The sequence below is a fragment of the Rhinoraja longicauda genome, chromosome 6 (genome assembly GCF_053455715.1).
Source record: "Rhinoraja longicauda isolate Sanriku21f chromosome 6, sRhiLon1.1, whole genome shotgun sequence".
NCBI lineage: Eukaryota > Metazoa > Chordata > Chondrichthyes > Rajiformes > Arhynchobatidae > Rhinoraja > Rhinoraja longicauda.
This window is the reverse complement of record NC_135958.1, coordinates 27,813,827-27,885,915: the sequence shown is the minus strand read 5'-3', so window position 1 is coordinate 27,885,915 and position 72,089 is coordinate 27,813,827. Positions and strand designations below refer to the sequence as shown.

The 72,089-nt window shown below is 42.4% G+C and overlaps 1 protein-coding gene across 1 annotated transcript; it reads right to left on the bottom strand.

Annotated features, from left to right (window-relative positions):
• Positions 1-43,450: 43,450 nt before the first annotated feature.
• dynlrb2 (dynein light chain roadblock-type 2) lies at positions 43,451-70,972 on the bottom strand. Its single transcript, XM_078400730.1, has 4 exons — positions 70,883-70,972; positions 64,581-64,656; positions 50,853-51,020; positions 43,451-43,655 (listed from the first exon to the last, which is right to left on the bottom strand). Exons 1-4 carry the CDS (start codon positions 70,883-70,885, stop codon positions 43,612-43,614), a joined length of 291 nt encoding a protein of 96 aa, XP_078256856.1. The 5' UTR covers positions 70,886-70,972; the 3' UTR covers positions 43,451-43,611.
• Positions 70,973-72,089: the final 1,117 nt, after the last annotated feature.

Genomic DNA, 72,089 nt, shown 5'->3' with positions numbered 1-72,089 from the left:
ACTAGCACCATCCTACACACCAAGGACAATTTACAATTTTACCAAAGCCAATTAACCTACAAACTGGTACATCTTTGGAGGAAACCAGAGCACTCGGAGAAAACTCACATGGTCACGGGAATAACGTACAGATTCCGTGCAGTCAGCACCCGTAGTCAGGATCAAACCCAGGCCTGGTGCTGTAAGGCGGTGACACAGGTTCGACCTTCACATCGAGAACAGTCTGTATGAAGTTTGCACTTTCTCCCTGTGACTCCATGTTTCCTCTGGGTGCTCCTGTTTCTTCCCACATCCCAAAGACATGGGGGTTTGTAGGTGGCCTTTGAAAATTGCCCCGAGTGTGTAGGGAGTGGATGAGAATCATAAACCTGCTGCAATGCCAAATAATTAAAAAATGACTTCATTAGCTGTGAAATGCTTTGGGATGCTATTTAATGTGCTACGAAAGCGGATGCATTTATGTTCTTTCCAATGTCATCGAATGTAGGACTGAAGAGAAAACATGAAAAGAGGGAGGAATGCATTGAAATGAAGGATCCCAGCAGGGAAAACCGCAGAGTTGACCGAGGTGGGTGAAGCCTCTGGCATTTGCGGCTACTTGAGACAACGTTGCGATCCACAGTAGATTCAAGTCAGATAAATTAAGATTGTGCATGAAAAAACACACGGGGCGGGAGATGGCCTCAGGCATTGGGAAGGATAAAACCACACAACTACGTCATAAGAACAAGTGCTTTGAACTTGCAGCACGAGAGGACAGAAAGCCAGCTAAAAAGGGATATGAAAGGGATGATAATCAAACCATTTTTGGTACAAGCCGCGGCTATGACGCAACATCTTTTTGTTGGAGTTCGGGGTGGTCAGTGAAGGGAATGTGAAAGAATATAGGTTCATTTTAATTTAGATTAGTTTAGTTTAGAGATACAGCGTGGAAACAGGCCCTTCGGCCCACCGAGTCCATACTGACCAGCTATCCCCGAACGCTAGCACTATCCTACACACGGAGGACAGTTTACAATTCACAATTTTTACTGAAGCCAATTAACTTACAAACCTCTCTGAGTATCGTTTCTATGTCATGTGACACAACACTGCCATCTGGCAATCCCTCACTCACAAAGCTGCCCTCTGGCCTCTGAATCAGAAGTTATGCAATTGGGTTGGCACAGTGGCGCAGTGGTAGAGTTGCAGCCTAACAGTGCCAGAGACCCGGACTCAATCCTGACTATGGACGCTGTCTGTACGGAGTTTGGACGTTCTCCCAGTGACTGTGTAGGTTGTCCCTCGGGTGCTCCAGTTTCCCTCCAAAGACATACAGGTTTGTAGGTTAATTGGCTTCAGTAAAATTGTAAATTTTGCTTAGTGTTTTTCGATGGTGCTGGTGTATGGGTCGATCGCTGGTCAGCGTGGGCCAAAGGGCCTGTTTCTGCGCTGTGTCTCTAAAGTCTAAAGTTCAGTTCCAACACCCTCACCAGTGATACAGGCTGCCAACCCTGTGCACTATCAGAGAGTCGCAGTCTTCCGTGCGCAACATCAAACACAGCTCCCCACAACCTTCCCAAGTGAATGTTAAAGATGCCGGGGATCTTACTGAAAAACATGGGCAGGTGATGGTTTGGTTCAAGATCTTTCTTCAGAATGAGTAGATAAAGCTAGAGAACATGGCCACTATGCCGCCACACTGCGCAACTCTCCCATCACACAGGCTGAATAAAAGTTATTTTCCCAACTATAAAAGCAGTGAAGGTTGGAGTGGGACAGAGATGTCTGGTTCACTGCTTTTGTGCTTGTGCCTCTTGGCAAAGTTAGCCCTGAGATGAAACAGATGGGACAGCAGTTGTTCCCCTTGGTGAGATGTCCCAGATAGCAAGTCAGCTGTAAATTAAGCCTGTCACATGTATTGGTCAGGAGATTCATGTGGTGGCAGGAGCCACATGCACAGTGTTAGGGCTCATTATGAGTTTGCTCTGTGTCAGGGAAGTGCAAAGGAATGCATTTCTGAAACAACAACGAGGAGAATCAACTCTAAAGTCGGATCATGAACCATGCAAAAAAAGACACAAAGTGATGGAGTAACTCAACGGTCTCTGAAGAACATGGGCAGGTGATAGTTCGGATCAAGATCTTTCTTCAGAATGAGTAGATAAAGCTAGAGAATATGGATTTAGGGTATCAGATGACTGAAGAGGTTTCCGACCTAAAACATCAACTGTCCATGCTGTCCTGAGATGCTGCCTGACCTGTTGAGTTACTTCAGCATTCTGTGTCCTTTTTTGTAAAGCAGCATCTGCAGTTCCTTGTGTCTGCCAGAACCAGGCAAGATGTCTCTTCATGCATTATCCAGTGCATTAAGTCAGCAGTCAGTTTAACAGAGGCTGAATCAATTATTCCACCTGCGCCAGTCTGAGTACGAAGAATGTGTAGACACCCAACACGACCAAAAGAAAGACCTCTTTGACAATTAAAGTAATTTCTCCATTTCTGATTGATAATGGCCTGAAATGTTAACTGTTTCTCTCTCCATCGATGCTTCCTGACCTGCTAATTATTTCCACAACTTACAGTTTTAACTTGTTGAATGGTAGAAGATCTGTTTGAGCCTCTAACCATCCACACTAGGAGACATTGGCATTTTTTATGTCACTCAGTCCAAAAAATCACCCTTGCAGCAAAGTACGTCCATTAACCATAATACACTAAAGTATAAGATGAACAAAGGAGTTACAGCAATAAATGTGCCTCAGCCTTGAGACTGACTTGCAGGAACATGGGAGAATATGCAGCATTAATGCTCTGGGATGACTGTTCAAATTTGGTTCTCAAGTCTACTTTCCCTGAAGCAATTTGGCTCTGAAAATGGAAGAAATAATATCATGCTGAATCCTTACAAATCACTAATTGGGCTTCAGTGGAAGAATTGTGACTGGGTCTGCACAGTGGTGCAATGGTATATTAGTTTCCAGAGACCCGGATTTGATTCTTTCTCCCATGTTCTTAACCCATTGGAGAATTTATCACTGTATCATTGCGCAGCGGTAGAGTTTCTTCCTTACAGCGGCAGAGGCCCGGGTTTGATCCTGACTACGAGAGCTGTCTGTACGGAATTTGTACGTTCTCCCTGCGACAGCGTGGGTTTACACCGGGTGCTCTAGTTTCCTCCCACATTCCAAAGATGTGCAAATTTGTAGGTTCATTGACTTCTATAAATTGTCCCTAGTGTGTAGTGAACTAGTGTGCGGGTGATTGCTGGTCGGCGCGGACTCGGTGGATCGAAGGGCCTGTTTCCACTCTGTATCTTTAAACTAAACTAAACTAAATTAATTATGGGCACTAGACGTCAGAGAGCTTGTCTAGGCTTTAGGGATGGTGCAGAAGATGTCATCTATTCCATTTCCCTCCACAGATGATGCCTGACCCACTGAGTTCCTCCAGTAGTTTACTTTTTTGCTCCAGATTCTAACATCTGCAGTTTCTTGTGTTTAGAACATTAATTTAGTTCAGTTTAATATAGTTTAGTTTATTGCCACGTATACCGAGGTACAATGAAAAGCTTTTTGTTATGTGCGAGCCAGTCAGTGAAAAGACCACAGTGTTAGTACATGTGTTGGACAATTAAACAATATTGACTCTTAACTATCAGTTTCATTGAACCTTCTTAGTATTTAATCGTGTTGAGTCTCTGATCACTGATCATGCCAAAATGTTGATGGTGGGAAACCCAACAATAGTATGGTCAAGAATAAGTGGTTGGACTCTCCTTTGGCTCCTTTGGCGGTGGTCATTTTATGGTGCAAATGCTACTTGCCAATTCCTGACAGATTTCTAGGTCTAGTATGGTTTAGTGTAAGATAAAGGCCAATAAAATCCGATTAAAGATAGTCGAGGGTCTCCAACGAGGTCGATAGCAGCTCAGGACTGCTCTCTAGTTGTTGGTAAAACTTTCTAGCAGGTTTACTGCCTCCAATAAAAGACAATCTTCTTGCCCTAAATGACCCCTGCAGTTGCCATTCAGCCCAGTGACCATTTTCTATGGTTGTACTTCCATAGAGGCGCTTAATATCTAATTGACAATACAAGATTCAGTGCACGTGTAGGAAGGAACTGCAGATGCTGGTTTGCGCTGAAAAGAGATTAAAAAAGCTGGAGTAACTCAGCGGGTCAGGCAGCATCTCTGGAGAAAAGGAATAGGTGGCATTTTGGTTCGAGACCCTTCTTCAGTGCATCCTTTACTCTTTCTACCCAAAGTCACCACACTTTTCCAGTGGAGGACTTTTTTTTTCTCTATCAGGACTTAGAAGCAATCACATTGATAACAATTACCCTTCTTTAGTTCAAAGATGTTGAACACCTTTCATTCTCAAATGGAATAATTTTAGTTAGAATTTCTGTGCCTTTTATGAGCAGAATAGTTACTAAATTTCAGCATATCATAAAGATCAGATAACATCATAAACCATAATCACAGAGTGTGAGCTATTTATAACTGTTTACAATATCTCAAAGTTTATTACTACTTGGAAAGAAAGTTTTCACCTATTGAAATTAAATTATTTTTTTGCAATAAAATGAAGTAGTTGTATTACAAATCACAGCAGATTCCTAAGAATGTATTAACTAGCGCCTGAGATGCCGCTCAGCGCCAGATACCCGGGTTTGATCCTGCCCTCAGGTGCCGTCTATGTGGAGTTTGCATGTTCTCTCTGTGACCGTGTACTCTGGTTTCATCCCATATCCCAATGTCGAACAGGTTTGCAGGTTTATTGACATCTGTAAAATTGCCCCGACTTTGCAGGGAGCACATGCGAAAATGGGATACTGAAGAACTAGTGTGAATGGGTGATTGATGATCGGTAGGCCATTGGGCCTGCTTCCATGCTGCATCTCTGTACTAAACAGTGCCGTCTGCTGCAAGGAAACTGCCATAATATGCCTAAAACAAAAGACTGAGGGACTTATCACAACGTGGCCAATCCTTAGTGCGTTTGCTAAAGCCTCAAAGCTGAAGCTGTCAAAAGAGCAATGGGAAAGGGGCTGGAGTGGTTAGCTGATTCACCACATCTCAACAGGAAATAGCAGCAAAAAATAGTGCAAAGGAAAATCTGAGCTATGCTGGCAGAACTGTTGAGATCTTATCTCCTGAAATCATGTCAGAGCCTCAACATACTGTAATTGGTTTAGTCAAGAGAGGCTGTTCAAAACACTGCAGTTGGGCTGATTCCTGGACCTTGAGGAAAACGTGATAATTCGGGGCTTTTTGGATTCAACCAACCTGAGGAAGGTACAAAAGAATAGTGTTTGTTCAGGGTCTTATCACTGTTGCAATGTGATCTGTAATTAATGAATTGCTTTGAAGTGCTGTTGCCTCCATTTAGTTTAGTTTAGAGATACAGCACAGAAACAGGCCCTCAGACCCACTGATTTCACACCGACCAATGATCCCCGCACAAAAAAAGTATCCTGCACACACTGGGGACAATTTACAATTTCACCAAGCTAATTAGTCTACAAACCTGTACGCCTTTGGGGTGTGGGAGGATCCCGGGGAAAACCCACACAGGTCACGGAGAGAACGTATAAACTCTATACAGACAGCGAACCCGATCCTGCCTACACCCCATAACCCTGACACCCTTACTAAACAAGAATCTGTCAATCTCCGCCTTAAAAACATCCATTGACCTGGCCTCCACAGCTCTATGTGTCAATGAATTCCACAGATTCACCACTCTGACTAAAGAAATTCCTCATCTTTCTACAGGTACGCCCTTTTAGTCTGGAATGGAATGGAATACTTTATTGTCACATATGACTAGGCACAGTGAAATTCTTTGCTTGCATACCCAATGTATTACAATTGCCCAATTGCATGCCCAATTGCATACCCAATCTGAGGCTATGGCCTCTGGTCCTAGACCCTTCCACTAGTGGAAACATCCTCTCCAGTTGCTCTGCTCTATCCAGTTTGTTTTTCAGAGGATTACATTCCATGGGATCAGTTATCATCATCTGATGAACAGGCAGTCTCCCTCCACCAGCCTGAGATTGTCCAGCCCTCTGTACCGTGAACCCATCCACTACTGCTTTAGTATGAGCGTACTGGCTACTTCATGTGCCATATACTCCATCCTGTTACCACTAATGATATCATTAGCACTCACTTAAAAGACAGATGTTAATAAATGCCATGTTTTACAAACATTACCAAGTTAGCACGGTTGAGCTTTCCAGGTTAAGATAAAATGTATCACTGATATAAAATCAGATTCCAAACACAGTTCCACTTTTCTGTATGGAAGCAATGGTGTGTTGTACTCTGCCTCCAAATTCAGATAAATTTAGGGGGAAGAATATATTGTGCAACAGTTTCTTTACAGTGTGTTCAGCCACAAGACCATAACACACAGGAGCAGAATGAGGCAATTCAGCCCATCCAGTCTACTCTGCCATTCAATCATGGCTGATCTATTTTTCTATTCTCCTGCCTTCTCCCCTTTACTTTTGACACCCATATTAATCAAGAACCGATCAATCTCCGCTTTAAAAATACCCAATGTCTTGGTCTCCACAGCCATCTGCAGCAATGAATTCCATAGATTCATCCTCTGGCTAAAGAAATTCCTCCTTATCTTGATTCTAAAGGAAGGTTCTTTTATTCTGAGGCCGTGTCTTCTGGACCTAGACTCAATACAGTTTCTCAAGAAGTGTTTTTGTTCTATATCAAACAACACTGGCAACCAGGGATGAATTTCAAGGCAAGGATCTCTTAATGGTCTCATACTAGCCTTATTTTTAATCGATCAACAACATTTTATTCAAATTAAAATGTCTATTTTAGCCCTGCCTTTTTTCTTGTGTTTGGCGTGATTGTATTCATGTATAGTATTATCTGATTTGATTGAAAAGCATGTAAACAAAAGCTTTACACTACACCTTGGTACACATGACAATAATAAGACTAAACCCAAACCCTAAAGATGGGAGATTAATAAAAGGCTGTGCACAGTTTTGGTTTCCACAGTATGTGGAATCTAGAGATATAGGAGAATGCGTGGAAAAGTGTAATCAGAATTGAGAGGTTAGATAAATCTTCAAAAATGACCAAGGCATGATGTGATGGACATCTCTAAGGTTATAGCAGTGTTGAACAAGGACAGACATGGAGAAAACAGGTGGAACTGCCCCACCGTGCCAGAGACCTTGTTTTGTGCATAGTCCTTTGCTTTCCACTCTTGTGCAATTTAAGGGTAATTGATGTTTAATTTATGATTTTGTAGACTGTCTGTGTCTATGTGCATGCGATCCTGCTACAAGCAAGATTTTCACTGCAGCTGGACCTCACCATGCTAGTGCCTATGGCAATACATTTGACTGATAAACTGAAGTAATTTTTCCAGCGCTTCATCTTTTGACTCCATACATCAATATCATATTTCAATGCTTGCAGGCTCACGTCAACAAATTCTTGCATCACATAGGGGGCTGTTTTCAAGCAGTGGATAGACCAGAAAGCTTTGATTGTCACTGGAGTCACAGGTCTCAGAAATGGTAAATTATTCTTGCTTTGGTTCTTGACCAGCCGGCCAACATAGAGGTGGTAACGGGTTTTTCAGGTGGTTTATCCTTATTTCTCACATACAAAAGTAGACAAAACATTCCCTGCTGTTGGAGGAGACTGCCAGTGGGTATTCGATTCCGAAGCGAGGAAATATTACTTCACACAAAAGCTAGTGGATGTTTGGAATTCCCATCCATAAAAAGCTGTTGATTCTTCATAATCCTAAGGCTGAGATCCTTAGAATTAGTTTTAGAGCTACAGCATGGGAGCAAGCCCTTCGGGCCATCGACCCTTGATATCCCGTTCATGCTAGTTCTATGTTATCTCACACTCCCATCAACTCCCTACGCTCAAGAGGCAATTTACAGAGGCCAATTAACCTACAAACCCGCAAACCTACAAATTGAAGCCAAGGAGAACAGGAGGTATAGGTCCACCGACGATTTCCCGGCACCCTTGCTTTTAGAGCATTTCTGGATTATCTGTTTCGCCGGAGCAGCAGAGCCTCAAGGCACCCTTCACTCACTGTGTAAAACCTTGCCTTGCACATCTCTTTAAAATGTTGGCCTTTAACCTGGGCCCTCTAGCCATGATCTCACTGAATGTAAGCAGAGGCATGCAAAGTTGAATAGCCTCCATAATTTTAGAGTCGTTTTGAATCAGTTCATTTCCAGGGATTGAGGGATTTAACATTTCGTTAGTCTGGGGATTTGGCTGGTTGAAAGAAGGTTATTAAATAACTAAAATAAAAATGGAATTGAAAAACCCCAACTCAACAACAGACAACTGGAGAGATTGAGCAAACATGGAAGACCATTCTCCTTGATGTCATGCTTGATTATTTCTGAATCAATAAATGTTAAGAACTGGAGAAATCAAATGATAGAACATATTTGTGCTGTGTCAATAGTGAGCCAGAACAAAATGTAACATTTCAGTGTATATGTGTTATTTGCTTTATCATCTCTCACCCGTATCCACCTATCACTTGCAAGACCCTGTCCCAACCACACCTCTCTTTTGATTTAGAGATACAGTACAGAAACAGGCCCAGCGGCCCATCGAACCCATGCTGACCAGTGATCACCCCGTACCTTAGCACTATTGTATACACCAAGAACAATTTGAAATTTACAGAAACCAATTAATCTACAGCCCTGTTTGTCTTTGGAATGTGGGAGGAAACCGGTGCATCCGGAGAATACCCACACGGTCACAGGGACATCGTACAAACTCTGTACAGACAGCACCGGGAATCAGGCCAATCCCAGGTTTCTGGCACTAAGGCAGCAGCTCTACTGCTACGCTACTGTGCTGCCGCTTTTTCAACCTTCTCCCCCCCTACCCTAATCAGTTTGAAGAAGGGTCCCTACCCAAAACATTGCTTGTCCATCCCTCCCTAGATACTGCCTGGCCCACGGTATTCCTCCAGCAAAAAAAAGCACAAAGTGCTGGAGTAACTCAGTGGGCCAGGCAGCACTTTGTTTTTTGCTCAACATTTCAGTGTACATGTGTTATTACTTTATAACTTAAAGTTAGAACCCTTTTCATTTTCCAGTGGATATGTTTGTGGAACGTACCCCGGTTGAAAAAAACATCAGTTTATTCCAATTTCCTGGGCTGCTGCTTTTAGAAACAAAACCAAGCCAGTTTTGCTTAACTCAAAAGAATTCAGAAATCAAACTTTAATTAAAGAATTAGAGATAACTCCTTGTAACATGAGGTCAGAGTGCAATCAGTAATTACAGATGATAAGTGTGGTGTGGTAACAATGTAGTAATGTTATTTAGAGTTTAAGATTGGCCTAATGATCGAAAGGCACAAGTATAAATCCCTTCAAACAACTATGGAATTTACATTCAGTTAATTAAATAATCTGGAATTTAAGAAGCCAATATCACCAGTGAAAATACCACATTGTTGTAAAAACTCATCTGGTTCATTATTGTCTTTCGGAAAACATTTAATTAATCTGGCTGATGACCACAGTATGCAGTTGACTCTTAATTGTTCCTATGGAATTGCCTCGCAAATCTCTATCCTGTTTCTATCCTTGTAATAAACCATGCTAAGAATGAAACAGGTTATAACAATTGCATTGAAGATGCATCCAAGCTACACTTTGAGAATTTGTTCCTTACCAGGTTACTGCAGCCATAGTGTGTATCTTCTGCAAAATGCACTGCAATAACTCATCAAACGTCTCAACCAAACCAATGGCTCCAACTCTTTGGAAGTGCAAAGTCAACAGGATGATGATAAAGCCATAACGTGCCACTTTCCTTGACAGCTCGTTCCACATACCCCAAAAGTTGCTCCTCAGGCCCTCTTTAAATCTTTCCCTTTTCACCTTAAATCTATTCTCTCCAGTTTTAGACACCCCTACCCTGGGAACAAGATTGTGACCATTCACCTTATCTATATAGAGTCAGTCATACACTGTGGAAACAGGCCCTTCGGCCCAACATGCCCACACCGGCTAACGTGTCCCATCTACACTAGTCCCACCTGCCTGCATTTGGCCCATATCCCTCCAAACCTGTCCTATCCATGTACCTCTCTAACTGTTTCTTAAACATTGCGATAATCCCTGCTTCAACTACCTCCTCTGGCAGCTCGTTCCATACACCCACCACCCTTCATGATTTTATAAACCACTATAAGAACACCCTTCAGCCTTCTGTATTCGAGGAAATAAAAGTCCCAGCCTATCCAGTCTCTCTGTATAACTTGAGCCCTCCAATCCACTTATAATTCTTGCAGATCATTTCTGAATTCTTTGCAGCATAATGACATCTCCCTGGAACTAGGTGATCAGAACAGCACACAATATTCCAAGTGTGGTTTCACCAATGTCTTATCCATCCCAACTCTGATGCCAAGCACACCAAATGCCCTCATCACCTGTATCATCACTGTCAAATTGGAATAACTATATACTTGTCCCCTTGGGTCTCTCTGTTCTACAACATTCTGCAGGACCCTTCTATTTACTGTGTAAGTCCTGCCTTGGTTTAACTTAACAAAATGCAACATGTGGCACTTGTCCAAGTTAAAGTACATTTGTCAATCCTCAGTCCACTTTCTGAGTTGATCAGAATCCTATCGTAATCTTCGATAACCCTTATCATTGTCCATAATATTACCAATTTTGGCATCATCAGCAAAGTTATTAATCATGCCATCCACATACTTATCCCAAATGAAACATTAAAACTGAGGTGAGAAAGAACTTTTTCACCCAGAGAGTTGTGAATTTGTGGAATTCTCTGCCACAGAGGGCAGTGGAGGCCAAATCACTGGATGGATTTAAGAGAGAGTTAGAGAGAGCTCTAGGGGCTAGAGGAATCAAGGGATATGGGGAGAAGGCAAGCACGGGTTACTGATTGTGGATGATCAGCCATGATCACAATGAATGGCGGTGCTGGCTCGAAGGGCTGAATGGCCTCCTCCTGCACCTATTTTCTATGTTTCTAAATATTGATATTGATGACTAACAACTTTAGACCTAACACTGATCCCTGTGGCAAACCGCTGGTCACAGACCTCCAATCTACAACACAACCCTTCATTACCACCCTCTAATTCCCCTCAGCAAGTCAATTTGTATCCAATTAGCCAGCTCACCCTGGAGCCCATACGACCTACCTTCCGGACCAACCTACCATGCAAGACCTATTCAAAGATCTTGCTGCAAGGCTGCACTTCTCCTCTGGAAAACATTCTGGAAAAGTGGAGCTAAATGGGAAATGGGAGATGATCAACCTATGGCAACTATACTACAAAGTCACCCAAACCTTAAGCTGTGGTAAATTGATGCTACTTGCATTTGTCCTTGCTCAAAGGCTGAAGACGAAGAACGGGTTCTGACCCAAAATATCGCCTATCCATGTCCTGCAGAGATGCTGCCTAACCCATTGTTCCTCTAGAACTTGGTGTTTTTTTGCACAGGATTTCAGCACCTGCAGTTCCTCGTGTCTACCAAGCCATCATCAACTTGCTCATTGAAGGAAGGGCCTTCACACAACATCCACAAGACCAATGTCCTCTACCAATTTGCCCCCAGCACACCGCACTGCCTTCCAACAATAAAGTTTGCAGCGAGTCCCTGGAAAATAGTACCTCTTCCTATATCTCCGAAACAAACTTGAAGGCAGACATTTGTGAGGGAATTCATCGCCACTCTCAACGTTCCAGCACAACCTTTGATCTATTTAGTAAAAAAGTATTTGAAAATCAAGATCTTAGACTTGGAAGTCATGGTGTAGTGTATCATTTGTAAATGAATCTTAATATTAAGGTAAATGAACATGTAGTCCTTGTCTACGGCAGTGGTAGCACAAAGAGTTTTAGATTTGGATCAATGATAACCTTTTGTTATGTTACACTACAAATTTAAACAGGATTTGTAGATACTAATTGCTATAAAATGACAGAAGAAGGAGAAAAGAGCAAAAAAAAGCTCCATTCATAACAGTGGTCATTAATAAAGATTAAGTTGTCCAAATAGAAAGGCCTAATTTAAATTAATTCAGGACAATTACTGTCTACATTTGTAGCTAATCCAAGAAAATTACATTTAAATAATTTGTGTGTCACTACCATAAAACTAATTGGACCACAACCTAAATCCAGATGTCCATGTTATGTTATGATAAGGTGTGTTAATTGTTAGTAGTGAGAGTCAAAACAATATGATAAAAGCCAATTAGCTTCCGCGACTGGCATGAGTAACCGTTGAAGGAACGACACCATCGCTGGGGGTAGATTATGAGCCTTAGAGTTTTCTGGGGTCAAAATTGGACGGGATGATCGCAGTAAAATATCAGGAAATCTGGTATAGATATAGTGAATGCACCGGGTCTTTTACCTAGAGTAAAGGAGTCAATGTTATCCAACATTGATATCTAGATTGTCTTTAACCAATGGAGCTAAACCATCTACAGTGAATCCCTTGACCAAACAGTTACATTCTATGTCTACCTTTTGGTGATCCTGCCAAGGGAAATATCCTTGATCACGCTGTCCCAGAGTTTTAGAAAGTTGTACTCACTTGGCCTTTGCGCTTTCAAAAAAACACCTCACCTGTGCCTCTCAGCACCAGAGATCCTGGTTCAATCCTGACCACAGGGGCTGTCTACGTGGTTTGCATCCTTTACCTTTAACTGTGTGGTTTTTGTCCAGGTGCTCTTGTTTCCCCCCCACATCTCAAAGACGTGTGGATTTGTAGGTTAATTGGCCTCTCACAATTGTCCCTTGTGGAATAATATAGAACTTGTGTGAATGTGTGATCGATGCTCGCTCGGTTGGCCGATGGGCCTGTTTCCATGCTGCATCTCTATATTAAACCATACAACACCATCGCTAACTAAAATTCACCAGTCCTGGTAATATCCCCATAAATCCAATTTAGCTGGAACATGTACTTATTTTTATTCATCTCACTTTGAACTGTAAATTTTGCAAATGAATACCTCCAGTTTTATACAGTTAGGGAACACGTCTAAGATTAAAAGGTTCTCAGGCTGTAATACAGGTAGGCTTATACAAGACTCTCTGATCTGATACTGCTTGAACGAAATTTGCTCTCTTAAAGTGGAGGCATAAAATGCTAAAGAATGACAAGGAGCAGTACGGTGGTGCAGCCGTAGAGCTGCTGCCTTACAGAGTCAGAGACTTGGCTTCGATCCTGACTACGGGTGTTGTCTGTATGGAGTTTGTAGTTCTCCCTGTGACGGCATGGCTTTTCACTGGGTGCTCCAGTTTCCTCCCACACTCCAAAGACATGCAGGTTTGTAGGTTAATTGGCCTCAGTAGTATTGTAAATTGTCCCTACTGTGTAGGATAGTGCTAGTGTACGGGGTGGTCATTGGTAGGCGCGGACTTGGTGGGCTGAAGGTCCTGTTTCCGCACTGTATCTCTAATGTCTAAAGGTGATAAACAGTCGATAAAGCAAAGACTAGAAGCAATCAAGAAAGCCTATGTTTCGATAAAATAATCGAAAACCACAAGAACTGTTGATGCCATAAGATTAGTATACAGTCTAAAGTTGTGTGGAATATGGTATTTGTTCCAGAGTGATGAAATGATTTTCGGGCTCCACAGTTTGGTTGATTATCGAAAGTATTGTCTTTCAGAAGTATCCACAGAATAACTGTTGATGCAACCTGGGCCTCCTTTTTTACAACCTGGGCCTCTTTTTTTTTCTCTTCACAAAATCACACTTGTTTGCAAAAAAAGCCATCAGAACTGTGCAATATTGAAGATCAAAACCCATATATAACAGAGCATAAAGCTAAATAACCCACAAAACCACTAAGTTACAGAGAAAGAAAGAAAAATGTAACGGCCAGCACACCAGGAAACCCAGGTTAGGACAGTTTCCTCGTCGCCTTAAATCTTCTCCCACAACACTCTCAACGGCTTTGCCAAGGTCATGGTGCACCAAAGAGGTAAAAGCTACCTGGAAGTTCGTGCCATGCAGGTTTAGTTTAGAGATACCACATGGAAACAGGCCCTACTGCCCACGGTGTCCATGCTGACCACCAATGACCTGTTCACACTAGTTCTATGTGATCCCACTGTTTCATCCACTCCTCCCCCCACACATTTTACAGAAGCCAACTAACCTATGGATTTGCATGTCTTTGGCATGTGGGAGAAAACCGGAGCACCAGAAGGAAAGTCACACAGGCACAGAGAGAATATGCAAACTCCACACATATAGCACCAGTAGTCAGGGGATCGAACGGGGGTCTCTGGCGCTGCAAGGGACCAGCTCTACCAAATGTGCCGCTCCACAGTTGCTGGGCAACGCTCTGATAAAAATTAACTACAGCTTGCCTGGACGAACCGTAACTTGTTCTGTTTTGTTTGATGGGCAACTGCATCAAATTTGTACCATCTCCTGGGTTTGGATGTCATATCTCTCAGCGAGACAGTGATGGCGTGAAGCTTTTGGAGGCGCAGAACAATTTGAACAACTTCTTGATTTATCCTCCTCATTGCAAATGCAGTCACTGAAAGGCGCTGTATGATTTACTTTTCATTTTTAACTCGCAGTCATTTGGAGTTAAGTCATTCTTAACTCAAAATCCAGGACATTGTTTGCATGTTTCAATGTGTAGATAGTTAATTTGATTGATGTGCCTTGGATGATTGTTTTCTTTCATTGCCAATTCTATGCTTTCTGAAAAATAATTGCAAGATGTTTGGATTCCAATTGGAGAGAGATGGCTAACTCTGAGAGGTCTTGTGTAATTCCTTAAAGGGCCTGTCCCAGTTCGGCGATTTTTAAGGCGACTGCCAAAGTTGTAGCAGATCGCCGAAAAAATGGCGACTGGACTCCCCCATGACAATGTCTACAACAATTTCTACGACAATCTACGACAACCTACCATCTAGTAGACGGCAAGCTACCGACAACCGACGTCCACCTACGTCCACCTACGACAGGCCCTACGACAAGCTACGACAACCGAAATCAACCTACCTCCAGGAAACACCTCCGTCAGGAAACACCTCCGCCAAGAAAGCCAAGGGGCAAAGAGACCATCTCTGCACTTACTACAACTCCGAACTAGGCAGTGTACCATGGCAAAATGACATGATCTGAAGACCAGCAGCAAACAGCCCACACCACAAGCAGAGGTCCACCACTCCAGGAAGAGAGCCCACAACAGACCACAAGACAAGCCCCTTCGCAGGGCTACCCACACCCTCCCAAAGGAGTTTCTGTTTCGATGCAGTGCAATGGTTGTGTTTGTGTTTGTTTCATTGATCGAAATAAATGATAGGAGTTCGCTTTTCGATGCAGTGCAATGGTTGTGTTTGTGTTTGTTTCATTGATCGAAATAAATGAAAAGAGTTCGCATTTCAATGATGTGCAATGCCTGTGTCTCTGTTTATTTTATTGGTTTAAATAAATGAAATTAAAATATTTGAAAGAGATGCCATGAGAAAGTACTCTGAAATACAATAACCAAACATCAATCTTTTGTCAAAATGTCCAAAATTTACTTTATGCAAATAAACGAAATTCCTATAAAAGGTGAATAACTACATGCAAAAATCCGTGAAAAAATATAAACTTCAAATAATTACAAAAACTGGCAAAATTCAAACTTTTAACATTAAACAGAATTGTATATGTACTAATTTTTAATGTGGCCGGTTATGCAGTGGCCCATGAGAACTGCAGTCAGAACTTGCGTCTAGGCTCTCTGTTCTGGGGGGCCCCTCTGTTGTCACTGGCACAAGAGGGCGGCACGGTAGCGCAGCGGTAGAGTTGCTGCTTTACAGCAAATGCAGCACCGGAGACTCAGGTTCGATCCTGACTACGGGTGCTGCACTGTAAGGAGTTTGTACGTTCTCCCCGTGACCAGCGTGGGTTTTCTCCGAGATCTTCGGTTTCCTCCCACACTCCAAAGACTTACAGGTATGTAGGTTAATTGGCTGGGTAAATGTAAAAATTGTCCTTTGTGGGTGTAGGATAGTGTTAATAGTGTTAGTGTGCGGGGATCACTGGGCGGCACGGACTTGGAGGGCCGAAAAGGCCTGTTTCCGGCTGTATATATATGATGATATGATATGAAGTGCGGGTGTCTCAAGTCACTGGTATTCTGGCATTGAGTATGCCTGCTGCGATGGGAAAGGTGTTGCGTGCCGATAAAATGGCATCAGTGGGGGTCTCATCAGTGACTGTGGCTGCCACACAGAAACATATCGAGAATAAGTGAAAGGCAAAGAAATAAAAGCAAAGAATGTCAAGTCCAATTCACAAAAAACATTATAAGATTAGATACCTGGTGAGTGTGCTGCTGTGGTGGTCCCATCATAGCCTGTCCGAGCTGTTGATGTCCCATGTTTCCCATCTGCAGCAGATTGTGCAACACACATGAAATAATTGTGAATATTTCATACATCAATATAAAAGTTAAGGGCAAATATTGAGTTCAAATTTCCTCAAAACTGCACATTGTTCCTTGAAGATATTAACCTAGTGGGAGAAGTCATGGGCCATCGTCAAGGCAGCCATGATGTACGTAAACCATACCTCGTGTGGAATTTTGAGAATCTGAGTTTTCAAAAATCCAAGGAAGGTGTCCACAGCCCTCTCATGTGTTGTCTGCGGCTGTGCCATGGACTGCATGACATATTCGGATTCTTCCACCTGTTGCATGAGCTGAAACATAAATGAGTAAGATACAGGCAATTAATTTTTTTTCCAAAAGAAAGATGGATGGATGGATGGATGAGAAGAGAACTCTTCGTTTGTGCTTACCTCCTTGATCTGCTCCTGCAGACCTGCCTCTCTTTCCTCCGCTGTGGTGGAGCATGCACTGGAGCTGCCAGTGGTCTTGCTCCGTTTGCTGTGCGGATGACTGGTGGATCCAAAGGGTCCCTCAAGAGGATCACATTCATCCTCACTCGAGGTCCTGGAATGTGGTACACCCCTGTCAAACTGGCAGGAGATAAAGGTGAATTTACAGACTTTCAAGACCATCAGGACATGGCAAGCAAGATGAAAAATCAAATAATTAGTTTCACAATGACTATGTTATGATAATTACTGTATTCTGGCTTTGTCGAGCCTCCACTCACACAATGTGTGACCTCAGAAAGGACCACTTCTGCAGGATCCACTCTTGCCTCTGCATCAGTCTCTTGGCACCAGACACGTACATTCGCCCTCTGGGACAGCTTTCCAAATCTTGTCCTCTGACTTTAAAAAAAAACACCTAGTTGTTCATCTGTATAAATAAAAAGATAAATATCAGTGCGGATCGCCTGCTTGCAAAGGAATGGAGACCACAGCGACCACACAACATGAAGTTTGTACTTACAGGTGCAATCAGTGAACTCCTTGGCCTTGGCTTCAAGGAGAGCTGTCTTCCCGGCCTTGTTGCGGTACTGCCGGAGGTTTTTATCGTACAGCTGAGGGTGCGATTCATACCACTCAACGAGCTCACACTCTTGTTGGTCACTGAATATATATAGTCTCTTGGAGTCCTCATCAGTCCTCATCAGGGCTAGGGTGGTGGTGGGGACAATGGCAGCCTCCCAGTTCTCCTCCTGGGCATTCTCCACCTCGGCATTCTCCGCCTGGGCCTCCTCCTCCTGGGCCTTCCCCACCTGGGCCTCCTCCTCCTGGGCCTTCTCCACCTGGGCGTTCTCCACCTGGGCCTCCTCCACCTGGGCCTCCTCCTCCTGGCCCACCTCAGTCTCCAGCTGCCTGGTGGGTGAGTGTGGGGGCCGGACTGTGCCCTTGGGCTGTCCCTTCCTTCTCCTCGGTGCCATGTTTTAAAGCTGAAGTTGAAGTTTCAAAAGTTGAAGTAAAAGATGAGATGTGATCAGATCAGTCGCCAAACGCAGAATGACCAGTCCTCAAGGAAATGCCCAAAGTCCCGTGACCACGGGCGTTCGCCACGGAGGCGCCAGTGACGTAGTAGTAGGTATGGCCATACCTTGCTGTCGGTATGGGAAGGTTGCCGCACTCATTCAACAGCATGGCGGCTGGCTGTTGTTACAGACTCGCGACTGGTAATTAGTGCATTTGGGTTCTGCCTTGTGATAATTGCTGTTCTGAAATTGTGCTTCCAAATGAGACGTCAATTTTTATCTGCAGTGATTAACATCGCTACCCCCACCTCCCTCCCCCGCCCACCGCCTCAGCTCTGCAGAGGGTTCTGCTCCAGGTTACGACATTAATAGTTAAGCTGGACTTCTGTGGACGGGTTTTCCCAGTGCCTGTCGCAACTTGACTTCTCCTGATGCTGGTACCTGTCGCCGGTTGACGTAGGTAGTCGCCAATGAAATTCATCCATCGTCAGTACTGGCGACAACCTATGTCACCGTAGGTTGCTGGAGTCAATTATAAAAGACGAAATTGCGGAGCATTTGGATATTAGTAACAGGATTGTTCCGCGTCAGCATGGATTTACGAAGGGGAAATCATGCTTGACTAATCTTCTGGAATTCTTTGAGGATGTAACCAGGAAAATTGACAGGGGAGAGCCGGTGGATGTGGTGTACCTTGACTTTCAGAAAGCCTTTGACAAGGTTCCACATAGGAGATTAGTGGGCAAAATTAGAGCACATGGTATTGGAGGTAGGGTACTGACATGGATAGAAAATTGGTTGACAGACAGAAAGCAAAGAGTGGGGATAAATGGGTCCCTTTCAGAATGGCAGGCAGTAACTAGTGGGGTACCGCAAGGCTCGGTGCTGGGACCGCAGCTATTTACAATATACATTAATGACTTGGATGAAGGGATTAAAAGTACCATTAGCAAATTTGCAGATGACACAAAGCTGGGTAGTAGTGTGAACTGTGAGGAAGATGCTATGAGGTTGCAGGGTGACTTGGACAGGTTGTGTGTGTGGGCGGATGCATGGCAGATGCAGTTTAACGTGGATAAGTGTGAGGTTATCCACTTTGGTGGTAAGAATAGGAAGGCAGAGTATTATCTGAATGGTGTCAAGTTAGGAACAGGGGACGTACAACGAGATCTGGGTGTCCTAGTGCATCAGTCACTGAAAGGAAGCATGCAGGTACAGCAGGCAGTGAAGAAAGCCAATGGAATGTTGGCCTTCATAACAAGAGGAGTTGAGTATAGGAGCAAAGAGGTCCTTCTGCAGTTGTACAGGGCCCTAGTGAGACCGCACCTGGAGTACTGTGTGCAGTTTTGGTCTCCAAATTTGAGGAAGGATATTCTTGCTATTGAGGGCGTGCAGCGTAGGTTTACTAGGCTAATTCCCGGAATGGCGGGACTATCATATGTTGAAAGACTGGAGCGACTAGGCTTGTATACACTGGAATTTAGAAGGATGAGAGGAGATCTTATCGAAACGTATAAGATTATTAAGGGGTTGGACACGTTAGACGCAGGAAACATGTTCCCAATGTTGGGGGAGTCCAGAACAAGGGGCCACAGTTTATGAATAAGGGGTAGGCCATTTAGAACTGAGATGAAAAAACTTTTTCAGTCAGAGAGTTGTGAATCTGTGGAATTCTCTGCCTCAGAAGGCAGTGGAGGCCAATTCTCTGAATGCATTTAAGAGAGAGCTGGATAGAGCTCTTAAGGATAGCGGAGTCAGGGGGTATGGGGAGAAGGCAGGAACGGGGTACTGATTGAGAATGATCAGCCATGATCACATTGAATGGCGGTGCTGGCTCGAAGGGCCGAATGGCCTCCTCCTGCACCTATTGTCTATTGTCACCTGGCGACAACCTGGCGACAACCTACGACAGCACCCTCATCAGGAGACGACAAGCTACGATCATTGGCGTCAAGCCAGCAGTCGCCGAAAATTTTCGAGCCTGGAAAATTTTCCGCGGCGACCAGAAAAAAGCTACGACTTTTTGGAGACTACTCATGAACATGCCCACAACACCCCGCGACACACCGACAGCCTAGTCGCCTGTAGTCGCCTTAAAAATCGCCGAACTGGGACAGGCCCTTAATTGTATTTTATACATGTTGAAGTTAATATTATACACGTTCTGTAAATAGTTTTTATAGATTTAGTCTGAAAGAAGTGGCTGTAAAGGGTTTTCAGTCCTCTAAAGTGTAATAGTGTTAATTAGTCAAAATTTAATGCACAGTTGTTCCAATTCACCCTTCAGCTGTCTTAACGTAACCACGGCAACATCAGATTGTAAACGCGGGATCTTGTTAAAGAATGCATTGAAATAGTTGTGAGTGTTTATTTGATTTTTAAATCAATATTCTTAGCTTCAACATTCAGATAAGGTTTCATTTTCAATTTTTAATGTCTAAATTAGTAATCAAAAATTAGCTCTTCCTATTTCGTGCTGCAATGTCGGATGGCCATAGGTTTAATAAACTGCTCAGATTAATAGTTCACGTTTCCGATGAGACAATTGAAATCCGTTTGAGGCTCTCTCATTGACTGTCAAATTTATGCTTTGCATCCTTCATTAAGAAACGTGGCTTCAAATAAACAAACATCATAAATTCCAATGTTAATTGGCAATAGTGTCCTTTTTTTCTTTCATCAAAGACCTAAGCACATGCGCTTCCTCTTCCTTGACGTCTCACCTGCTGGAGGCAAGATTTACATGGAATTCTTCTATGGTCTGATCTTACCCATACCTCATGTACTCAGGTATGAAAAGAACAAATCTAAGCCAGCAACGATGATCAAGGAAAGGTAGAGTCTTTTCATATCTTTCATTCATTTGTTCTTTGCACTGTTTCATACCTCTAGTATCCCTTTCCGCTGGTTCTCAGTCTGAAGAAGGTTCTCAACCGCAAATGTCACCTATTCCTTTTCTCCAGAATTGCCGCCTGACCCGCTGAGTTACTCCAGCATTTTGTGTCTATCTTCAGTGTCAACCAGCATCTGCAGTTCCTTCCTACACAGTGGAAAGACTAGTTTACAGATACAGCATCTAATCATCCTTATCTACTTATCTGACACCCTTTTTATTTCCATCCCCAGCATTTGTCCCATACTCCACCCATCCCATCAAGGAGATAAGGATCCAAGCATCTAATTAACCCCTTATGTCACCTTAAACACTACTTATATCACACCATATTCTTTAATGTTCAAGACATTATGCATCTTGCTGAGAGTAATGGATTATTTCTATTGTACCATAACCCACATTTTTCCAGAGATTTTGTCTTCCTGCAATTTACAGGCTTTTTAATTGCTTGTCATGTCTTCTTGGTTCACATTGTTCCAACACTTATTCGAGCTTGGTGGCCTCTGAAAGGGAGTTGCTTCTGGTTTCTTACGTGTGCTACATAAATAACAAAAAGAACTGCAAAATGGCAAATAGCCCAAAACATCAAAGCTATTCAAAATGTCAAGGCCATCTAGTCACATTCTACCTCCTAAATGGGAAATGGAGAGCTTGGGGTTGGGATGGCTAGAGGAGGGGGAAGGAGAGGGTTAGTGGCTTCCATGTTCTGTTAACCCATTCTATGGTATCTTCTGTCACACATTCTCTTGCGATTGGCAGGAAAATATAAAATAAACTAAGCAATAAAAATTACATTCTCCAGAGAGCTTATGTTAACCCTTGGCATCAACAGTCAGCACGATTTACAAGCAACAGTGATTTCACTAAGATTAAGGGTCAAGAGGCAAGAGGTTTAATGTCATATGTGCCGACACTGGAAAAATGAGATTCTTACTTGAAGCAGTATAACAGACCTATAAATACAACACACATAGATAATATATAATAATCAAAAATTCAATAAATTAATAACCACATACTAGTGCAACAAAGTCCTTAGTGCAACCAAAGACAGCCCATAGAAGCTCATAGTTGGGGTTAGGGTTTTGTAGTGTTCAAGAGCCTGATTGTTCTTTGGGAGAAAGCTGTTCTTGAATCTGACAGTCCCTGTTTACAGACTCCTACACATTCTTCCCAATGGTAGGAGTGAAATGAGAACATGGTCAGGATGATGTGTGTCTTTGATGATGTTGGCTGCCTTTTGGAAGCAGCAAACCAAGTAATCACACACCTCAAAGTTTGGCTGTGACTGTTTGGCTGTGAGATAGCTGCAATTATAAAGCTTTGAAGGGTGGGAGTAAAAGAGTAAATAGCCAATTATCTTTGGCATCCACCATGATAGCTCAAGCAACACGATGAATCCCTTCTGACCTTTGTCTACAACCCCCTTACTCTGCACAAAGATAACTAATCAGTACCTCAAATCATTATTCCACTCTCTGTCATCATGTCCCAGCCTTTGACCAACCACTCATCCTCCTTGAGTTACTCACCTCCCTACCCATCCAATACAAACCAATTCCCAGCCTGAAGAAGGGTCTGGACCCGAAACGTTACCCATTTCTTTCTCCAGTGCTGTTGCCTATCCTGCTGACTTACTCCAGCTTTTTGTATCAACCTTCAGTTTAAACCAGCATCTGCATTTCCTTCCTACACCAATTCCCAAATTTCGTTTGGTACGGCACAGTGGCACAGTAGTAGAGTTGCTGCTTTATAACACCAAAGACCTGGGTTTGATCCTGACTACGAGTGCTGTCTTTGTGGAGTTTGTGCATTCTCCCTGTGACTGTTTGGGTTTTCTCTGGGTGCTCCTGTTTCCTCCCACATTCCAAAAACATGTGAGTTTGTAGGTTAATTGGCTTCGGTAAAAATATTTATTGCCCCTTGTGTGTAGGATAGTTCTAGTTTTCGGGGCAATTGCTGGTCGGTGCAGACTCAGTGAGCGGAAGGGCCTGTTTCCACACTGTATCTCTAAAGTCTAAATAAACCAAGGAAGAAAATATAATATTATTTATTTCTCTTGTGAGAAATTATAGAAGGCAGATGTCTATATGTTAAACACATCATAAAGCAGGTGCTACTCAATCTGCTTTGCTTCTTGAATATCTTTTGTTTTGCTTTACATATCAGGTGCTCACCATTCACCAAGCTTGTCTTTTGACTGCAGGAAGTCACAGCCTTTTGTTGACTGCAGTACAGGAATTTGAGAGTCCAGAGTCAAGTGCATTCAATTGTCATGTGCACCAAATATAAATTGGAACAATGGAATTCTTTAGACTTTAGAGTTCAGAGTTACAGCGCAGAAACAGGGCATTCAGCCCACCGAGTCCGCGCCGACCAGCAATCACCCAGTATACTTGCACTATCCTACGCACTGGGGACACTAGGGCCAATTTACAATTTTTTTACCAAAGCCAATTAACGTCAGTCCGAAGTAGGGTCTCGACCCTAAACTTCACCCATTCCTTCTCTCCAGAGATGCTGCCTGTCCCGCTGAGTTACTCCAGAATTTTGTGTCTAACGTACAAACCTTGAAAAACCCCACAGTCACAGGCAGAGGGTGCAAACTCCATAAAGACATCACCCATAGTCAGGATCGAACCCGGGTCTTTTGCGCTGTAAAGCAGCAACTCTTCCTCCACGCTATTGTTCCACTTCTTCAAAATATTCTCGTTGGTTCTTACAGTCACTTTGTTTAAAATCTCATCGGAAAGTGAGGTCGTCCTATAATCCCTCACCTCCTATCACTGTACTGAGATATCACATCTTGTTTACGAGCTCCTGATTAATGTTGCTCCTGAATTTGCATCTAACTCCAAGGGATGAGTGCTGCCGACTGAGCTGCTGCCACTTTCAGATACGATCGCAACAACTTCATCAAGCATTATACCTTCAGCAGGTAAAACGTGCCAAAACATTTCAAAGGTGAAATTTTTAAACTAACACCGAGTTCAAAATCAATAATGATGAGAATGTAGACAAATGAAATCTATATATGGCAGAACATAAACAGCCGAGTTTTTAATGTTGGAACTCATGGAGAAAGGAGAAAAATACTTGCAAGATATGATACTGTTAACATGTGATATTTTTAAAATATACTTATTGTTTGATTGCAAAACACATTGCAACCAGTTTGTGTACCGACAACACTAAAACACAGCAATGCATTCATTTTCATATTTCACAATAACATAGAAGCGTGCATTTGCCCTGTAGAATCCATGTCAGTTCTCAAAGCAATCCCATTCATTCCATTGTGGTCACGGAGATCTGCAGATGCTAGTTTATAAAGTAACTCAGTGGGTCAGGTAACATCTCTGGAGAACATGGATGGGTGGCGTTTCGGCTCAGAACCCTTCTTCAGATGTTTTGGGTTGGGACCCTTCTCCATCTATTCCATTTTTCAACTTAGTTCTCTGTGATCTATTCTCTCTCACATGCATATCAACTCCACCCATATTGTGCTCACTCCCAGCTACACTTGGATTCATTGGCTAAAAGTAGCCAATTAAACTTTTAACCTACCAACTTCCACGTCTTCAGGATACGGGAGAAAACCAGAGCTCCCGAGGAAACCCACATAGACTGAGAATGTCCAAGCTTCACACCAACAATATGAGATGGTCTCACAACTCTTGCATGTTGTACTGCTATACTATTGCTATCTTCACATTGCTTGGTTGTTGCTTTAATTTTACTTTAACAAATGTTTTAGCTTTAAAATTAATATTGTCTAAGTGTTCTTCCTCCATCAAAAACCCGCTTAGATCCTGTTGTAGATGACAGGAATGCTCTGAAGCATTCACCACTGATTCACCACTGTGCTGCCCTGGTAATGATTAGATAATCTGTATTGGTGAACAAGACTGCGGGAGTGAATGTCCAAACTACTAGTACTTCCAGCACTGCCAGTAACTGTGCCTTTACTTTCTTCGAGATTTGATATTTCACCAAATACTCTAACTAAGACAGATGCACTGTGGAAGATATCCTGATTGGTTACATCATGGTCTGGTACAGCATTTCTAATGCACAGGAATGCAATAGGAAGAAGTGCAGAGAGTGGTGACTCAACCTAGTTCATCACTGGCTCATCTCTCCCGTCCACTGAAAACATCTACACGAGGTGCTGCAACAAGAAGGCGGCATCTATGATCAAAGATCCCCATCATCCCGGGCCATGCCTTCTTCTCACTGCTACCATCGGGTAAGAGGTACAGAAGCCTGAAGTCCCACACCACCAGGTTTAGGATCAGCTACTTACCTCCAACCATTTGGTTTTTGAACTCATCTGCACAAACCTAATCTCATTTTGAAGAAGGGTCTCAACCCGAAATGTCACATATTCCTTTTCTGCAGCAGAGATGCTGCCTGACCTGTTGAGTTACTCCAGCATTTTGTGCCAACCTCAACAACTGTGGATTACTTCTTGGTAATAAATAAATCATGGATTTATTTCAAATTGTGTTCCTGCAGTATTGTCTTATTTTGTACAGTCTTCATATTTTCATTCCCTTGTTAATTTATATATAATTTATGTTGTTGAGTGTATTGTACTCATTGTACCTGCATCTCCCCATACTTGTGCATGTGACAATAAACTCCACATGCCCCATTTGACTCCAGAATCTTATACCACTTCACCCCATAGTTGGAATTTCAGATGACGATGTGACGTACCTGTATATGCCAGTGCAATTTGTGTCAAATAAACGATAAACTTTTTGTATAAATATTCTCTAAATCCTTAACCATGCAACAATGCTGTGTCAAATGTCACGTAATATTCAAGTGCTTTTATTCATGAATTTTACAATATCTGTCAGGAGAATGGGCTGTGTGCTTTGCATTTTTATTTATGAGCTACTTACATAAGACTGGTAGATCTTTCAAATAAGCTGAAAACTATTTCTTAATAAAATGCTCAAAATAATGTCACTGAAATTAGTGCATGAATTCAACTCACCACCTGATGGGCATGGGATTAAAGCAGAAAATAGTCCCTATTTATAAGGGCCCAAATTAGCTGTGGCCGTAGAAAATTTGTCATAGTGGAATACTAATAATAATGCAGTGGGAATGCTCTTAAGTTGAGGATGAGCCATAATGTCAGAACTGAATATTCATTTCACTGCATCATATCAATGCCCATCAAATGTTGAGTAAAAGTTTTCATCCTTCCTATATATTCTGCACCATGCGGATGTCAAGAAAAACTGTGGTTATGTAATGAGGTCCAGAACTGAAATACCTATTGGTGCAATGAATCATTATTTTTTGCATTTATATGCTTGTCCATGCACTTAACAATGCTGCATAAAATATATCAGTTAATTGTTATAAGCTTTGTCTATGTAACTCCCAGTAATATCCAATTCCACAATACACTTAAGCTTCCCACACAGTGTAGCACAGCTCATGAATTTGCAATATGTTTGTTCTTTTATTGTACACAGTAAAGGCCCCAGAACTGACTCTCAGAGGAATACATGAATTCCAATACATTCTGTTTTCTGGTCTCTGCTATTCACCTTTTTAATTCACCTTTTAGTTTTCATTTCACTCATTTAGCAACTGTTGATTTCAATGCCAGGCTTTGAATGTCATGGAAAAGTAAGGGCTTTGAATGGCAGAGATCTAAGTAGTTTAGTTTAGTATAGGGATACAGTGTAGAAACAGGCCCTTTGGCCCACTGAGTCCACGCCAACCATCGATCACCCAATCACTCTAGTTCTATGTTATCCCACTTTTGCATGCACGTCTGACGCACTAGAGAACAATTTAGAGGTCAATTAACCTACAAACTGGTACGTTTTTAGAATGTGGGAAGAAACTGAAACACCCAGAGAAAATCCATACGGTCACAGGGAGAACGTACAAACTCCAAGACTCCAAATGTTAACAGGAGCCAAGTTATTATTTTAACGAAGGACAAATAATTCTACCAATATGCTATTACTGTGGTAAATAGTGTTGTTAGATCACCATAATGACCTTTATAGCATTCACATTTACATAAAATAATGCAGCGTTCATGAGTCCATTTTGTAGTCGGTGAATATTTACTTCATTTGGTTGAATGTTTTGAATTTAAACCATCTGGTAAATCTGCAAAAAGGTCAGGTTAATTTTGTGTGTAATGTGAAGACAGTTCCTTTCATTTCAGATTGAAAACAAGACAGCAACATTCTGCTGAACGCTTCAACTCTTTCACTCCTCTATGCATTTGTTTTATTGATTTGAGGGTGGGTAATGTTTCTTCAGATTTTTCTTCTCAACAGCATAATCCATGTGGAGGACTGTTCCTGCCATCTTATGCCTTGCCTGAAAATGCATTCTTCAGAGACTAGTTTAGAAAGATGGGTAGATTTTTTTGATGACAGGAAATGGAATCTCAGATATCAACGACAGGAACAGCATTTATAAATGACTAAGGGGTAGAAAATAAAAAGTTGAGGTAATACCTGTTTAGAAGACTGCAGGTGTTCTCTCAGATTCAGTCCTAACAACATGACTGTTTCAGATATGCAATCAGAACCTGATCACATTTAGGTGTAGGTTCATTATTGTCACATGTAGTGAGGTACAGTGAAGAGATTTGTTTTACAAGCTATCCAAGCAGATCAGATATACCATATGTATAGCTACAATCAATTCAAACTCAAATACAATAGTTAGAGCAAAGGGGAAGACACAGAGTGAAGAATATAGTTCCCAGCATTGGAGAGTATCAGCTCCATAGACAAGGTACAATGTCCTCAATGAGTCGAGGTAAATCGGACAGTATTCCAGCTAATGGAAGGACCATTTGAAGCTTGATAACAGAGGGTAGGAAGCTGTTCCTGAATCTGGTGGTGTGCATTTTCAAGCTTCTGCCCAAAGGTAGCAGGGAGAAGGAATGACCAAGGTTGGGCAAGAATTTGATTATGTTGGCTGCTTTTCCGAAGCATTGTAAAGTGTAGATGGAGTCAATGTTGGGGGAATCTGGCCAGTGTGATGGACTGTGCTAAATCCACAACTCTCTGCAATTTCTACATTCTTGGGCAGAGCTGTTGCCAAGCTGTGAGGCAACCTGTCTCTATGGTGGATCTGAGGAAGCTTGTGAGAGTCTTTACGTTTAGACTTTAGACATACAGAATGGATACAGGCCCTTTGACCCACCAAGTCTGCGCCGGCTTGCGATCACTTCATACACTAGCACTACCCGACACACTAGGGCCAATTTTATGGACAGTGCAAAACGATATTTACTAGAATGTTGGTGATGGTTGTCTTTAACCTGAAGTATTGCCTCTGATTCTCTCCCCAGGATAGGGCTTGCCCTGGCGTGAAAACCCAAATTATTTTGTTTTTATTTCAGATGCGCAGCATCCTCGGCTTTGTGCTTTTTATTTACCAGGACTTACTTCAAGGGCAAGGGATTATAATCATGCCCTTGATTTCTATCGACCAGAAAAGAATGTCGGGGGATTTGAGACGTGCATGTGATCACAATAAATTTGAATAAAAGAGGAATAATTTCCAATGGCTTAAATGCTGATAACCAGAGCAAACAAATTTATGATTCGTCAGCTTGAAGAGAAATATTCCCATGCAGTAAAGGCATAGAATTTTAAATGGACTATCTGATGCCTCATGTAAGAAACTGCAGATGCAGGTTTACCAAAAAAAGACACAAGAAGGCTCCTGACCATAAACGTCACCTATCTATGTTCTCCAGAGATATCAGTGTGAAGAAAAGTCCCGAACCGAAACGTCACCCCTCCATGTTCTCTAGATCTGCTGCACTGAGATTGATAGGCTTGTGGCGGCTACATGTTGGTAGCCAGCCGCTCGCGGCAGGAGCACTGTGCCCACCTCCGGCAGCTCTTTCAGTGGCTCAGCGAGCACGGGTTGGCTATAAACCTCGCCAAGTGCCGCTTTGGCGTGGCCACAATTGACTTTCTCGGCCACCGTGTGTCTTCGCAAGGCGCGGTTCCCCTGCCGGACAAAGTAGACGCCGTCCGCCGGTTTCCCCGTCCGTCCTCGGTGCGTGGCCTGCAGGGGTTCGTCGGCATGGTGGCCTTTTATCACCGGTTCCTGCCATCCGCGGCCCACATCATGCGGCCGCTATACGAGCTGCTGGCGGGCAAGCGTAAGAACGTCGTGTGGACCAATGAGGCGGTAACTGTTTTTGACGACGTAAAGGAGGCCCTGGTTCGGGCTGTGCTGCTGGTTCACCCACGGGAGGATGCCCCGACAGCCCTTACGGTGGACGCCTCAGAGTTGGCGGTTGGTGCCGTACTGGAGCAACTGACGGACGGGGGTTGGCGCCCCCTGGCCTTCTTCAGCCGGCACCTCGACAACGCCCAGAAGAAGTACAGCGCCTTCGACCGCGAGCTCCTCGCCCTGTACCTGGCCGTTCGTCACTTCCGCTATTTTCTGGAGGGCCGCCCGTTCACCGCTTACACGGACCACAAGCCGCTCACGTTCACCCTGGCAAAGGTCTCTGACCCATGGTCTGCCCGACAGCAGCGCCAGTTGGCGTACATCTCGGAGTTCACTACCTCCATCCGCTTCGAGAGGAAGGAAAACCGGGTGGCCGACGCGTTGTCTCGCCCCGCCATCAATGCCGTTGTAGAAGTGGCACCCGGCATTGATTATTCTGCCCTGGCGGAGGCCCAGCTAACGGACGGGGAGATGCCCGCCTACCGGACTGTCATCTCTGGCCTCGGCCTTTAGGATGTTCCCCTCTGCCCCGGAGGAGCGACGATACTGTGCGATGTGTCGGCAGGTCAGCCGCGCCCCATCGTCCTGGCCGTGTGGCGCCGGAGGGTGTTCGACGTGGTCCACGGGCTGGCTCACCCATCCATCCGGGCGACGACCGCACTGGTAGCTGCGCGGTTCACGTGGCACGGTCTGCGCAAGCAGGTTGGTCACTGGGCCCGCACCTGCATTCTGTGCCAGACGGCAAAGATTCACTCCAAGAGATCGGTCTACCCTGCCGACGTTTCGACCACCTGCACGTGGACATTGTGGGCCCGCTCCCGCCGTCCCGGGGCATCACCCACCTCCTCACGGTGGTGGACCGCTTCACGCGGTGGCCGGAGGCCATACCGCTGGCCGTTACATCAACAGCCACATGCGCTCGTGCGTTGGCCGCGCACTGGATTGCTCGCTTTGGGGTGCCGGTGGTCATCTCATCGGACCGGGGGCCACAGTTCACCTCCGAGCTGTGGTCGGCCATGGCCCACCTGTTGGGCGTGCGGCTGCACCACACCACGGCCTATCACCCGCAGGCAAACGGCTTGGTGGAGAGGTTCCACCGGCAGCTGAAGACAGTGCTGAAGGCGCGACTCTCCAGCCCCGACTGGATGGACGAGCTACCATGGGTCTTGCTGGGCATCCGGACTGCGCCCAAGGAGGACCTGGCTTCATCATCAGCAGAGCTCGTATACGGGTCCCCGCTCACGGTGCCCGGGGAGTTCGTGCCCTCGTTGCCGGGGCGAGAGGAACCGCCCTCATCCACCCTACAGCGCCTCCGAGAGCAAGTTGGCAAGCTCGCACCCGTGCCGACGTCCCGCCATGGGACATTCCGCCCTTACGTGCCATCGGCCCTCCGGGACTGCGCCTTTGTGTTCCTGTGCCGTGACGCCCACCGGACGCCACTCCAGAGGCCGTATGAGGGCCCGTACCGGGTGCTGGAGCACGGACAGACAACCTTTGTCTTGGACATGGGGGGCCGGCCGGAGGCCGTGTCAATTGACTGCCTGATGCCGGCCCACTTAGACATTGACCAACCGGTGCGGGTTGCCCAGCTTCGGCCACGAGGTCGCCCACCCTTCCGGGACCCACCACCTGTCCCTCCAACTGTGCCTCCGCTGGCCCCTCTGTCGACCGATTACCGTACGCATTGTGCGACCACCAGTGCGCTTTGTGCCTCCGGTTCTGGGGGGGGGGGTCCTGTGGCGGCTCCCAAGGGTCGGGCCATACACTACCGACCCCTCGGCACGGGAATGGACCAGTCCAGGGGGGCGGTCCGGTACTACAGATATAAGGACAAGGTTTTGGGCGCAAAGCCATTCCGGCAGACTCGACCCGTCTAATAAACCATAACGCCCCCAAAATACCTGGCTCCTTGCCTTTATTTCGGGCCTCTACCGACGTGCCACAGGCTATTGATTAGGAAAGACGTCAAAGGTCACAGGGTGGAGGCAGAAGAGTGGGGTTAAGGGAAAAGTAGATTAGCTATGATTGAATGACAGAGTAGACTCAATGGGCTGAATGTCCTAATTCTGATCCCGTGTCTTATGGTCTAATGACCCGCTAAGTTGCTCCAGCATTTTAAATCTTCCCATTTGATACTTGATGGAAACAGATTCAATGACTTTCAATAGGGAACTGGATAAATATTTAAAAGGGGATAAACCTTAGAGATGTGGGCAAACAGCCAGAGTGGGCCTCATTGGGTAGCCCTTTCTAAAAACTGTTGTGCAGCATCGTTCTCTGATCGCAGAGGAATCTATTCCACTTCCAAAAGCTCCGTAATATATGCTTTCCAGCAATTTGTTTTTTTCCTTCTCTTGCCCAAGTAAACTGCTGCTTGGTGTTTGTTCTCTTATTGCTGCCCAGATGAAACTCGCTACCTCAACCGAGAACAGGAAATGGCAGTACATTGATCTTCACATTTTGTCCTTAGGCAGAGGACCAGTATTTATTTGTTGTGCCATCATTGAAGTAACCTGAAAATTGTTGCATAGAAGCTCAGGCTCAGGCACATGAACCTTTAATTTGCTGAGCCTGTTTCCTTTAAGTTGCAGTCCTTCAAATCACCCTTAAATAGCTGCCAAGGAACATATGTCATGGTAACATTTTCCAACTGTGCACTCCTGCTTAGCAGCTTTGCCCTCTGAGGGAACAACACCAGAAATCCTACCCTTAAGGAAAATGACTAAGCTCTGCGAGGCAGTCTATTATTTTATGCTATCAGATCACTTTAATTATTTTCTCTTTCAAATTCCACTTTTCAACCCTTTTGAATGTTTTAGCAGGATTACATGATGAATTAACTCACTAATTGTTTTGTTTAATACACTTGTGCTTTTTGATAATTTTGGGGTTAGGAATTCCTCAGTAATAGTTGGTGCAAAAAACATATGGAAGATTTATCAAATGAAAATACAATTAACATTATAGACAATAGGTGTAGGCCATTCGGCTCTTCGAGCTAGCACCACCATTCAATGTGATCATGGCTGATCATTCTCAGTCAGTACCCCGTTCCTGCCTTCCTCCCATACCCCCTGACTCCGCTATCTTTAAGAGCTCTATCAAGCTCTCTCTTGAATGCATTCAGAAAATTGGCCTCCACTGCCTTCTGAGGCAGAAAGTTCCACAGATTTACAACTCTCTGACTGAAAAAGTTTTTCCTTATCTCCGTTCTAAATGGCCTACCCCTTACTCTTAAACTGTGGCCCCTGGTTCTGGACTTCCCCAACAGTCCAACCCTGTCCAACCCCTTAATAATCTTATATGTTTCGATAATATCCCCTCTCATCCTAAATTCCAGTGTATACAAGCCAAGCCGCTCCAGGCTTTCAACATAGGACTGTCCCGCCATTTCGTGAATTAACCTAGTAAACCTACGCTGCACGCCCTTAATAGCAAGAATATCTTTCCTCAAATATGGACACCAAAACTGCACACAGTACTCCAGGTGCAGTCTCACTAGGGCCCTGTACAACTGCAGAAGGACATCTTTGCTTCTATACTCAACTCCTCTTGTTATGACGGCCAACATTCCATTGGCTTTCTTCACTGCCTGCTGTACCTGCATGCTTTTTTTCAGTGACTGATGCACTAGGACACCCAAATCTCGTTGTACGTCCCCTTTTCCTAACTTGACACCATTCAGATAATAATCTGCCTTCCTATTCTTACCACCAAAGTGGATAACCTCACACTTATCCACATTAAACTGCATCTGCCATGCATCCGTCCACTCACACAACTTTGTCCAAGTCACCCTGCAACCTCATAGCATCTTCCTCACAGTTCATACTACCACCCAGCTTTGTATCATCTGCAAGTTTGCTAATGGTACTTTTAATCCCTTGATCCAAGTCATTAATGCAATTCTCTGAATAGCTGCGGTCCCAGCACCAAGCCTTGCAGTACCCCACTAGTCACTGCCTGGCATTTTGAAAGGGACCCATTTATCCCCAATCTTTGCTTTCTGTCTGCCAACCAATTTTCTATCCATGTCAGTACCCTACCCCCAATACCATGTGCTGTAACTTTGCCCACTAATCTCCTATGTGGGACCTTGTCGAAGGCTTTCTGAAAGTCGAGGTACACTACATCCACCGGCTCTCCCCTGTCAATTTTCCTAGTTACATCCTCAAAAAATTCCAGAAGATTAGTCAAGCATGATTTCCACTTCGTAAATCCATGCTGACTAGGAACGATCCTGTTACTGCTATCCAAATGCTCTGCAATTTCGTCTTTTATAATTTACTCCAGCATCTTCCCCACCACTGATGTCAGACTAACTGGCCTATAATTTCCTGTTTTCTCTCTCCCTCCTCATCAGCTGTATGTGATTTGGACCACAATTAGTTACACTTGCATTGAGGACAGAAGTTATCAAAGTGTCTTTTTATATTGTGGCCCACGGCGATCGATGAAAATTGTTTCAATTTACTTGGAAACACTATAAAGCAAGCAGTGCCTAAAAAAAGCTTCCATAAATAAACACCCAAGCCGTACCAAGCCTTATTATGTAGATTCTGTGGAGAGGTGCTGCTTGAAATTAGGCTAAACATTTCACTTGGCCACAATCCAAATATTTTTCAGCATTTCATTCATAAAGCAGAATAACATCTTAGTATCAATGTACAGAATTTCACCAAAGGGAAAATAAATTTTAGTCAATATTTTTATTGTGAAATTGCATGTAATAAGCAGTACTATGGAAAGCCAAATTTCCTTCAGTGTTTTTAAACTTTGCTCAATATTTTGCAATTTGGCTAACTTGTATTCAGTGTAACCAAGCAGTCCAAAGTAAATGTATTTTGCATCGGTATTCACCAAGGATGAGGACAGAGGGATCTAAGGGAGGGTGTTTTGATATTCTAGGGCATGCTGATAGGAGGTATTGGATGGCTGAAAAAACATGTGTGGATAAATCCCCTAGGCTTGATGGGATCTACCCCTGGATATTGACAGAAGTAAAGGGGGGTGGGGGTGGGGGTGGGAAAGATTGCTGGAGGTTTGTAGAGATCTTTGTGTCCTGTTTAGCCATGGGCAAGGTGCTACAGGGCTAAACAAGAGCCAATGTTATTCATTTGTTGAAGAAAGATAACAAGGACAAAGCAGGAAATTATAGGGCAATCAGTGGTAGGGAAATTACTGGAGAAAATTCTTAGGTACAGGATTTACTCGGATTTGGAAAAATATCGGGATCGTCATCATAGCTTTGCGCAGGGGAGATGAATCGTATCCAACAAATCATCCGCCAACATTTCCATCACCTACAACGGGACCCCACTGACACCACTGGCCATATCTTCCCATCCCCTCCCCTTTCTGCGTTCTGCAGAGACCGTTCCCTCCGTAACTCCCTGGTCCACTCGCCCCTTCCTACCCAAACCACCCCATCCCCGGGCACTTTCCCCTGCAACTGCACGAGATGCAACACCTGTCCCTTTACCTCCCCCCTCAACTCCATCCAAGGACCCAAACAGTCTTTCCAGGTGAGACAGAGGTTCACCTGCACCTCCTCCAACCTCATCTATTGCATCCGCTGCTCTAGATGTCAACTTCTTTACATCGGCGAAACCAAACGCAAGCTCAACGATTGCTTCGCACAACACCTGAGCTCAGCCCGTTTTAACCAATCTGATCTCCCGGTGGCTGAGCACTTCAACTCCCCCTCCCATTCCCAGTCTGACCTTTCTGTCATGGGCCTCCTCCAGTGCCATAGTGAGGCCCACCGGAAATAGGAGGAACAGCACCTCATATTTCGCCTGGGCAGCTTGCAGTCCAGTGGTATGAACATTGACCTCCAACTTTAGATAGTTCCTCTGTCCCTCTCTTCCCCTCCCCCTTCCCAGATCTCCCACTGTCTTCACCTATATCCTTCCTTTGTCCCGCCCCCCTGACATCAGTCTGAAGAAGGGTCTCGACCCGAAACGTCACCCATTCCTTCTCTCCTGAGATGCTGCCTGACCCGCTGAGTTACTCCAGTATTTTGTGAATAAATACCTTCGATTTGTACCAGCATCTGCAGTTATCTTCTTACACATTCCGTCACACAAAATTGATTGAGTTTTGAGAGGAAGTGATGATGATGACTGGTGAGGGCAGGGCAGTGGATGTTGTCTACACAAACTTGGGTAATCAGCTTTGACAATGTCTCAAATGGTAGGAACAGACAAAATGTGTAGGAAGGGACTGCAGATGCTGGTTTAAACCGAAGGTAGACACAAAATCTTCAGTCTGAAGGGTCTCGACCCAAAACATCACCCATTCCTTCTGTCCTGAGATGCTGCCTGAGTTACTCCAGCATTTTGTGTCTATCTTCTATCTCAAATGGTAGGTTGATAGAGTCAAATGATGAGGTGTTGATTGGATCTATAATTGGAATTGTCATAGAAAAGGAAGGGTAGTGGCAGAGGGGTGTTTTTCTCACTGGTGGTCTGTTCCATAAAAATCAATGCCAGGACACCTGTTTTTTGTTACATTTTACTGATTTAGATGAAAATGTAAGTGGTCTGAAAAGTTAGTGGATAGCAAGGAAAGTTGTTAAAGGTTACAATAGGATATCAATCAGTTGGTAAATCACCTGGAGAAATGGTAGATGTTGCCTAATTCCAATAATTGTGGAGCGTTACTTTTTGGAAGGTAAAATGCAAGAGGAAAGTACAGTGCCCTCCAAAACGTTTGGGACAAAGACCCATCATTTATTTATTTGCCACTGCACTCCACAATTTAAGATTTGTAATAGAAAAAAAGTCACATGTGGTTAAAGTGCACATTGTCAGATTTTAATAAAGGCCATTTTTATACATATTTATAGAAAATACAGCAGTGTTTATACATACTCCCCCCATTTCAGGGCACCATAATGTTTGTGACACAACAATGTAATGTAAATGAAAGTAGTCATGTTTAGTATTTTGTTGCATATCCTTTGCATGCAGTGACTGCTTGAAGTCTGCAATTCATGGACATCACCAGTTGCTGGGCGTTTCTGGTAATGCTCTGCCAGGCCTGTATTGCAGCCATCTTTAGCTTATACTTGTATTGGGGGCTAGTCCCCTCAGTTTTCTCTTCAGCATATAAAAGGCATGCTCAATTGGGTTCAGATCGGGTGATTGACTTGGCCACTCAAGAATTTACCATTTTTTTATTTTGAAAAACTCCTTTGTTGCTTTAGCAGTATGTTTGGGATCATTGTCTTACTGTAGAATTAACTGCCAGCCAATGAGTTTTGAGGCATTTGTTTGAGCTTGAGCAGATAGGAAGTGTCTGTACACTTCAAAATTCATTATGCTACTACCACCAGTAGTTGTATCATCAATGAAGAAAAGTGAGCCAGTACCTTCAGCAGCCTTGCATGCCCAGGCCATTACACCCCCACCACCGTGTTTCACAGATGAGGTGGAATGCTTTGGATCTTGGGCAGTTCCTTCTCTCCTCCATACTTTGCTCTTGCCATCACTCTGATATAAGTTTATCTTCGTCTTATCTGTCCACAAGATCTATTTCCAGAACTGTGGTTACTCTTTTAAGTACTTCTTGGCAAACTGTAACCCGGCCATCCTATTTTTGCGGCTAACCAATGGTTTACATCTTGTAGTGTAGCCTCTGTATTTCTGTTCATGAGTCTTCTGCGGACAGTGCTCATTGACAAATCCACACCTGAACCCTGAAGAATGTTTCTGATCTGTCGGACAGGTGTTTGGAGATTTTTCTTTATTCTAGAGAGAATTCTTCTGTCATCAGCTGTGGAGGTCTTCCTTGGCCTGCCAGTGCCTTTGAGATCAGTAAGCTCACCAGTGCTCTCTTTCTTCTTAATGATGTTCCAAACTGTTAATTTTGATAAGCCCAAGGTTTGGCTGATGTCTCTAACAGTTTTATTCTTGTTTCTCAGTCTCATAATGGCTTCTTTGACTTTCATTGGCACAACCTTGATCGTGTTGATAAACAGCAATAAAAGTTTCCAAAGGTAATGGAAAGTGGAGGAAAGACTAGGTCCTGAGAACTAAATAGTGAGGGGGGGGGAGGGGTTGACAAATTGGGAATATAAAGATGGAGTTAAAAGGGAAGTGATTACAGGAAAAGTTGTAAAAGACCCAAATTAATGGGAAGGAAAGTTCGAGAAGGGATAAGAGAGTAAGGTCAGGGCTAAGTGACTGGTGTGAGAGGGGAGGTGAATACCGAGGTTAAAGTGTTGTATTTGAATGCGCGAAGTATAACAAATAAAGTGGATGAGCTTGAGGCTCAGTTAGATATTGGCAAGTATGATGTTGTGGGAATTACAGAGACATGGCTGCAAGAGGACCAGGGCTGGGAGCTGAATATTCAGGGGTATACGACCTATCGAAAAGACAGACAGGTGGGCAGAGGGGGTGGGGTCGCACTGTTGGTAAGGAATGATATTCAGTTCCTTGCAAGGTGTGATATAGAATCAGGAGATGTAGAATCAGTATGGACAGAAATGAGGAATTGTAAGGGTAAAAAGACCCCCAAACAGTAGCCTGGATATAGGATGCAAGTTGGGATGCAAGAGTTGAAATTGGCATGTCGTAAAGGTAATGCTAAGGGGGTTATGCGAGATTTCAACATGCAGGTAGACTGGGAAAATCAGCTTGGTAATGGTCCCCAAGAAAGGGAGTTTGTGGAGTGCCTCCGCAATGGATTCTTAGAGCAGCTTGTACTGGAGCCTAACAGGGAGAAGACAATTCTGGATTTAGTGTTGTATAATGAACCAGATTTGATAAGGGAACTCAAGGTAAAAGAGCCATTAGGAGGTAGTGATCATAATATGATCAGTTTTAATCTAAAATTTGAGCGGGGAAGGGAAAATCGGAAGTGTCAGTATTGCAGTTGAGCAAGGGGGACTTTGGAGGCACGAGAGAGGAGCTGGCCAGAGTTGACTGGAAAGATACCCTCGCAGGGAAGACGGTGGTACAACAATGGCAGGTATTTCTGGGAATAATACAGAAGGTGCAGGATCAGTTCATTCCAAAGAGGAAGAAAGATTCTAAGGGGAGTAAGAGGCAACCGTGGCTGACAAGGGAAGTCAAGGACAGCATAAAAATAAAGAAGTATAACATAGCAAAGATGAGCGGGAAGCCAGAGGATTGGAATTCTTTTAAAGAGCATCAGAAGATAACTAAAAAGGTAATATGGGGAGAAAAGATGAGGTACGAAGGTAATCTAGCCAAGAATATAAAGGAGGATAGTAAAAGCTTCTTTAGGTACGTGAAGCGGAAAAAAATAGTTAAGACAAATGTGGGTCCCTTGAAGACAGAAGCAGGTGAATTTATTATGGGGAACAAGGAAATGGCAGACGAGTTGAACAGCTTCTTTGGATCCGTCTTCACGAAGGAAGACACCAACAATCTCCCAGATGTACGAGTGGACAGAGGTCCTAGGGTGACGGAGGAACTGAAGGAAATTCACATTAGGCAGGAAATGGTGTTGGGTAGATTGATGGGAGTGAAAGCTGATAAATCCCCAGGGCCTGATGGTCTGCATCCCAGGGTACTTAAGGAAGTGGCTCTAGAAATCGTGGACGCATAGGTGATCATTTTCCAATGTTCTTTTGATTCAGGATCAGTTCCTGTGGATTGGAGGGTAGCTAATGTTATCCCATTTTTTAAGAAAGGAGGGAGAGAGAACCAGAAAATTATAGACCAGTTAGCCTGACATCAGTGGTGGGGAAGATGCTGGAGTCAATTATAAAAGAAGAAATTGCAGAACATTTGGATAGCAGTAACAGGATCGTTCCGAGTCAGCATGGATTTACAAAGGTGAAATCATGCTTGACTAATCTTCTGGAATTTTTTGAGGATGTAACTAGGAAAATGGACAAGGGGAGCCAGTGAATGTAGTGTACCTAGACTTTCAGAAAGCCTTTGATACGGTCCCACATAGGAGATTCGTGGGCAAGATTAGAGCACATGGTATTGGGGGTAGAGTGCTGACATGGATAGAAAATTGGTTGGCAGACAGGAAACAAAGAGTAGGAATTAACGGGTCCCTTTCAGAATGGCAGGCAGTGACTAGTGGGGTACTGCAAGGCTCGGTGCTGGGACCGCAGCTATTTACAATGTACATTAATGAATTAGATGAAGGGATTAAAAGTAACATTAGCAAACTGGCGGAGGACACAAAGCTGGGTGGCAGTGTGAACTGTGAGGAGGATGCTATGAGGATGCAGGGTGACTTGGACAACTTGTGCGAGTGGGCAGATGCATGGCAGATGCAGTTTAATGTGGATAAATGTGAGGTTATCCACTTTGGTGGAAAGAACAGAAAGGCAGATTTTTATCTGAATGGTGTCAAGTTAGGAAATGGGGAAGTACAAAGAGATCTGGGTGTCCTTGTTCATCAGTCACTTAAAGTTAGCATACAGGTACAGCAGGCAGTGAAGAAAGCTAATGGCATGTTGGCCTTTATGACAAGGGGAGTTGAGTATAGGAGCAAAGAGGTCCTTTTGCAGTTGTACAGGGCCCTAGTGAGACTGCACCTGGAGTACTGTGTGCAGTTTTGGTCTCCAAATTTGAGGAAGGATATTCTTGCTATTGAGGGCGTGCAGCGTAGGTTCACTAGGTTAATTCCCGGAATGGCGGGACTGTCGTATGTTGAAAGATTGGAGCGACTAGGCTTGTATACGCTGGAATTTAGAAGGATGAGAGGGGATCTTATTGAAACATATAAGATTATTAAGAGATTGGACACATTAGAGGCAGGAAACATGTTCCCAATGTTGGGGGGAGTCCAGGGCCAGGGGCCACAGTTTAAGAATAAGGGGTAGGCCATTTAGAACGGGGGTGAGGAAAAACATTTTCAGTCAGAGTTGTAAATCTGTGGAATTCTCTGCCTCAGAAGGCAGTGGAGGCCAATTCTCTGGATGCTTTCAAGAGAGAGCTAGAGCTCATAAAGATAGCGGAGTCAGGGGGTATGGGGAGAAGGCAGGAACTGATTGTGAATGATCAGCCATGATCACATTGAATGGTGGTGCTGGCTCGAAGGGCCAAATAGCCTACTCCTGCACCTATTGTCTCTCTTATACCTGCATGAAGGAGGCAATTATTTCACACCTGTGCAATTTATAAACACCTGTGAAGCCATGTGTCCCAAACATTATGGTGCCCTGAAATGGGGGGACTGTGTATAAACACTGCTGCAATTTCTACATGGTGAAAGCAAAATGTATGAAAATGGCCTTTATTAAAATCTGACAATGTGCACTTTAACCACATGTGATTTTTTCTATTACAAATCTCAAATTGTGGAGTATAGAGGCAAATAAATAAATGATGGTCTTTGTCCCAAACATTATGGAAGGCACTGTATATAATAAATGGCAGAACCGTAAGGGGCATTCACTTAGGAAAGGTAAAGGCGGCAAAAGGCACGTTTCCTTCATCGCCTATGGCATTGGGAAGTTATGTTGCAGCGATATTAAACTTTGCTTCAGCCACATTAGGAGTATTGTGTGTAGTTGCAGTCAACATACAAGAGGGATGTGGAAGCTTTGAAGAGATTCACCAGAATGTTGCCTTGATTAGAGAATATAAGCTGTCAGGTGAGGTTGAACAAACTCATTTTGTTTTGCCTATTTTTATGGGAGATCAATTCTCATTTGAAATAGACAGCAATTCCAGTACAGGAATTACGCTCAACAGTTGGTCCATTATAACAAGTTGCAGTACAGTTCTCCTTTAGTTCAAGTCTCCAGTAACCCCCCCCCCCCCCACAACAATAGAAAATAAAGATAAATTTGTAAAGTGAAAATTCTTTAAAACTACACTTTTTAAAAAACGTATCTTCTGGAGAGCCCAGAGGTAAAAACAGATTGTTAGTTTTCTTATTCATGGGATCGAGCACAACCAACATGATATCTATGTAAATGACCCTTTTTTCTATTGAGGAAGAGAAAAGGACAAGAATGGAGAAATAAAAATGAAAGAAACTTCCCAGAACCTGTATCAGCAGTGAAATTCCATCAACAATTTGTTAGTTCACCGTAGTACAGGAATGGTAGACAAATAATTAAATTGAACATTTTACATTTTCTGCAACTCAATACTAAAGATATCTGTTGCCATACTCCTCAGCAAATCCATATCCATTTCATCTCAATGACTAAGATTTTGGTATGCGTAAATAAACATCTCAAGACTGTAAAATATCTTCTCAACTGCAATTGCACATGTTCGAACACAAACATCGCCTGGAGAAAATCTATGAAATCACTGCAAAATCAAACCAGAGAGAAGTAGTGGAGTAGTAGTAGTGTTCCATCTCAAGGTTTATGACCAGTAGTGTTCACAAGATTCAGTCTAGGGCCTAAGGGCAATCTAGAGTGCTATTTAGGTTTAGGTTTATTATTGTTATGTATACCGAGGTACAGTGAAAGGCTTGGGTTTGCACGCTATCCAATCAGATAGTACTATACACCAATACATCAATAAACTCAAGTACTATAGGTAGAGGAAAGGGGAAGCAATAGATGCCAGAATATAGTTCTCAGCATTGGAGCACAAACCTCCTCTCAAGGAAGTGCTGAGAAGATGGTCAGCAACTTCAAGTTCTGAGGCAGCCATATCATCTGCAATCTAACCTGGTCTCTTCACACTAATCAAAAAAAGTGCATCAACGTTTTTTACTTTTCTAGGCTTCTGAGAGGATCCGGCAATGATCAGGTAGATAGCCAGTCTTTTTTCTTAGTGTAGGGGGATCTAGAACTAGAGAGCATAGAATTAAGGTAAAAGGGGAAAGATTTAAAGTGGATCAGAGAGGCATGTTTTTCCACAAAGATGGTGGTGGGGTTATCCCCTTATGAGCTGCCAGAGGAAGACAGAGTGCAGGAGTAACTCAGCAGGTCACGCAGCATATCAGAACACGGATAGACAATGTTTCGGGAACTTCCTTCAGACTTCTTGAGTCTGAATGGTCCTGACCCGAAATGTCACCTATTTATGTTCTCCTGAGATGCTGCTCCAGCACCGTGTGTCTTCTTTTGTAAACCAGCATCTGCAGTTCCTTGTTTATACAGAGCTGCCAGAGGTGGTGGTAGAGGAAGGCACAGTACAACATTTAAACACTATTTGGACAGGTATACAGATGGGAAACATTTTGGGGGATATGGACCAAACACAGGCAAATGGACAGGAAGGAACTGCAAATGCTGTTTTGCACCAAAGATTTAGACCTTGGTCTAGACCGGAAACATCACCCAATCCATCTCTCCAGAGATGCTGCCTGTCCCACTGAGTTATTCCAGCATTTTGTGTCTCTCTACAGACAAATCGATAGTTGGTCTGAATGACCCATTTTCGTGCTGCACAATTCCATTGTAAGCATAAAGCATAATGAACAAGGTCAAACAATGCAGAGACCGGGTAAATAACTAAATGGATTGCTAAGTGACTTCAATAGAGACCGAGGGTTAAGTGTGGCTACTGTAATGGAAAAACATGTTCTTCAACAATCAGTGTTGGGACCACTCCGGCTCACAATTTACCATGCTTAGACTTTGAAAACATGAACAAAATTACTGTCCCAAAATGATACAAAATTGTGAGTCAATGGGAGGAGAAATGCAGCAAATTACAAAAGAGAATTATAAAACTAGAAGAACATGCAAGGGGCAAATGAGGAGCAATACAGGGTAGTCCATTTCAGTAAGAGTAGGGAGGTTGCTTTTTTATTTGAAAATCGCAAGTCTGGAAGAGGCAGAGGAATGAAGGTATCATGCAGTACACCTACACCACTCACTGGAAGTTGTATTACTGGTTATTAAAGGGAGCAAACCAAGCACAAGGGTTTACTTCTGGAAGAACAAAATTGAAAAATAGGGAACCTACACTAAACCTGTATTAAATTGTGATCAGAAGACATGGAATAGTGAGCACAAATGTGATTTCTACATTAATGAAAAGAAAATAGAAGCAAGCATGAGGGCACATAGAAGATTCCAAAAAATGTAACTGTGAGCATATCAGGGAAGAATCAACGGTCTGATAAACATCAAGTTAATTTGGAGCACATTTGTCTCAAAGCAGCAGATGGGTGACCAAATAGATGTTTCATAGAGATCTTATTGAGAACATTTAAGGTCTAAATAGGGGATTCGGAAGAAACCTCTTTAACCAAAGAGTGATGAGAATGTGGATTTTGCTACCAGAGACAATAGTTGAAGCAAGCAGATTGCATTTATGAGATGGCTGGATATGTATATGAGGAGAGAGGAGTTGGTTATACGGATAGATTGAAACAAAAGACGGGAACATAACAGGTGCAGCATAAAGATCAGCATGTGCTGTTTAGAATGAATGGCCCACTTGCATGTTAAATTCATAGTTGGAATAATAATGGCACAAAAAAGCAAGACAAGGTGCACAGCATTGTTATTTATTTTTAAAGTGTTTAAAAAAAAGTTAAGAACTTTTGGTTCATAACTACTGCTCAGAAATTCAGTTTTCACTATTAACTTATTATAATATTAATCTAACAATTGAATGTTCTCCTTGATGCCTTTTAGATATCCATTCTGACTTTATTCACTTGGATTCTGGATGACGATTAGAAGGTATTCCTTATCTGCAATGGAAATAGAAAGTACAAACTTACATGGATAGAAAACAATAATTTATTTCTCCTGCTGCTCAATTCACTACCATATTTTGTGTATTTTAAATTATTGAACAGTTAAAACTCCAATAAATCAGATTACATATTACAAATTATATTCTTTAAAAAAATTTGAGAACCATTCTATTTGATAAGGCAAGACAGAAGGCTTTAAAGAAATCTGATATCAGACAGACAATTAGAATGAATCAGAACCCAAAAACAGATTGTTGCCTAAACTATCTGCTGGTTATTTGTCTTCGCCTTTATGATCCATCATATGTGAATGTCATTATACATTAAGGATACTGTCTGTAGTTATGACTAAATCCCAGGGTGACAACTGCTGCTGGAAAATAAACCAAAGCACTTTGCATTGTATTATCTGCAAGATTCAAGTGTGAACAGGTAGCACAACAAAATATTTAAATCTCTAAATTAAACCTGAAAGGTAGCCAACATTTGTAAAACATTCCTGCATTTTGTAATTTTGTGAAAACTTCAACTATTATTGAAATCAAATGAACTGATCGACACCCATGATACATTCCAGAGATCGATTTCCTCCACCACAAAATTGCACACTACCATCTACGAAATACAAGATTACTTCAACAACACTTCCCAAACCTAGGACCTCTGGCACTAACAAGTTAACAGGCAACCGGCCAATGGAGACAACAAGGCACAGTAGGAGTTGTGTCCAAAGTGGAAAAATGGGATTATTATAGATGGGTAGCTTAGACGTGGTGGGCCGAAGGAACCATTTCTGTGGTGCACAACTCCATTATTCTATCACTGCCTGCAGGGGTTCTCTTCCAAATCATGCATCACATCAACTTGGAATTATATCACCATCCCTCCATCATTGATGGGTTAAACTGCGGAACTCAGCCTCTGAACATGCTAAATTAACTGGTGCTTGATGGCAAAATCTGGCCATGAAGGAAGCATTCTTCTTCCAAACCTACACACGGTATGAAAGTGAACATGGAGTGTTGAATCAACTATCTCCTCACTGAATAATAGAGAAGGCTCGATGGGGCAAATAGCTTTGCCAATTCTTAATGTCACTAGATCTAATTCACCTCCATGTCTTGCCTTTCTCAGCCTCCAACCCTCCAATTATTACCCATCTCTCCCACTCTCGTGCACCCTGCTACCTATCCCCTGCTTCCTTCTCCAAACCAGAAACCATACTACTTCCTTGTTCTTTGCTCTCCTCCCTCCCTCCCTATACTGTATTACTATGGCTGTACCTTGAGCAACAAGAATGCAGCAAATCAAGTAGACAGCTACTACCTTACAAACTGTTGGTGAAGGGACAGAAAAGTGCTTTCAGGGCAGAGCTACAAGGTACTGAACAATGAGTCAAGAAATGTACGCCACCATTTGTTTCCAGTGTGTAAAATCATGAACCAATTTACACTTTCTAAAATGGAGAGCAAAAGAACCTTGCTACAGAGTAGGTGGGGTGGAAACTTATCTGGAAAGAACCTGTTACACCGAGGGCAATATGTGAAAGTATCTCAACCCGTGATTCATCATAAGTGAGTCTGGGGGAGATTCACTTTCTCTAGAAATGACAAAGGCATTCCATGTACATATTGTTAAAGCTAATTATTTGTACAAATCAGCACAGGCATGTTTAATGCAGCATTATAAATATCATAAATAAAGAAAATCTTCCTGAATTAATGCAAGCACTGAATTACACCCTTCATTGGAAAATTCATCAAATGAAAGAACCAAGAGACCATTTGCAACTAGGATTAAAATGAACACCCACAATCTTGAAACCAGCTGACACTGGTATAAACATATCAATGTTTCCATTCATTGTTGAACTTTTTGAAACTGTTGAAACTTATTCAATTTCAGCAGATTTGGCCACTTAAGTGTCATCAACACTTAGGAAGATTTTACTAATACCTACAAAATTGCAAAAGAAAGTGCACAATACTCTTTCAAACTACTTTATGTTTGACTAAAATCTTGGATAAATTAGAGCTTTTTAAAGATTACCAGCAATAAGTAAAACTGGCAGTGCATTATTTTTAAAAATTCGATATATTTGTTGCATCACTTACCTTTAGTTTTACAGTTTAGAGTGGAAAACAGTACAAAAAATCTAAATGCTGAGTGCACTTGAGGCTGCATTACAACAAGACCATTACAGCTCTTACTAACATAATCGGGTGCAATTTTGAACAAAATTAAAATTATGACACAGACATACATTTGCCCAAGTGTAATTCTTCTACCAACACATCAGTAATAAGCTGCTAAACAAGGATGGTGATCACATTAGATTGCCACTTTCTTCCATGGTGAATAAAGAAAACAGTCAGTGGTAATTTGATAAATGGCAAGTTAATTTGGAAGCTGCAATACACAACGTTTCCATGAATAATCAAGCCCAATGACTCATGAGTGCAGCGTTGAAGGTATAATGAGTTAAGGTCTGCCTTCTCGTCTTAATGAATATGCTAGAGTTACTCACACAACATAAATCATATTTATAGAAAATAATCACTAATTGTTTGATATAACCAGAAACATTTCACAGGCTATCAATTTTACACTGAGGTGTATCACAAGAGAAAATGTAAGCACCTACAAATAATTTCAAAATACAGTAGAGCACAATGTCAAAAACTAAGGTCGATATTTTTATCTGAGACTTAACAGAAAATATTTGGTATGTTTTCATCCATTTTGGTAAATGTTCTTCAATACTTTTTTAAATAAAAATCTACTTAGTTCTTTGCTTGATGTGCATCTATGCACAAACTGCTCACATAACTCTATCAATAATGTTATTAACTAGCAGCTTAGAATTGATTTTCAAAGCTCTTTTCTCTACACAGCATTGAGCATTTCACATGCTTCCAATGCTATCCAGGTCATTTTTTTCAGATTTATATCTGCAAGCTGTCACGCTAGAGTCACGTTACTGGGTGCCAACAAGATTTATATCTATCTGCTTGATAAATCTTTTTATTTTATTCTGTTATTGGATCATGGAGATATAAGTTTTATCCAATCTTCATTTCTTATTCACTCCAAAGCCATGCGGGGATAATGAATGCAACTTTTTGTTCATCACCAGTTGTAAAATTATTTTATCAGCCACAACACAGCAATGTTCACATCCCTATCAGGATTTCACAAACTGCTTTATTACCAATGAAGTACCTTTGAAGTGCAGTTATTGATGTAATGTAGAATGTGTGGTAGCAAATTTGTATGTGGCAGGCTCCAACAAACAGTAAAGTCATACCAGGGGGCGCTGACGATGGCTGCCTAGCCAACGGTCTGTCTGTCTTTTCTTTCTGTTTATTTTAAGTATGTGTCAAAATATGTTTTAGTGTTTCTTGGTTTGTTTTGTGTGGCGGGTGGGGGGGGGGGGGGGGGGGTTTGGGGGAAACTTTTTTCAATCTCTTACCTCGATGGAGATGAGATTTTTTTCGTATCGTATCTCCATCCAACATTGCGGCCAAACATCGTGGAGCCTTTCCTGGAGATCGACCCGGCGCTTCAATGCAGGTGCGGACTTACCACCGTGGAGCTGCGATCCCCTTGCCGGGGATCGACTGTGGAGAGCTCCAACCTATGCCCTGTGGACTTTAGCATCTTGGAGCCCGGTTTAAACATCGTGGTCCCTGATTAGAGACTGAATCGGGGCACCAAGCCGTGGTGAGTTTCAACTGTCCCGACGAGGGAGTTCCATCACCCCGACGCGAGCGCCTCGGATCGCCGGCTGCGGGAGCTTTGATGGCCCCGACTGCGGATGGTTTGACAGCCCCAACCGCGGAGAAGAAAGAGGGAGACATTGGACTTTATTGCTTCCCATCACAGTGAGGAATGTGGGGAGCTGCTGTGGTGGACGTTTATGTTCAATTTTATTTTACGTGGTTGTGTGTCTTACTGCTTTTCACTTGGTGTGGCCGTATGGCAACTCGAATTTCACAGTACCTTATGGTACATGTGACAATAAACCCGTCTTGATCTTGAAAGTAATTATCATATGTTTTGAAGTGGTCCTGATTGTGGATGGAATATTTTCCAGGACACAAAAAAAGTGTACAGACTTTTGTCCTCGAATAGATGAATGGATTCTTGAACTTGAACTCAGCAGAACGGGCAACCGATGTAACTATCAGAAGATAGACACGAAAAGCTGGAGTAACTCAGCAGGACATCTCTGGAGAGAAGGAATGGGTGACATTTCGGGTCGAGACCCTTCAGGCTGGTTAAGGATAAGGGGAGCAAGAGATATATATACAGTGATGTGGAGAGATAAAGAACAATGAATGAAAGGTATGCAAAAAAGTAACGATGATAAAGGAAACAGGCCATTGTTAGCTGATTGTAGGGTGAAAACGAAAAACTAGTGTGACTTGGGTGGGGGAGGAATAGCAAGAGAGGGAATGCTGGGGCTATCTGAAGTGAGAGAAATCAATATTCATACCAGTGGGCTGTAAGCTGCCCAAGTGAAATATGAGATGCTACTCCTCATATTTGTGTTTAGCCTCACTCTGACAATCGAGGAGACCTAGGACAGAAAGGTCTGTGCAGGAATGGGAAGGAGAATAAAAGTGTCATGCAATCGGGAGATCAAGTAGATTCAGGCAGGCTGAGCGATGGTGTTCAGCGAAACAATCACCCAGTCTGCATTTGGTTTCACCAATGTACGAGTCCACATCTTGTACATCGGATACAGAAGATGAGGTTGGAGGAGGTACAAGTGAACCTCTGCCTAACCTGAAAGGACTGTCGGGGTCCCTGGACAGAGTTGAGGGAGGAGGTATAGGGCCAGGTGTTGCATCTTCTGCGGTTGCAGGGGAAGGTACCTGGGGAGGGGGTGGTTTGTGTGGGAAGGGATGAGTTAACCAGGGAGTTGCAGAGGGAACGGTCTCTGCGGAAGGTAGATAAGGGTGGAGATGGAAAAATGTGGGTAGTGGTGGGATCCCGTTGGTGGTGGCAGAAATTTCGGAGGATTGTGTGTTGTATGTGATGGCTGATGGGATGGAAGGTAAGGACTAGGGGGACTGTCTCTGTTGCGACTAGGGGGAGGGGGAAGCAAGGGCAGAGCTGCGGGGTACTGAGGAGACATGAGTGAGGGCCTCATCTATGATGGGAGCGGGGAACCCCCGTTCCCTAAAGAATGAGGACATCTCGGACATATGGAACACCTCTTCTTGGGCACAAATACGGCGTAGATGGAGGAATTGGGATTAGGGGATAGTCTTTGCAAGAAGCAGGGTGGGAAGAAGTGTAGTCAAGATAGTTGTGGGAGCCACTGACAGGTAACAATGGCCTGTTTCCTTTATCATCGTTACTTTTTTGCATATCTTTCATTCATTGTTCTTTACCGTCTATATCTCTCGTTTCCCTTAATCCTAACCAGTCCGAAGAAGGGTCTCGACCCAAAATGTCACCCATTCCTTCTCTCCAGAGATGCTGCCTGTCCCGCTGAATTACTCCAGCTTTTTGGTTCTATCTTCGGTTTCAATCAGGATCTGCAGTTCCTCCTTACACATATGTGACTATCATATTCTCTACGATAAGAAACACCTCAAAATAAATAATATTATCTTAATTCATTTTCTGTTTGTAGGAGCCTGCTAGAGACAAATTCAAGAACTCAATGTTCATGGCTTTCATTCAAAATCTACCCAGGTGGAATACGAGGTCCTTTCTCTCTCTTCCAACCACCCTGGCCTTTCACATACTCTATTCGTTTCCTTTACCCCCCCGCATTTCTTTTCCCCCCTCACTCGCACACCTCCCATTGGATCCCCTTTCCACCATCCCCTCCTGTTGTGCCAATGAGGCACCACCCCTCAGTTCCATCCTTCACCTATCAGATTAGGGAATCTACAACATTTTTGGTTCTCCATTTATCATTTCCCAGTCTCTACTGTTTTCTCCAGCCTCCCCAACCTGACTTATCTGCCAATCAATCCCTCTTCACTCGCACTCAACTATCTCCCATCAATTCTTGCCCCACACCACCTCTAGCCCTCTACTCTTCCAGTCTAGATGAAGGGTCTCGACTTGAAGTGTTGACTGTCCATTTCCCACCACAGATAGCTCCTGACCTGTTGGGTTCCTCCAGCTGTTCTCTGTTTTACAACAGATTCTAGCATCTGCAGCGCCTTGTGACTCCTTTAACTTAATACAATTGACTCAGAGGCTAAAGTTCTAATAACCCAAGTCAGGACCGACATTGTGGTGAACAGTGCAGCACAACAGATGTACTGAACCTGTCAGAAAGGAAGCTGCAACATCTGCATTAATTCTTCTATCAATAGCAAAAAATCTGAAGGCAAGCCCTTTTGGACATCGTTCACATATTCAAGCAATTATAAGGTATTGGTGAAGACCTGCGATCGCACCAAATGATCTCAGGTTGCGAATGGAAGTTATATTTTCAAATATCTCAATACTTGGGTGGTACAACTAAGACAATATTTATTGCCTATTCGATCAAGATCATGAGGGGTCATTAATGAACTGAGGAGTGTAGTCCAATTTGATCTGGTCTTGTAGCTACCTGATTCCATGACAAGAGCGAAATATTTGGGGTTTCGCTTTAATCTGTTTCCACTCTGATGCTAAATAACTAATTGCCAGTTTATCGAATACATTCTCATAGTTTTGAATTCATATTTTCTAAATTGTTGGCCCAATTCCAGGTCTATTAGATTAAACAAAAAGAGACAGTGCACATGAAAGTAGCACATTAAAGAAATATTAACCCGGTATTGCGACAGTTTTACAATGCACACATTCTCCTCAACATTCTGTCAGGGCATTTGGTTAGAAAAAAGTTAAAAACAATCCTTCCAACTGTCTATACCCCTAGCCATTTCCCCACGAAACCCACCCAAAACGGACTTAGTCTTCCCTAGATTAAAATCTTGGTAAAATTCCCAGGATTACTAAAGACAAAGTTCACTTGACTAAGGTTTGATGGACAGATAGTAGAGCACTAATTTTTCACAGGCAAAGCAATATTTAAAATTTCCTCAAGCTTTAAAAACTAACCATTACTTTAGGATTTCAGTTTCTCTTAATGTAAAGACTCCAGGCCTTTGAATTGTTCAGTTGCCACCTATCAGAACTCAGATTTTGGGGCAAAAAATCAGCCAAGCTTACCTGGTGCAACCATTATCTCATGTTTTTTTGACCGGACTCGCAGGAATGTCAAGTCATTCTGTGGATCGATATCACGGACAGTGCTTCTGGCTTTTATGGCAAGTTGATGGAATAGTCCTGCATATTGCACAGTGGTGGAGTTGTCCAAAGTTGTCCTAATTGGGATTCCTGCAAGTTGATGAAAACAATAATATAGCTTTCTAAAATTAATTCATTATAGTTCTATCCAAAGCAAAAGATTAATTTCTCATGGTTGTCTTGTTGATTACAAATAAAATTTAAAAAAAACATTTTAGAGTTAATACAGAAATTTGCATTATATAGACAATAGGTTCAGGAGTAGGCCATTCAGCCCTTCGAGCCAGCACCACCATTCAATGTGATCATGGCTGATCATTCTCAATCAGTACCTTGTTCCTGCCTTCTCCCCATACCCCCTGACTCCGCTATCCCTAACAGCTCTATCTAGCTCTCTCTTGAATGCATTCAGAGAATTGGCCTCCACTGCCTTCTGAGGCAGTGAATTCCACAGATTTACAACTCTCTGACTGAAAAAGTTTTTCCTCATCTCCGTTCTAAATGGCCTACCCCTTATTCTTAAACTGTGGCCCCTGGTTCTGGACTCCCCCAACATTGGGAACATGTTTCCTGCCTCTAACGTGTCCAGCCCCTTAATAATCTTATATGTTTCGATAAGATCCCCTCTCATCCTTCTAAATTCAAGTGTATACAAGCCTAGCCGCTCTAGTCTTTCAACATGTGACAGTCCCACCATTCCGGGAATTAACCTAGTAAACCTACGTTGCACGCCCTCAATAGCAAGAATATCCTTCCTCAAATTTGGAGTCCAAAACTTTGGACCTCTTTGCTCCTATACTCAACTCCTCTTGTGACGTACAGGTATGTAGGTTAATTGGCTGGGTAAATGTAAAAATTGTCCCTAGTGGGTGTAGGATAGTGTTAATGTGCGGGGATCGCTGGGCGGCACGGACTTGGAGGGCCGAAAAGGCCTGTTTCCGGCTGTATATATATGATATGATATGATATGATATGAAGGCCAACATTCCATTGGCTTTCTTCACTGCCTGCTGTACCTGCATGCTTCCTTTCAGTGACTGATGCACTAGGACACCCAGATCTCGTTGTACGTCCCCTTTTCCTAATTTGACACCATTCAGATAATAATCTGCCTTCTTATTCTTACCACCAAAGTGGATAACCTCACACTTACCCACATTAAACTGCATCTGCCATGCATCCGCCCACTCACACAACCTGTCCAAGTCACCCTGCAACCTCATAGCATCTTCCTCACAGCTCACACTACCACCCAGCTTTGTATCATCTGCAATATAGAAGAGGCTTGCAAGCAGTTATTGATGAGATATAAAGCCTCTTTTAGATTTTGTAAGTACTATTTACTCTTGCTGTGTCCTTGGAAAAATGTTCTGCTTATTATCACTGTCTTCAAAGGTACAGAATTAATGATTTAGGTCTGAAAACCTTCTTCAATTTTTTTGTTTTTAAAGGACTACTACATTGGTTTTCATTGTAGGAGGATATCTGCACGAGAACAATGACATCTTACTGCAGCTGTGCAAGGCATTGGCAGGACCAATCTGGAGTTTTATGTGCAGTCTTGGTCACCTTATCTGTTGAATGATACTCCTGCTTGGAAGAACTGCAAAGGTTTCCCGGAAACAGTCCTGGGTCTCCCAGGATGGAAACATCAAATACTAGGTGGCATAGCGTTAAAGTGAGATGTTTAAATGAAATGTGACGGGCAACTTTATTGTTTTTGCAAAAGGGTGGCGAGTGCCTGAAACATGCTGTCGGTTGAGGCAGATATGATCAGAATTCAGAATCAGAATTACCTTTATTTGTCATCCAAAAAACAAGTCTTTTGGACGAGATTTCGTCACCCACAGTCCAACAATAAGAGCAATAAAATAAGCAAATTACACAACCCCAACCAACACAAAACACAAAACAAAAAGAAACATCCATCACAGTGAGTTTCCTCCAGATGATGGCATTTAATAGACTTTTGGATTAGCTTGTGGATATTCAGGAAATGGAGGGATATGGATTATGTGCCGCTAAATAAGAGATGGTCCTGGCACATGTTCAGCGCTGACATTGTGGGCTGATCAGCCTGTTCTTGTACTGTTGCATGTTCCATGGGATGGTAAGATTAATGTAGGAGAGATAGTTAATTAAGTCTACATTAACTGGAGTTTGAAGAATGATGGGAGGTCTCAGAAACCTACAAAATTCTAACAGGACTGGAGAGATCAGGTACAGAGGGGATACCCCCATTGGCTGGGAAGTCCAGAATCTGGAGTCACAGCCTCAAGATTACCAGAAATTTGTTCACCAAAGGAGATGGTGAACCTGAGGAATTCTCTATCACAAATGGTACTGGAGGTCAAGATAATTGAAAATATTAATGGAGGAGGTAGATATATTTCTTAAAGTTCAAGGAATAAGGGTAGGAATGATCATGTTGAATGGTGGAACGGGCCAAAACATCTCCTGTTCCTAGTTTCTACGTATCTATAATCACGCACGTTCAATGGTGGGTCAATGCAAATTAAAGTCGATGGAAACAGGATTGGAAGGGAATTAGATACTCTGTACAAATCAGCTCATAGCTGCTGGCAGAAATGATTATCAGAGTCAAATTTTATAAAAAAAGAGTTCAACTATTAAAATCAAATCAAAAGTATTGCAAATGCATAGCAGGGAAACTAACATTTGACAAGAGAAAGAAAAGCTGATACATCACACGTCATCAGAAACACTGCCTCAGCCATTCCAACTTGTTTTTTGTGTTCTTTGAAGCAAGGTGACTTGTACATTTTTATGTGTTTTTCTATCATTAACAGGTTGCCAGCTTATCTCAGTGGGGAATTTACAAATAGAAAGCAATATTGCAGCTATTTGATTCTCAAGGCAATTTGCAGTCAAGTATCAGAAAAATGCCTCAATAAATTCTGCAGCTTCAATAAAAGCCTGGCCTGATCATTCCAAATGCAATCTCAAAGGAAATACCGTGAACAAAAGGTATTATCATGATCAGCTTTAATTTGATTGCAATAGCTCTCATTTATTGAGCAAATAACGAGAACACATGGGGTACTAGTTATGAAAGTATCAACTAAGGTAGAAGAATTATACAAGGTTAAGATTTGGGAATTTAGAATATGTACCAAATAATATAGGATTTAAATCATATTAGATTACCATTGCATTTTAGTCTAAACTTATAATGTCACATAAAATCATTCCTTACACCTGGACATCAGTTATGTGTGAATAAAATGTAAGGAACCATATGCATGATTGGGGATAATTTTTTGTTAACATTTAAGGATTTAGAAACATTAATTTCAACTCCCAAATTTAGTTTTGTTTACACAATTAACTGTCTGATATTTGATCAACTTTCCCTCCAAATAAACTCTAATTCCTTAGACAGACAAAAAGCAAGAGTAACTCATTGGGTCAGGCAACATCTCTGGAGAGAAGGAATGGGTGATGTTTCAGGTCTAGACCTACTTCAGTCACCTATTCCTTTTCTCCAGAGATGCGGCCTGACTCCGCTAAGTTACTCCAGCTTTTTGTGTCCGTCTTCAGTTCAAACCAGCATCTGCAGTTCCTCCCTACACAAACTCTGGTTCCTTGTCTGCTATATTTTTGTAATGCTAATCTCAGTGAAGGCTCCCCCTTTCTGCCTCATGAAAAATCACTTGAGGGAAGGAAATAATTTTCTTGAGCAAAAACAGAGGGAGAAAAAAAAAAATGATCACCAGTTTCCTAAAACAAAGATAAAGCCTTGGAGTGACTCAGAGGCTCAAGAAGCATCTCTGGAGACCATGAAGGAGGTGGTCTGAAAAGGGACCCAACCCGAAAAGTCACCTATCCATGTTTTCCAGGGATGCTGCCCAATCTGCTGAGTTACTGCAGCACCATTGAATCATTATGCTTTTTTCCCCCGTAAACTAGCATCCGCATTTCCTTGTTTCTACCAGTTTCTTCATCCTCTTTATGGATCCAGCTACAAATATAACAAAGGTTGATATAAAAACAAATGCAATATGCCCACAGATCCTTGCCCACCAGTTGAGCGGACGAGTCCTACTCAACTGGCCCCAACTGTGCAGGCACGGACGCGTTTGTTCTGCGCATGCGCAGTTGCGGCGGCCATCTTACATAAGTACCAGATAAACGGAGCCCCAACTTCGCATGCGTGTTTTTAAAAACCTTAAAATGTGAATAACTTTAAAACTATAACACCAATTTCAATGAAACTTCTTCCATAGGACCACGGGATGACGGTGAGTAAGGTGGGTCTAAAATTGTCATGCTATCATGTACCGTTTTGGCTGTAGTTCAAGAACAAGTAAACAAACAGAGAGTTTTAGCATATAGATTGTCTACTGTATATCGTGTTGTTACTTGCGAGCAAAGCACCAAGGCAAATTCCTTGTATGTATACATATTTGGCTAATAAAATTATTCAATTCAATTACTTGAGCCCCTTCGAACACCAATACAACTATTACTCCTCAGAAAATACATTCTGTGAATGGATTGACCTACACTGTTCTTATTCACGATATCCTGAATAAGAGTCAGTAATGCAATTGTCCATCAACACCTCTTCTTTACTATAATAATATATATATATTTTTTAAACTGCTTCCAAGGATTGGTAATAAAATCCGAAAATGCTGGAAACACTCAGGTAGCAGCAGTGGGAAGACAAACAAAGTTAACTTTTCAAGTCAAAGACCCTTTGCCAGAACCTACTCTTTGAGCAACGAGATTGCCTGCAATTGGTTTCACCTAGAGATGTTGCCGAAAATAGCTCTGGCAACAACTTTTCTTTCCAATCCTGCACTACCATGTCCAGTCACACAAGGCCCCTCTCTTAGCTCATATTTTTCTTTCATTAACTGCTATCAGCAGCAGACATGGAATCAATTTGCGTAGACAGAGGGGGAAAAAATCCAGAATAGTGAAAGACAGTCTGAATGTTTCCTCCCACGTTCCAAAGACGTGCAGGTTAATTGGCTTCTGCGAATTGTCCCGAATGTGTAGGACAGAACGAGCGCATGAGTAATTGCTGGTTGGCATGGACTCGGTGGGCCAAAGGGCCCGTTTCCATGCTGTCTCTAAAAAAACACATTGGTAATAACTTGGATCTGAAGTTTTTATCTACATATTAATTAAAGGGAAACGCTGCAGTTATTATTTGCGATTTCTGGCAAAATTACCTTGTGGGTATAAAAATTCCTAAACAGTACATCCATGCAAAATTAGAACTAAGGTTCAGCCTTAATTTCTGAAGCAAGACTGATGTTGAAATTGGACACTAAAATAACAGTAAAGTGCAAGTGAGAGGAGGCCACTACTTAAAGAAAAATATTTGGGCATGACATGTTATGAAAGCTTTGCTTGTAATCAGCCCGTACATAACATCAAGCATTTGGGAGACCAATGTAATGGATTTGCGAGAGCCACGAGGCATCTTCTGCTGTGTCTAAATGTTTGACACCTTGACTTAAGAACATGTTGCCCTTGGCTGGCCGATGCTTTTTTTTCCAAATGTATTGCCCAGCACCTACGTTTGTGATTTGTGAACTGTTGAGGTTACGAACAATTGTGACCTGGGAATGACCTGTATTTTTTTATCAAGTGTCCAGACCCCTTAAACAGTTCAACAACAAAAAAACAACCCAATGTAACGGGTGGTCTGTGTGGATTTTGTACGTTCCCCTCTGCGACCGCATAGGTTTCCTCTGGGTGCTCCAGTTTCCTCCCCCATCCCAAAGATGTGTGGGTTTGTAAGTTAATTGGCCTCTGGTGTGAAGGGAGTGGAAATGAAAGCGAGATACATAGAACTAGTGTGAATGGGCAATTGATGGTCATTGTGGGCTGAAGGGCCTGTTTCCATGCTGTTTCTCAAAACTAAATGAAAATATTGCTACACATAACCCAGTTTTACAGCAAGTAACTACCTGGGGTTTTAACAGATAATTTGAGACTCATTCCAAGCATGTTAATTAATTTTTAAAAGGACCACTGCATTGATGAGAAAGACCGAAGGAACGTGGTGAACCGGCTGCATTCTTGTTTGTTGTCAACAAAAAAAAAATGGCTGAGTGAAAATTCTGCACATTGGCAATTCCCACTCTCCAACAACGCAGCCTGCAAAATTTCTAAACATAATTGAAAAGTTATGAGCTGATTTGTTTTGTCTGTGCATTGCTTCGCATGCTACATTATTAAGTATATTTGTGATTTGAAATTAAAGGATCCTGGAATTAAAGGAAGACATGTGTAGGACTCCTGCTACTTGCTCACAGTGATTCCAATAGGCCTATTTTGGTTCTTTTGGGAGATAATGGATGTTGTATTCAAACTGGCACTTAATTCAAACATGTATCATATGACAGGAAATTGGTTTACCACCAATGAGATTCTGAGTCACAATATCTTAATGCTTTTCTTTTATTGAAGCTATTAGGTAATTGGTTGAATACTGTAGACCTCACACACACTTTCCATTAGGTTTAACCTCTAGAGTAAAAGCCCTCAGACTAAACCATGTTATCAGAAATACAAACTATTTTCACACTGCTGGTTTGTGACAGCGAAGGTTATGATTGAATCAATTAAAACTCTGGAAGATGAAGCAACCCATGTTCAACAGGTTTATTTTGATCTGCGACAAAAGCTGAGAAAGGTTCCAGTGATTCCTTTGAAGGTTCCAGGCCCAAAATGTGTGCGCCAAATGGTTAAATGAAACATTGCAATTTTGAGTTAATGTGCAAGATTATTCACACAAGGACCAAGTTTCCACCCATGTTTGATGATCAATTTAATATTTAACTACTCTGCATTTGAGAAAGATCAAGGAGTTCTGCAAAATCATTAAAGGAAATACCTGCTCGGTCCTGATCCTAGAAGTCTGGATGTTACAGCATGACTTTAATAGAAAGGGTAAGAATTAGCTTATTTGATGTTTTTGCTTGTACCCACAGCTCCTACAAATGTGGACCATTTCTCCGATTCAAATCATCATTGACCACAGGGAGGAGTATCCATGTCTAGAGACTAATTAAAACCATACACCATGATTTATTATTACAAATTTGCTGTATTTCTATTTCTTGTTTTAACAGAACTATTTCTGTACGAAAGTGCCAAAACACAAACAATTAATTAAATACACTTTAATTAGATAACAAATGTTTGCATTGTTATAAGTACCGATTTTGATTTATCTTGTAACACAAGAGACCGCTATTTGGTTTATGGATTTACACTAGGACCCAAGGATCAATCATATCAGGCCCATTCCTGCTCTCCTTAACACAGACTCCTCAATTCCTCTTAAAAATGAATTTACAGCAGCCATCTGATGTAGCAACATGTCTTCGGGCTTTGGGAGGGTTCACACAAACTCAGAGTCCACATTGAGAGGGTGCGAGCTCCAACCCCATTCATAAACAAACATGGGCCCACAGTGCTGTAACATAACAGCAACATGGGGCATTCATGTCAACCATTTTAGACCCATTTTATAAAGAGATGCATCTCTTCACTGAGGTGTATTGACATCGTATTAACACAAAATAAAAATATGCTTAATATAAACATAGCACAAAAAGTAAGGAAATTTGTGTTTGGTAGATTATTTCTTTGTTGTAACAATGCTTCTTGGCAATAAATCTTATACCGTTGGAAAACCTGTTTATTTCCCTTTTAAATGGTGCCACATTTGTAAGGAACATGCATTTGTGGAATGAGCAGCAGAGCTGAGTATGTGGGTTGCGCCCATGAAAAATCTGCCAAATCTTCTCTGCCAATGCCAAACAGCTTATTCTGCCATTGACTCTTGTTCGGTGTTGTTTGGTGGATTGGATGATTGAAGTCAGAAGAAACAAGACATATTGGCAATTTAACAATTTATTCATTTAATAAACAGGAGCCTCAGTAGCGTGTGGAAGAACCATACACAGCCACAACAGCCTGGCACCCCCTCCTCATGCTGGTCACCAGCCTGGTCACACACTGTTGTGGGATGGCATCCCATTCTTCAACCAGCATTTGTCGCAAGTCAGCCAACGTGGTTGTGTTGGTCACTCTGGCACGAACAGCACGCCCAAGCTGATCCCACAAGTGCTCAATGGGGTTGAGGTCAGGACTGCTGGCAGGCCATTCCATCCTCTCCACTCCCAAATTCTGGAGGTAGTCTCTGAGAAACCCTGCTCTGTGGGGGCGAGCATTGTCATCTTGGAGGATAGCGTTCGGTCCCAGACTGTGGAGATATGGGATTGCCACTGGTTGCAGAATCTCATCTCGATATCTCTCTGCATTGAGATTGCCTCCAATGATGACAAGCCTCGTTTTTCCAGTGAGGGAGATGCCGCCCCACACCATCACACTGCCTCCACAAAAAGATGTTACTCTATCGGTGCAGCAATCAGCATAGCGTTCTCCGCGTCTTCTCCACACTTTGACCCTATGATCCAACTGCCGTAGGCAGAATCTGGACTCATCGCTGAACATAACGTTCCTCCACATGTTCAGGTTCCAGTGCACGTGTTGCCGACACCAGCGCAAACGGGCCTGACGGTGAAGGGCAGTCATGGCAGGCCTCCTGGCAGCCCTATGAGACCGGAGATCGGCTGCGTGCAGTCTGTTCCGAATTGTCTGGGCAGAGAGCCGTCGGCCATATCGTCCTGCAAACCTTGACTGCAAATCTGTAGAAGACAGCCTACGGTTCCTAAGTGCTGACAGGGTGAGGAAACGGTCTTCTTCGGGTGTCGTCTTCTTGGGACGCCCACTTCGCGGCCTGTCTCTGACATCCCCCGTTATATGGAACTTGGCCTTCACTTTGGAGATGGTACTAGGGCTCACTTCAAATAATGCCGCAACTTGGTTTTGCGGAACACCAGCTTGAAGTTGCCCTATCGCACGGGCCCTATCCAGATCAGTCAAACGTGGCATGCCGATTCTTGGAGCAGACACCTACTGACCACTGTAGCAGGGCCCATGCTCAGATGCTGCCAATCAGGTGCCAATCAGGCACCTGATTGTCAGCACCTGGGGGTACCAGAAGCTCAAAACAAGAGTCAATAGCAACAGCAGAATAAGCTGTTTGGCATTGGCAGAGAAGATTTGGCAAATTTTTCATGGGCGCAACCCATATACTCAGCTCTGCTGCTCATCCCACAAATGCATGTTCCTTACAATTGTGGCACCATTTAAAAGGGGAATAAACAGGCTTTCCAACGGTATAAGATTTATTGCCAAAAAGCATTGTTACAACAAAGAAATAATCTACCAAACACAAATAAACTTACTTTTTGTGCTATGTTTATATGGAGAAAGATTTATTTGCTCTTAGATGCCAACTCTATAAAGCTAACATGCTATTTGCCTTCCCGTTTCCTTGCCTTACACATTTACTTCAGTGATTCAAATCATTATTTACAATGACGTGTATTTAAGAGTCTCTCATATTTTAAATTAGGTGATGGATGAAATAAAGTGCTATGGAAGAAACACTGGTACAAGTGAACAGATTTAAGAGGACAAACAGACTGGAAATGCAGACATTTTTACAATAACTCGCAAATGGCAATTGAATATTTGTTGAGGGGAACAAACCTACATATGAAAGTGTGAAAACTCACACCACCAGATTCAGGGACAGTTTCTTCCCAGATGTTATCAGGCAACTGAATCATCCTAACCAAACCAGGGAGCAGTGCTGAACTACTATCTACCTAATTGATGACCCTCAGACTACCCTTGATTGGACTTTGTTGGGTTTTTACCTTGCACTGCACGTTATTCCCTGATCATGTATCTATACACTAAAAATGGATCAATTGTAATCATGTATTGTCTTTCTGCTGATTGGTTAGTATGCAGCAAAGGCTTTTCACTGTACCTCAGTACGCGTGACAATAAACAAAACTAAACTACATGTCTCTAGGGGAAAAAAAGAAAAGCGAGTGGATCAAGGTTGACAGCAATACGTACCAAAGTCAAGATGAGTTAAGTGGGCATGAACATGGCACATGGAATATCTTGTGGCAAAACGTCAGTTCATACACTGGGGCAAAAACAGAAGAGCAGAGTACAGGGGCTCCCTGAGTTACAGATGGCATGACATAGGGAAATCCAACTTTGATGCAAATTCTCACATAGACGTTAAAGCATTTTACAAGATGGTAATAATATTAATGTTTAGTGGTGTTCAGTAATGACAGAATGTATTGCATTATTTTAATAGTGGTGTTAGCATACAGATTAGCCAGAAAAAGTAGCATATCAGAGGACTGAGAGAAATTCAGAGTCCAGCAGAGGAGGACAAAGGGCTTAATTAGGAAAGGGAAAATAGATTATGAGGGAAAACTGGCAAGAAACATAAAAACAGACTGCAAAAGCTTTTATAGATATGTCAAGAGAAAAAGATTAGTTAAGGCAAATGTAGGTCCCTTGCAGTCGGAAACAGGTGAATTGATCATAGGGAACAAGGAGATGGCAGACCAATTGAACAAATACTTTGGTTCTGTCTTCACTAAGGAAGACATAAACCGTCTGCCGGAAATGGCGGGGGACCGGGGGTCTAATGAGATGGAGGAACTGAGGGAAATCCAGGTTAGTCGGGAAGTGGTGTTAGGTAAATTAAATGGATTAAAGGCAGATAAATCCCCAGGGCCAGATAGGCTGCATCCCAGAGTGCTTAAGGAAGTAGCCTCAGAAATAGTGGATGCATTAGTGATAATCTTTCAAAACTCTTTAGATTCTGGAGTAGTTCCTGAGGACTGGAGGGTAGCTAATGTAACCCCACTTTTTAAAAAGGGAGGGAGGGAGAGAGAAAACGGGGAATTATAGACCAGTTAGCCTAACATCGGTAGTGGGGAAAATGTTAGAGTCAGTTATTAAAGATGTGATAGCATTACATTTGGAAAGTGGTGAAATCATCGGACAAAGTCAGCATGGATTTACCAAAGGCAAATCATGTCTGACGAATCTTATAGAATTTTTCGAGGATGTAACTAGTAGAGTGGATAAGGGAGAACCAGTCGATGTGTTATATCTGGACTTTCAGAAGGCCTTCGACAAGGTCCCACATAGGAGATTGGTGTACAAACTTAAAGCACACGGTATTGAGGGTTCAGTGTTGAGGTGGATAGAAAATTGGTTGGCGGACAGGAAGCAAAGAGTAGGAATAAATGGGTCCTTTTCGGAATGGCAGGCAGTGACTAGTGGGGTACCGCAAGGCTCAGTGCTGGGACCCCAGTTATTTACAGTGTATATTAATGATTTGGACGAGGGAATTTAATGCAACATCTCTAAGTTTGCGGATGACACGAAGCTGGGTGGCAGTGTTAGCTGCGAGGAGGATGCTAGGAGGCTGCAGAGTGACTTGGATAGATTAGGCGAGTGGGCAAATGCATGGCAGATGCAATATAATGTGGATAAATGTGAGGTTATCCACTTTGGCGGCAAGAACAGGAAAGCAGAGTATTACCTGAATGGTGACCGATTGGGAGAAGGGGAGATGCAACGTGACCTGGGTGTCATGGTGCACCAGTCATTGAAAGCAAGCATGCAGGTGCAGCAGGCAGTGAAGAAAGCGAATGGTATGTTGGCATTCATAGCAAGAGGATTTCAGTTTAGGAGCAGGGAGGTTCTGCTGCAGTTGTACAGGGCCTTGGTGAGACCGCACCTGGAGTATTGTGTGCAGTTTTGGTCTCCTAACCTGAGGAAAGACGTTCTTGCCTTAGAGGGAGTACAGAGAAGGTTCACCAGATTGATCCCTGGGATGGCGGGACTTACATATGAGGAAAGACTGGATAGACTGGGCTTGTACTCGCTGGAATTTAGAAGACTGAGGGGGGATCTTATAGAAACATATAAAATTCTTAAGGGGTTGGAGAGGCTAGATGCGGGAAGATTGTTCCCGATGTTGGGGGAGTCCAGAACCAGGGGTCACAGCTTAAGGATAAGGGGGAAGTCTTTTAGGACCGAGATGAGAAAACATTTCTTCACACAGAGAGTGGTGAGTCTGTGGAATTCTCTGCCACAGAAGGTAGTTGAGGCCAGTTCATTGGCTATATTTAAGAGGGAGTTAGATGTGGCCCTTTTTGCTAAAGGGATCAGGGGGTATGGAGAGAAGGCAGGTACAGGCTACTGAGCTGAATAATCAGCCATGATCATATTGAATGGCGGTGCAGGCTCGAAGGGCCGAATGGCCTACTCCTGCACCTATTTTCTATGTTTCTATGTTTCTATGTTAAGTTGAATATTTGACGGAATGTAATTTTTGCAATATATGGGTAACTATAAAACGGAGAGATGCTCCTGATGTACAGAGTGAAAAGTCAAAATCAGCTTACAAAAAGTTCTCAGGAAAGAAACCCTTGTAACCCAGGAACTGCCTATATTTTCAAAATGATGACATGTTGGAAAATGTTGATATTCAGAAGGAACCGAGGAGCATACAGTAGTTATTTAAAGCTAAAGTGCAAGCAATTAGAAAGACAAACTTGCTGGCCTTAATTACAAGAGGATTCGGATACAGTGGTAAAGATTCCGTACAGTACTTTGATTGTTGGTGAAACTACAATCAAAGTACTGCAGACAGATTTTGTTTCTGTACCAAAAAGAACATAGTTGTTTTAGAGGAATGCAGTGACGACTCATTAGACTGGCCCCTGGATAGAATACTGAGCGTACGAGGGGCGATTACGTGATCATAACTTATACTCTCCAAAGTTTATAAGAATGAGAGATGATCTCATCACAACATACAAATTTCCTATAGCATTCAATAGGCTGAGACCAGGGGTCACACACTTGGTATGAAGGTCTGAGACGAGAAATTTCTTCACTCACATGTGGCTAGTCTTTGGAATTCTCTACCCAAAGGACTGTAAAGGCTCAGTGATCAAGTTCATTCAAAATAATTATCGATAGATTTCTGGATATCAAGGGAGTAATGCTGGTAATTGAAGCTGAGGTAAATTATCAGCTAGGTTCTTGATCGATGGCAGGGCAAGCATAAAGGGCCAAACATTTTCTCTCAATGATGGGAATGATCAGGAACTCAAGGAGCCAATCAACTGCTTACTTGATGCACCATCACCCATTATAATGCTTTCCTTTGCTTCCAAATTCAAAATTGTGGACAAATAATATCAAGTCAAGTCAAGTTTATTTGTCACATACACATACACGATGTGCAGGGAAATGAAAGTGGCAATGCCTGCGGATTGTGCAAAAAATAAATTTAAAATTACAGCATATACATTAAAATTAGTCCCTGGAGTTATAATAGTTGTGATTAAAGTTTTATGATATTCGAGTTGCCACAAGTTTAGAACTTGCTTAAGCTGCAGAAAGGGGTGAAAAATTACTCGGGTTAAAGTTTGCTCTGACTACTTTAAAAACAAAAAAATGGTTGGAAATCATACTTAGAAAAAGCACTTCATTTATATTTATTGCTTCAAGGATAGCGCTCCCCAAGATGAATGTGTTTTGTCCATTGCCATCGCTAGAGGTTGGTTGGATCTATAAATCTGTTACCACATTAAGGAAATTGATTGCAGGATCCTAGAATACTCCAGGGTCTAAATTATGATCCTGGAGCGAATAAGGCAATTTATAAATATATTAACATAAAGATTGACATACCTTCTGAATTCACAACTATGGTACCAATCACACCTTTGTGAGACTGAATCCTTTTCAGAGTTTCTTCTACCTCACTCTGCAAACAAGAAATTTTCGATTAATCCAAGGCAGCATTTGGTTCAAGTCAAAATCTCACATGACAATTCTTCCAAAATGCGAGCATTGAGGTAACAATAACTAAGAATTTGAGAACGTAGGATCCCAAAGAATCATTTTATGCACTAATTAAAGCATTATTCTGAAATTATAGCAATGGAATATTACAAAACGATCTTGTAATTGTGTAGGGGATAATGATAACTCAAGTATGTCAGGAAGGAAGAACGTACAAACATAAAAGATTGCCTCTGATAAAGCATAATCAATTTGGATAGATGCAAGAAACTGAAGTGGGAAGGAAACATGGAGATTGTCTATCAGCTCCCAAGTAATAGTAGTAACAAAGGACATTGTATAAATAAGGAAGTTAGAGATGCATACAACAGCTGCATTGTGATAATCATGGGAAACTTTAATCTACATATAGAGTAAGCACAACAAATTAGCAGTAAGTGTAGAAAACAAATCACAGATCACATAATAGGATGAGGTTGGGTTTTTCTTTTAGAATGCTGAAAGGATGTTTATTTCATGTGTGTAAAATTATGAATCCTGAAGTACATAGAAAGGTTGGAAGAGATAGACAATAGGTGCAGGAGTAGGCCATTCGGCCCTTCTAGCCAGCACCGCCATTCAATGTGATCATGGCTGATCATTCTCAATCAGTACCCCGTTCCTGCTTTCTCCCCATACCCCCTGACTCCGCTATCCTTAAGAGCTCTATCTAGCTCTCTCTTGAATGTATTCAGAGAATTGGCCTCCACTGCCCTCTGAGGCAGAGAATTCCACAGATTCACAACTCTCTGACTGAAAAAGTTTTTCCTCATCTCTGTTCTAAATGGCCTACCCCTTATTCTTAAACTATGGCCCCTGGTTCTGGACTCCCCCAACATTGGGAACATGTTTCCTGCCTCTAATGTGTCCAACCCCTTAATAAGCTTATACGTTTCGATAAGATCCCCTCTCATCCTTCTAAATTCCAGTGTATACAAGCCTAGTCGCTCCAGTCTTTCAACATATGACAGTCCCGCCATTCCGGGAATTAACCTAGTAAACCTACGCTGCACGCCCTCAATAGCAAGAATAGCCTTCCTCAAATTTGGAGACCAAAACTGCACACAGTACTCCAGGTGCGGTCTCACTAGGGCCCTGTACAACTGCAGAAGGACCTCTTTGCTCCTATACTCAACTCCTCTTGTTATGAAGGCCAACATTCCATTGGCTTTCTTCACTGCCTGCTGTACCTGCATGCTTCCTTTCAGTGACTGATGCACTGGGACACCCAGATCACGTTGTATGTCCCGTTTTCCTAACTTGACACCATTCAGATAATAATCTGCCTTCCTATTCTTACCACCAAAGTGGATAACCTCACACTTATCCACATTAAACTGCATCTGCCAAGCATCCGCCCACTCACACAACCTGTCCAAGTCACCCTGCAACCTCATAGCATCTTCCTCACAGTTCACACTGCCACCCAGCTTTGTATCATCTGCAAATTTGCTAATGTTACTTTTAATCCCTTCATCCAAGTCATTGATGTATATTGTAAATAGCTGCGGTCCCAACACCGAGCCTTGCGGTACCCCACTAGTCACTGCCTGCCATTCTGAAAGGGACCCATTTATCCCCACTCTTTGCTTTCTGTCTGTCAACCAACTTTTTATCCATGTCAGTACCCTACCTCCAATACCATGTGCTCTAATTTTGCCCACCAATCTCCTATGTGGGGTCTTGTCGAAGGCTTTCTGAAAGTCGAGGTACACCACATCCACCGGCTCTCCCCTGTCAATTTTCCTAGTTATATCCTCAAAAAATTCCAGTAGATTAGTCAAGCATGATTTCCCCTTCGTAAATCCATGCTGACTCGGAACGATCCTGTTACTGCTATCCAATAGGGTGAATGCACAAAGTATTTTACACAGAGTAGGGGAATCAAGAACCAGATAGCAAAGGTTTGTGAGAGGGGAAAGATTTAAAGGGAACTTGTGGGGCACGGCACCCTCCCCCCCCCCCCCCCCCCCCCCTCCCCCCAGAGGAGAGAGTTGAGGAAGGTTCTATAACATTTAAAAAACATTTGGACAGTTTCATGGAGAGGAAAGGTTTACAGGGATATGGGTCAAACACGGGCAGGTTGGACAACTTGGATGAGGGAACTTAATGTAAAGTAGCCAAGTTTGCAAATTATAGAAGGATGAGAGGGGATCTTATAGAAAAATAAAATTATTAAGGGATTGGACATGCTAGATGCAGGAAACATGTTCCCGAATGTTGTACATTCAAAAGAGAGTTAGATAGAGCTCTTGGGGCTAGTGGAATCAAGGGATATGGAGAGAAGGCAGGAATGGGGTACTGATTGTGGATGATCAGCCATGATCACATTGAATGGTGGTGCTGGCTCAAAGGACCGAATGGCCTACTCCTGCACCTATTTTCACTGTATCTATGTATTTATACCAAGCTAAGATGGCAGTGAGAGTTATAAGAAGCATGCACAGCAGTTGCATGGACAGGTTTTGAATGGACAAGGACAAAGCAGATGTAACAATGTGGAAACATGTGAAGTTATCCAATTTAACAGAAAACCAGAATATTTTTTTAAAAATTGGAAAATGTTGTTCAGAGCAACCTTAATATTCTTGTGCTCGGATAACAGGAAGTAAACACATGGGCCTCATTCCAAAAAGTGAGAAATTAATAATGTCTTGCTGCAATAATTTCAAGTGTAATGGTACCTGAAATAGTTTGTCATTCCTAACTAAAAAGAGATTGCAATGACGGTTCATCAGACTGATTCCCGTGATACAAGGTTTGTCTAATGAGGAAAGAATGGGCAAATTAGGTTATTGCCTCTTACGTTTAGAATATATGATATTTGCTAAATATATAAATCCCTTCTGAGGCTTGATAGGGTAGACAAAGGGATGATTTCCACTTGGCCACAGAGTCCAGAAACAGGGATTGCCATTGAGAAAAAAAATCCTTTTTCCAGAGGGTGCAGAATCTGAGGAATTCTGCACCCAAGAGGTTTGCAGAATCTGTTATTTTGAATCATCAATTTAGAAATGGATTGTCAGAATTAGGAAATCAAGGGTATAAAATTAGAGAAGGCAAGTGGCACCAGGGTAATATTTCAGGCGTGACATTATCCTGTCAACTAGATTCAATGAGCTGAATGCTTACTCCTGCTTCTACTTATATTTTTTAAAGTTATTAGATGCTAACTTTCCAAAATGGTAATCAGATCTTCTTTTAAAAAACCATATGAAAGAGATAAATTAGAAAGAAAAACAAGGGAGAAGGATAACTGCAGAACGAAGAGGCACAAAGAAATGCAGGAGCAAGATTCAATGGGGAAATTTGGAAAGAAGCAGGAAAGTGCGAACGTCAGACTCTGCTGCAAACGTACAGGAAAGCAACATTTATACATTTGGGAAAGACCTTGATTGAAGTTTGGATGGAATTCAGAGGAAAAAGGAATAAGCTCATGAAAACATAACATTTATATTTCTACATATCCGATTATTTCAAATCTTGACTTCTCTATCGAAGGAAGATAGCGAAACAGATTAACGGCCAATTTATTGAGGATTGGCATATTTTAAGGTAGTCTCAGAAATTGCCTTAGCAAGTGCCAAGAAAGCCAGCTTTTCTCCCAGTGAAGTGGAAAATAATAGGGACAGGAAGACTACTGAAAATAAATCAACTATTTTATCCAAATGTAAAGAAAAATGTAATTCTCAAAACATAACAGCAAATAATCTAAATACTATTATTTAAAGCAAGAGCAAACCTTTCTACATTAGGCAATATTGTAAAGGCATAGCCTAAACTCTGAAGACATTGTTGAAGGTATTCATCCTCTGGTACTATCAGGATTGGAACCAATAATGACAAAACACTGACATGCTCTGCCATATTAAGTTAGCAACTCGTTACATTATGAGACCTGCTAGTGCTACACAAAGAGATAAAAGTATAATATGTCACCGGATGTTTAAAGTAGTCAGACAAACAATCACTTTAGTTCACATAACTCGGGAATTAGATCACGAAAAATGAATGAAATGCATGGCTATATCCAGTAGTTTTGGCAATTGCTCGCGACAGGCATTACATGAGTTTTCATTTGTAATTTCCTCTAATATTTCAGTTAAATGAATAGGGTGCGCCATCTTACCATTCGAAGAAAAAGCTCACCGCTGGGCCAATATGAACCATTCCTTGTAAACGTAAACAGTAAAAGCATTGTGCATCCTAACAGTTGGATATCAACAGGGATGTAATGCTGAAGTTTTATAATGCACTAATCAGACCCCCATTTGGAGTATTGTGAACAGTTTTGGACCTCATATGTAAAGAAGGGTGTGGTGGCGTTGGAGGGTGTCCAGAGGAGGTTTACAGGAATGATCCCAGGAATGGGTTAACATATGAGGAATGTTTGAAAGCACTGGGCCTGTACTCGCTGGAGTTAAGAAAGGTTGGGTTGGGTTGGGGAGACACAGCTCATTAAAACTTCCTGAATAGTGAAAGGTCTGGATAGAGTGAATGTGAAGAGGATGTTTCCACTAGTGGAATAGTCTAGGACCAGACCATAGCTTCAAAGGACATACCTTTAGAAAAGAGATGAGCAGGAATTTATTTAGTGAGAGAGTGGCAAATTTGTAAAATTCATTACCACAGAAGGCTGTGGAGGCCAAGTCAATGGATATTTGTAAGGCGGAGATTGACAAATTCTTGATTAGTGAGGGTGCCAGGAGTTATGGGGAGAAGGTAGGAGAATGGGGTTTATAGGAAAAGATAGATCAGTCATGATTGAATGGCGGAGCAGACTTGATGGGTTGAATGGCCTAATTCTGCTCCTATAATTTATGAACAAATAAAACCTTGGAATTAGTGTCATTGAGTGATACAGTGTGGAAACAGGCCCTTCGGTCCAACATGCCCACACCGACCACCATGCCCCACCTGCCTGCACTTGGTCCATTTCCCTCCAAACCTGTCCTATCCATGTACCTGTCTGACTGTTTCTTAAATGTTGGGATAGTCCTAGCCTCAACTACCTCATCTGGCAGCTTGTCCAATACACCCACCACCCTTTGTGTGAAAAAGTCACCGCTTAGATTCCTATTAAATCTTTTCCCTTGAACCAATGTCCTCTGATCCTGGATTCCCCAACTCTGGGCAAGAGACTCTGCATCTACCCGATCTATTCCTCCCATGATTTTGTACACCTCTATAAGATCACCCCTCATCCTCCTGTACTCCAAGAAATAGACCCAGCCTTCTCAACCTCTCCCTATAGCTCACACCTTCTAGTCCTGGCAACATCCTCATAAATCTTCCTTATAAAGGGCCAACAATGACCAACACTTGAACCATTTATTATTCACCTCTTTGTACTGTCTACAGAGATAAAATTCAGGAAGCCAAAATCCACAATGAGACTGGCTTGTGGTAATAGACAATTTTAAATCAAAAACATTGCCAACAACTCAAATCCAGTAAGAAAAAACTTCAATCTTCACAATAATACTACTTGAAAATAAACTATTTCCCAATGCATTGTTTCAATTTGTTCTTTGTAAAAAAAAAAGAGGCCAGAGCATTTCCAGAAGCCTATAGATTCATTACGGCTGTAATTAGCAATGATAGTTTACCAATCAGCAAAAAAAATCTTGATTAAAAATGGTTGAATATGTCTAGATTTAAATAACCAGGTGGCAGGAAAGCTATTAAAATAGTTGATTATTGTAAAATACTGGATGGCTGATTGGAGGAAAACCTATCAATAATCAACCACTCACAGCAAGAATTAGACAGTAATAATAAAGATGAAATTTAGGCCGATTTATCTTTCACCACATTCAGCCATTGCTAAAATGAACAAATTAACATGCCTCACAGAAAGATTAAAACTTCACAATAAAAATAAATCCCCAAATACCGAAACAATAAAACCTCAACATTGAAGAGAGATGGACGCTGTGAACATATCAGGTTGTAGATGCGTTTCAAATAATTTTGAAACCCTTTAAAAAAAAAGAAGCCATTTACAGATTACTCACTCAGTCCCACTGCTGACCATTCCACTGCAGACCGTGCCATGCAACAGTATAAACACCTACCAGCTCATTTTCCCCACGATACAGTAATAAGGTATACGTTGTCGTTAATAGAGATTTATCTTATTGCTTTACCATCTTGTCCCCCCGAAATGCAGCAACGAACAGCGACACAAACGCTCGAGAAGGTCCACCGGTTGCTAGGCGGAACCGGAAGTGACCCTTGACCCGGATACGCTCACTGCGGAACGCCTTTGGCACAGCGATGACGTACTTGTGGTTGTAACGTGAAATTGGGATTATGCAACCTTGAGACTTCAGTGTTTTTTTCACAAAGGCTCACCAAACCATCAGAGGATTCTTCTTCCTCCAATAATAAGAATGATATTGATCTTATTATAATTATTAGCAACAAGAAAAATTGTTATTTATGCATAATAAAGCCTTAAGTTTTATTTGCCTGTTTATTGCTTGCTATTCCCTCCAGGTTTTGGAACACCTTCATCCCCACAACCATGAAGCTCTTGAACACGACAAACACCAACTAAACTACGAACCAAGAACTGCCTTGGTTGCACTCGGGACTTTGGGCTTTTGTTTGCACTAATATTGTTTTTTTTTAATTTATTAAATTTTCTGTTGGTTTTTTTGTGTTATGTATGTTGGAGCAATCAGTTTTTATAGGCCTGTTTTGCTGCTGTAAGATTATCATTGTTCTGTTTTCGGTACATTTGACAATTAAACACTCTTGACAATTTTCCCTTTCACCACATTGCTCCTGCTGCTCATTGTTCTGCAGAAAAACCCTGAATCTCATCCAAAAGACTGCCTCTTATTCCACCACACACTAAGTCATACTTGCTCCATGCAATCATTCTTGTCTATTGCTCGGTTGTGCAGTTAAAAAAAATAATATTAATATGGTGAAAGCTCATATTATCTTCCAGTTATTCTATTCCCTATCTGTATTTCCTGTTCCTCTGAAAGAGAATACACACATTCATCCCTTATCTCGAGCTGTGCATTAAACTGTTTCAATCCCACTTTACAGAATTCCTTCATTGAACTCAGGTTTTGTTCTGAGGCACAAAACCTGAACGGTCATATCTTTAACCACTAAATGCGAGAAAACAATTTTTACTAAGAGTAGTTGGACTTGGAATTCTTTGCATGCAGGGATGTGGAGACAGAATCATTCTGTTTTTTTCTGAAGGGAATTGGATGGACATAAGTGAGAGCAATTTACAGGTCTATTGGGAAAGAGAAAAATTGGACTCGATGACCTTTATTTTGAGCTGACAACGACTTGAATGACCTCCTCTGCATGAACAGTATGTTGATT

Bases quoted from the DNA above. Each gene is read 5' to 3' on its own strand.
- dynlrb2 (XM_078400730.1), bottom strand. The intron at 51,021-64,580 runs GTATGTCAATCT...ATCAACTTGCAG, and splicing joins CATAGTTGTGAATTCAGAAG to GAATCCCAATTAGGACAACT. The intron at 43,656-50,852 runs GTAAGCTTGGCT...TTTCCATTGCAG, and splicing joins TGAGATAATGGTTGCACCAG to ATAAGGAATACCTTCTAATC.